This window comes from Empidonax traillii, unplaced genomic scaffold (genome assembly GCF_003031625.1).
Source record: "Empidonax traillii isolate 1590-97213 ecotype Southwest subspecies unplaced genomic scaffold, ASM303162v1 scaffold441:size580623, whole genome shotgun sequence".
In the NCBI taxonomy this organism is placed as follows: domain Eukaryota; kingdom Metazoa; phylum Chordata; class Aves; order Passeriformes; family Tyrannidae; genus Empidonax; species Empidonax traillii.
In genome coordinates this window covers 138,124-210,212 of record NW_020955634.1, presented here as the reverse complement: position 1 = coordinate 210,212, position 72,089 = coordinate 138,124, and the positions used below count along the sequence as shown (strand labels likewise).

General features: G+C 39.0%; 2 protein-coding genes across 3 annotated transcripts; both read left to right on the top strand.

The window, feature by feature from the left end:
- The first annotated feature begins 28,195 nt into the window (after positions 1-28,195).
- Positions 28,196-35,009, top strand: SPAM1 (sperm adhesion molecule 1). Of its 2 annotated transcripts, XM_027894742.1 has the most exons (4): positions 28,196-29,315; positions 30,829-30,918; positions 32,725-33,168; positions 34,799-35,009. In XM_027894742.1, exons 1-4 carry the CDS (start codon positions 28,347-28,349, stop codon positions 34,829-34,831), a joined length of 1,536 nt encoding a protein of 511 aa, XP_027750543.1. In that variant the 5' UTR covers positions 28,196-28,346; the 3' UTR covers positions 34,832-35,009. The 2 variants fall into 2 exon arrangements, with proteins under 2 accessions (XP_027750543.1, XP_027750542.1); XM_027894741.1 differs by lacking the exon at positions 34,799-35,009 and having other exon boundaries at positions 32,725-33,690.
- A 6,434-nt stretch (positions 35,010-41,443) lies between these two features.
- On the top strand, positions 41,444-68,960 carry LOC114062858 (ADP-ribosylation factor-like protein 8B). The gene is made up of 7 exons (XM_027894745.1): positions 41,444-41,707; positions 47,454-47,534; positions 59,414-59,487; positions 59,878-59,971; positions 62,102-62,169; positions 65,477-65,547; positions 68,293-68,960. The coding sequence occupies exons 1-7, from the start codon at positions 41,519-41,521 to the stop codon at positions 68,340-68,342; spliced, it is 627 nt and encodes a 208-aa protein (XP_027750546.1). The 5' UTR covers positions 41,444-41,518; the 3' UTR covers positions 68,343-68,960.
- Positions 68,961-72,089: the final 3,129 nt, after the last annotated feature.

The window sequence follows — 72,089 nt, the reverse complement described above, 5'->3', positions numbered from 1 at the left end:
TCCTGAAATATATCTTCTCCTTTTCCTTCAAGGAGTCAAAAGTGCAAAAGGTAGGGTAGAAATGCAGGCAATGGATTAGGAATTTTATTGCTGTTCCCCCATATTAATGGAAAGGTCCCAGCCCTGGTATGACCCCAGCTTAGAGCACCTACCAGTTTCATAGGAGCAACCTAGAGGAGGATCTGATTCCACTCCTCCTGAGGGTGAATTGTCAGTACCCTGGGCCAGGTTTGACCTTCAGAGCCAGGGCAGTACCAGAGCTTCTGAAAGAAACCTGGAGACAAAAGGCTTGGGGTGGGGGGCAATAAAAAGAAAATAATTGGAAAAACTGTCAAAGATTTTTATTTTCAACTGCATTTTCCAGCACTTGATATCTTCTTAATTCCAAGGGATACAGATAATGCAACACAGATGCTTCTCTGGCTATCACTTTAAAGACTCAAATTTCTTTTTCAATCAGGAAATGAAAAAATCCTTTTACAGCTATTTCATTTCAACAAATGATTTTGCCTTCAACTTTTTAACTTCTAACTAAATTCAAAATGAAAATGAAAAGTAATTTCAACTAACAAACAAACTTTTTTTCCCTAACATTTTGATATTGTTAGCACTTTCTTTTTCACTGAGATTTTATATTGGAGAAAAAATAAACAATTTCATTTATATCAGAAATATATTTAATTAAAAGTCATGCCCCTTTTTAATGCAAAACAGCTTTTCTAGCAGTTTTACTTCCTGCATTTTAAGTACTAAAGTCAAAATACTCTTCAAAACGTTTGCTTATTTCTACCCCTGCAGAGGGAGTTTAACATTTTAAAGCCTGAGATATTTAGAATGTAAATAAACAGGTGATGGGGATATTTTTCTATCTTTACACTCCAGACTGTGTATTCTGTGTTCAAGTATTTTACCAGCCTGCTCTAACTGATTTAAATAGAATTTAGGCTTTGAAATGCTTTGAATACTTAAGTGGATCTGTGGGCCTAAACCCTACTCCCTCCGGTCTAATGTATAGTGATAATGGTAATTCGGGGATTACAGCACTGAAAATAGAAACAAGAAATACCACTCAAATTTGAGTAAGAACTGAGGCTACAGAACAATTTTCAGTAACAGTTACCTGCATTTTTAGTGATCCTTGCCTAAAGCCTAAAGACAACTAAGTTTGAACTCTTAGGGAAAAAAGGGGAGTTTTCTTTTAGCCTGTCACAGTCTATGCTCCTTGCAATAATTTCCTTTTTTTAAAAGTAGAAATAGAAATGGCAAAAAAAATTCCACAGTATAACCCAATCTGATGACCTTACCAAAATCAAGAACAGAGAAATTACTGGAAATTGCATTAGAAAACCTCACCTAGGAAAGCTGCCTGGTTCAGGAAACTTAGATGAGTTTCAGTTACAGTTGGACAGCTTTTTGCAAGCTGAACAAAGTTTCTGAGTATTCAGGTCTCTGAAATTCCTCTTATTGATGAAAACATTGGTTTTAATATTCATACTTCTTTCTTTCATAATAGATTTTATACTTTAACCAGCAATTTAGGAAAAACAGAAAGTATAGCATGCAAAAAAAGGTCACAAAGCCAGACACTGAATTTACTGGCTTTGGGCAGAATTGAAGGTTCTTCCCTTTGGGGCTTGAATGTTGTCAGTTTTCCACACTGCAAAGAGCAAATACCTCAAAAAACTCCTCTAAGGGTCACAAGCCAGCTGTTACTTTCTACTCCATATAAAATGCAAAACTTAAATAATGCTTTTCCATGCTACCATTGCATTTTCTACTGCTTCAGCAAAACTACTCTTCCCCCTCAATCTTCTGCTTTCTTTCTCCAAGAATTCTCTATATCCCCTATCAAAAGGTTATATCCAGCCAAGTTCAATGACAGACATTCACCCATTGGCAAATACAGCTGCTCTGAAATTCTGCTTGGCTGAAACATATCCCTGTGAGGTGAGAGAGATAATAAGGTTTTCTTTCTTGCAGCAAAACCTTTGTGTGAGGCTGTTCCACACTGTCCTGCAGAACTAAGCTAGTTAAGAATACCAATAACAGCTGCAATAGCTCATGGGGTTGTAAGCTGATTTGCATAATGAAAAATCTATATTAATGTCAACTAATTAACTTAAAAAAATGACTTTTGAAGGAAAATGTATTCTTCCCTTTGGAAAACAGCAAAATATGTGGAAAGTTCATACGATCACTTTATTGCTAAAAAGGCTGAGAATCAGGCTAAAGGTGAGGTGACAATTAACATTATTGTGTTATGAAATATGGTGATCTAAAAAAAAGTGTAGGTCAAATGGGAAAATTTTACATAGGACCCAGTAGTATTGTGAATTCTTTTTGCAGAAATCTTTAAACTGTTATTTTCCAAACAGACACTGACTTTGTTGTCAGCTGTGCAGGGAATTCAGTTTACCCAGGACAGCCAGATTCCCAAAGATGGAGATAGCACAGGGTGAGCACTGAGGACAGGACAACCAGGTTAATCCCTTGGACCAGGACACATGCCAGCATCTCAGTACCTGTATTTGACAGATTTTATACACCAATACCCTATTACTTCCCTCTATAAATGTATATCATACAATGGATTATTAATCTACACCCATGGATTAATAATTGCTATTGCTATTGCAATTGTCCACAGGGACAATGATGTAATAATGACAAAATCATAGGAGTGGAACCAGAAAGGAGGAGTTCAAGCAGGTTTGGAATGATTTCCCTTCAAAGTATCTTACACCTTGGACCCTGGAAGAGCAGGAAAACAGAAATCTTGTTTTCAACTCTTTTGTATGTGAACATGAGAAAAGTGTGGGTTCACCCCCTCTGCCTGCCAGTTCCTCTGAAGGGACATGAAAAAGTGCAGTTATAGGCTGTCACACTGTATACCCTGGCTACCCTGACCTGAGCAATTCGGCCACTAAAACACGGCAGCCGAAAAGGAGCGTGAGTTGCTCTTTGCCTATTGCCTACATTAGCTGTCTCTGAAATCAGTACTCATGGGCCCTGAGTATTCTCCTTGGAGTGGTGAAGGAACTTCAGAGAGCATCTTATCTGCCCACTGAGGGTCTGTGAAAGATGCTTGAATGTTTGTGGCTTTCGGCATTTTACTGCCTGATACACCTCATCTTTTTGTGAAAAAAGTTCACATTTTTTTGCAGTGGCTTCAGGGCATTCACAGAAGGCTGACTCCACTGTAAAGAAATGGAAATGTTATAAATGCCAAACAACTCTGTAATTATTTACATGCAAATTTACATTGTATCAGTCATTTACATTATAGCAATCAAAAAGATAAGGTCAGAATTAGGCAAAAAGAAAAAAGTCAGCCTTTTCTGCCTGAAAATAAGATGCCACTGAAAAGTATTCGACCAGCTCTTAGCTGAGTTCAGGTAGAACAATGGACAGATATCACATGTTCTTTCTTCAGATATCAGACATGAAGCTTTCAAAATCACAATGAAGTTGTTAGACACTGCCTTCCTGTGGCTTCTGGAAATATTTTCACTCCAAGTTTCACCATAAAAATGCACCACAGCAGAGCAGTAGTTCCTGTGTTCCATTCACAAAGTAACCCTCCCCCTCAGGTCATGGCAATATAACAGCCCTATTCCACTAAATTCTTCACATTCCAAATCTTTAGGTAAGTCTAGATGCTGGTCTTACTCATAGCACAGCCAATGAAAACAGAAGTACTTTAATTTTGATGGTACAGGATCAGATCCTTAGGCAAGGCATTTTATCACCAATTTTTAAAAACTGGGAATGAATGTAGTAAATAAATATATTTCCTTGCCCCCCCATCAATATACTTTTATTCTCTTTTCTTTATTTCTTTTTATTATCAACCTATAATTTTTTAGCCTTTGTTTACCTTTTTGACCCTCCCATCTTATTTTTTAATTGCTCCTTAGCTCTCCTATGCAAGATCAAGTTCTCTTCCTTTCTCCCCTTTATTAAAAAAAATGGTTTTAAAAGAGGATGTTGATTCTTTTCAACTTATATTTCCATTCTGCAGTGTTTTAGTTTTACCTTGCATAAACAAACTCAGAGTTCTTCACAAGTAAAAGCAAGAGAAGATCTGTGTCTGCTTGATTTTCCCTTAGGGTCAAGAAGAGCCAGTGAATAAGCAAATTGTATTCACTGGGTACCAAAGTATATTTTCTGAGTTAGTAGCAGTTCTCAGAGACTTAGTTGTAGGAAATTGCTCAAGTTTCACAGGCTGGTGGGCATAGGGTAAACTTAGCAGTAACAAACCAAGCAGGAAAGATTTTTCTCCCTCAAGGAAAGACAAATAGTTGAAGAAAAAGAGTATAAAGCAATTGTTCAGTAAAAGAGTCATATCCAGAAAAAGAAATGCTGAAAGAGAATAACAAATATGAGTAGCTAACAAACTAGTGGTTTCATCTAACTGAAAAAAAACCCAAACCAAAACCAAATGAATTTGATCTAGCAGTGGGACATCATGAAGCAGTATTCCTGCACTTGTAATACTGCACACTGATCTGAGCAGAACCTGACCTGTAAAATATGTTAAGCATTATAAGCAATTTAGGGAAAAAGAACACGAATGGAAACTGAAGACACGACTACACACACACACACACACACACACACACACACACACACACAGATAATTTACAGAGTGTACAATGATTCCTAGTAAAAGGACAGAATTCATAGGCTATAATAAAAATTGCTGCGGATACCAGAAAAAGGAGAATCTACCTTGTGTGATGTCAGAGATTATAAATAAATACAATAGATCCAATCTAGGACAGGAGGGAAAGTCAGGTGAATATTAGGGTAAAATGAAAGTTGTAAGATTATTTTATTCTGTGGAAAGTATTTGAAAAGAATATGTGAATTTGGGAATATATATACATTTTCAAAGAACAGACCAAGTGACCTATTAAATTTTATCTCACTTGGAAGATTCTGACAAATATATTCAGGGAATGAAATGTCATTAACTTCAATATCATTGATGCTTTCAATAAAAGAAGTTAATCTGGCACCTTGTTCCTGTATCAAAAAATTATAAAATATTTTATTTCATACTTACATTATCATTGTCCAAATTATTTTGGATGAGAACTAAAAGAACTGAAGCATTTGTGGCCAACGCAACTCCTTCTGCAGCGTTGTATTCCCTGCATTGCAACGCAGAGACATTCACTTGCAACTGTAGCATTGTAATCTGCAGAAATATGCCAGGTTGTTCCATACCACCCATCTGAATTCTCCCTTTGCAGAACTGATGGGGAGAATGACGCTCACTGTCAAACACACTTTGTAGTGCAGGGCCAAAGTTAATTACACAGGACTTGGGCTGGCTCGGACCTGGTCAGGGTCCAGCACAGGACAACACTCACTGTGTTGGGAAATTAATGTCGAGCACTACCCTGCTAATGCAGATGTAACCATTAACTCAAGGGCAGTCACAGAGAAAGATACAACTCAGGTAAAATCAGTTGAGCATAGGCACTATTTGCCAAGTGGTAGCTGTTAATCCAGGGTAGTAAGCTAATACTCAAAGGAAGAATTTGTTCCCACGTCTCCCAGACAAGATTGCACCTTACTGGGATAAACAGTGAGGATGGTACGATGTTTTTTTCCTGAGCTTGTCTATTGTCTTTACCTATTTGGCTGCATTTTATAACTCCTGCTTCCAGATAGCAATTTACAGCTTAGCTTTAAAAAAAAAAAAAAAAAAAAAAGAGATAATTTTTCTCCCTGTTTTGTAGCTATATTCTTTAGTTGTGATATACAATGTATATCAAAGCAAAAGTGTATTGTGTTTTTGAGTGCTCTGCAAAACTCCCAAGCACACTTTTCCCTATGGTGGCGCAAACAAGAGATTGAAGCAATGCCAGATCTTTTCTTCCTCATCCTGCTGGGGATGCTGGGGACTGGCTGATACAATGCGGATTGTACATTCACACGTCATGTGGAAGGGCAGCCACCCTGTGTAAAACAGAATGGTGTCTCTTACTGGATTTCTACAGAACAGTTTCATTTTGATTTGCTTTAGCAGCTTTTTTGAAAGTAAATGACTTTAAGAAAGTGGTTCCTTTGCTTGCAAGTGTTTTCAACCAATGTTTGAGTAATGAATCTGTAACACAAACTGATTTGAGTTGGTTTATTTATGTTAGGAAGAAATGAAGGAGTTTGGCAATGCTAGGTTTCTAGCCTAACTATTGCAACTCATAAAGCCAGAGGGTTTGAATGTGTGTGTGCTTGTACATATGAACTCCTGAAGCTACTGGTGTCTGCATTTGTGGGGTTTCTTTGGTCACCATTATTGAACCTGTCCTAGCTAGTGCTCAGACTGTAACATTATGATGTCTAATATTTGTTCTTTATAAGAATAATGTGTCTAGTTTATTACTGCAGCAATTTGATAATAATTGTTTATATAGTGGGCATCTTTGGGAACTAACCTGGTACAAGGAATGCTTTGACTTAACTATCTAAAGCAGTGTGCTCTTCGGAAAAGTTATCAACATACATGTTCTCATTTTACTTTTTCTTTTTTTCCTTTTAAGTAGGTAATTAATTATTAGAATTTATCTTTATAAAATTTTATTGAAAATTAGGCTAAATATCAAGCATTTGGTTATGCAGTATCTTGAAGAAAAAAATAGATGAGCCTCTAAAGCAGACAGTTGTGCCCCAGTGGGTTACTAGCACATCTTCAGACTGTGCACTGACTCTCAAATTGAGCAATTTTGTGTGATGATATTCACACTGTCCTGTATAACATCCTGAGTAGTGCAATACAGGGCAGAAAGTGCTTCCATCTCCTAGGGAGAGAAATTTCTTTTCATTTTCTGTGTAAATAACTGACTATTTAGGTCTTGAATTCATCTACATACCTTACCTTTTCTGCACTAATTAGAGGCCTGCTCTTGTTAGATATCATCTGGAGGTAGCTGAGAGAGACAGGCACTTTTTTAGAGTGATTCATTCCCCCTCACCCACTGCTGAGGACTGGAGATGAACTTGAGAGGTACCTTCTGAGAGAGTCTGTGACAGCTGCATTCCTAAAGCAGGCACCTCAGCTAAATGCCTAAAGTTACCTGGGTAAAGTGCTCTGTGGCATCCAATTAGTACAATCCTAACCATTTATGTATTAGGTCTGTGAACCCAGCTAGGTGTCCATGATTTACTGAGTCATTATTAGAGGGAGAAGTTATCTCCTGGCAAGGATAAATCTGCTAGATAGATGTTGTACATAGATGGAATGAGTCATGCTCTAGGGGTTCCTATCCTTTTCTGTCAATGATAAAGACTGTCTGCAATAACTATCTCAGAGCAAGGACATAACTTAGATGGATGAGAGAAATCCCATCCTAAGCGATAAAGGAAAGTATCAATTTGGCAGCTTATAGTCATCTTTCATCTTATCCAGTAGGATAAAGTAGACAGCAGGATGCAAACTTCACTATAATGTTATGTGAGTATAATTTGAGGCTATTAGGTTCCAATTTGCCTGAAGAGTGGGAAAATAGCTCAGTCTTCATTGTCATTAACTCAGTTACTTTCAGCTGTACCACAGATTTTAGGACAAAGCACTGAACAGTTACTACACCAATTTTATGTGATGAAACAGGTTAGATTAGATATCTAACTAGATAGATTGGAACTGAACTTTCAACTCAATTGTGATACCATGATAAAGGAAAAAAATAAACTCAACTGTAGATACTTTAAATCCATTAAGAGTAGAGCTGGAGAAAGGACCACTATTGTTCAAGTATGGGATAAAGGCTATAGATTAAGGAAGATTTATTGTTCTCAAGTCTTGATAATGTTTTTTATAAAAATGCCTGCAGTTACTTTTTAGTTTTTTGGGGTTTTATATATATCTTAGGTTGATAGATTTAAAATCCTTTAAATGCCCTAATAATTCTGTAATCAGATTGCATGCAAGAGGGAACAACTGCCTTTTAAACTAAAAAATTCTTTGCAAGGCTTCACAGACCAGCCTTGGACAATTTTCTTAGTATTGACTTGCGTGGTCTTGGATGAGTTCTGAGTGCAGAAGCAAGATCAAGTGTGAGTTTAAAGTTCAACTCATGCTAGTGTTACTGGGGGCAATGTGCAGAATTCAAAGTTTGGTTTTGTTCAAGGAGGCAATAAATGAGCCTAAACCAAAAGTTTTCATCTCAGAAGTTGGACAAAAAAGCCTGTATTTTTAAACATAGCCATTACTTCTCACTGGTGCAATGTCTAAGTACCTATTTTGAGATTAGTAGCTAAAATTTCTGAATTAGACTTACACTGGCTGAGGCAGTGTAAGAAGCTTTTAATGCTTATGGATACAAATATATGGTACCCGAGACTGGAAGAAGTTCTCAAAGTTACTTTGTTTCTCATATTTCTAGACTGGTTTGCAATGAAAATGTTAGGAGTCTTTAAAGGTTTCATCTCGCAAACAATCCTACAACCTGCAGGTTCCAGAAAGGGACCTGGGGGTCCTGCTCTATAGCAAGTTGAATATGAGTCAGCAGTGCCCTGGCAGCCAGGAGGGCCAACCGTGTCCTGGGGGCACCAACCAGTAGTGGGAGAGGATTGCCCTGCTCTGCTCTGCACCGATGCGACCTCACCTTGAATATTGTGTGTGGGTTTGGACATCACAATTTAGGATAGATATTGAGCTATCAGAGAGTGTCCAAAGGAGGGCAACGAAGATGGTGAAAGGTCTTGAGGGGAAGCCCTATGAGGAGCAGCTGAGGTCACTTGGTCAGTTCAGCCTGGGGAAGAGGAAACTGAGGGGAGACCCCATTGCAGTCACAACTTCCTCATGAGGGGAAGAGGAGGGGCAGGCACTGATCTCTTCTCTGTGGTGACCAGTGACAAGACCTAGGGGAATGGTCTGAAGCATGTGTAGACAACACTCTCAGGCACATGGTGTAATTCTTGGGGCTGTCCTGTGCAGGCCTAAGAGCTCAACTTTGATGATCCTCGTGGGTCTCTTCCAGCTCAGGAGGTTCTATGATTCTATGCCTCATCTCTTGAATCAATATGTTGCCTGACACACCTGCAGCCAAAAAGTATAATGTATTTCACATCAACCAAATTAAAGAAAATAATTCTAAGCCAAAGAGATGTTTGATTAATGTAGAATTCAAATAATACAATACAGAGAGGGTCCTCTGGAGATCATCTGCTTTCTAAAGTTAGGGATTAATTATACTTACAACTTGCTTGAAAGATTTCCCAGCTCTCCTGGACAAAGTATTCTACTGTTTATCTGTTCTTACTGCTACAAGGCTTTCTAATATTCAATTTCAGATTTTTTTAATGTGACTGAGATTCATTAGTCGCTGTCTAACCCCTAGTGGACATGCTGAGCATAAATGTTCCTTCATCCCTTTTAATCCTTTTTCCATTTCATGCCAGTAAATACTATTACCATGTTTTCCTAATAATTTTTAAGGAAATGTCCTTCCTTTCTTCCATCTAAGATAAAAATCTTAAAAATTCTAAGGCATCAATACAATGCTATATTTTCTAGACTTCTATTGATTTCCATGTTCTGCTTCATATTTGTTGTTCTGCTTGGTTGATAACTTCTACCTTGGTATAAACTTTTGCATATTTCTCTGCTCAGTTGAATCCAACTTTTTCCTGGTCATTCCTTCCATGTGAGAATTAGATTTTTTTTGCATCGCAGACCAGAACTCTGGCTCAGGGGTGACCTCTTCACTCTCTACAGCTTCCTGAGAGGAGGTTATAGCCAGGTGGGGGTCGGTCTCTTCTCCCAGGCAATCAGCAATAGGACAAGAGGGCACAGGCTTAAGCTCTGCCAGGGGAGGTTTAGGTTGGATATTAGGAAGAAATTTTTTACAGGGAGGATAATCAGGCATTGGAATGGGCTCCCCAGGGAGGTGGTGGATTCACCAGCCCTGGAGGTTTTTGAGGTGGGACTGGATGTGGCACTGAGTGTCATGATCTAGTAACCACAGCAGTGTTGGATCAAGGGTTGGACTTGATGATCTCGGAGGTCTTTTCCAACCCGGTAGATTCTATGATTCTATGATTCTACTCTGGCCCACAGAGGGTGACATAGATTGAGTCTACAAAAAGTGAATCAGTAACTCTGGCCAAGTTCTTATAAAATGGTCACAATGAAAGACTGCTTTCTCTCTCTGCTCTAGACAGGTGCTGAATTCTTTAGCATTAATCATGTGTACACTTCCTTCTGTGTAGAGCTGCAGCAGGTATTTAGGGCAGGATCAGAGCAAGACATATTTTCATTGAGTGTAAATCTGTTCCTGAGATACCCTGCAATAGTTTATAGATAATTATGGATTATAAAACTGTTTGAAGTAGCAAATAAAAGATGATCCACCAAATATGGTTGAAAAATGATTGTGTATCCTGTGGTAATTGGAAGTGATTTACTTCTTTGAAAATTAATGATTATTTCCCTAAGCTTTCCTTAAAAAATTTAGTATTATAAAATCCCACTTTATGAAATAGAAGACTCTAACCATTGTCTAATCCATTAATAAGTGCTTCTTTTATCTGGAAACATGTGAATTTGGAAGTCGTATAACAGCAGAGAAAGAGATGCTTCTTAACATTTTTCATTACTGATATAATATTCAGAGTGAGACGCCTACATTTGCATGATTTCACCAGTCACAAGGTATTACCTCTTGCTTCAGTAAAGTGATAATTTCCTTTATGTTCAAAGAAGTGTCTGTCCTAGATGATTTACTCTGTTTGCTCAACACAGAAGCAAGAAAATAGCAAAAAACTTCACCATCTAAAACAATCCTACATAAAACTTTTGAACTTTTCATCTCTGTATTACTCATATTATATTTGTTCATAATGATCAGATTACAGGTGGTTTTATTAGCAAGTTCAAATATCTGTATGGTCTGAAAAGTGGAATTGGAAATAAGTAGTTCACTCTGTTTTATACAGGCATTCTGGAAGTTCATATATCATCTTTATATAGACAGTTTCCAAGTAGAGTCAAGCGTAGAAGAAACTGTAATAGCTCTCAAATGACTAGTTGAAGAGTATAAAAAATACCCTCCAGAAATTCTATTTCTATCCTACAAAGAATTAAACTATTGGATATCAAATGTAGTCTAGAGATGAAATTCTCATGAAAATTGCTATTTCCTAAAGCTATTCCTCTAGGGCCTAAAAATATTGGATATTGCTATCTTGAAGTGTAGTGCAATTTTTATAGCATACAACAACATTTTAAGACTATGCAAGATAAATGAAGGCTGACACTGCTGCCTAGATTCACCATTTCACTTACCATGGGTCTTCCTGAATGTATTTTGGCACTAGCCTTTATGACTCCAAGTAGTTCTTTCATGTCTTTAACATGTAGATTGCTAGCCTGGGAAAATACTTACCTTTTCTACACTGCTTTGCAATCCAAATGAACTGCTACCTCTGTAGCTTTCAGAAGTCATTTAAATTAGTTTCCCAAGCAGGTGAAGCAGTTCCAAGGAAGTTTATTATGCAGATTTCCTTTAAGGCTGCATTCCAGCTGTGTTATGTGTGGAAACTCACTGGTATGGGAGCTAGCAGGTAAGCAACCTCCTACCCCAGTCGCTGTGAAAAGTCTTGACTTTTTATTTTTAATTCAAATTCAGGTAATCATTTTCACACAGAACATTTATAGTCTACTTTAATTGGCACTTTTCTCAGCAGGTTTAGTAAATTGGACTTTTAGATTTTGAAAGTAAAAGACAAAGAGATCTGTTGCCTCAAGCATTCCTATAAACTGAGATTCCTATTTACTTAAATAATCCATTTTTTCAAAGTTATTTTAGAAGCTCATAAAGACTTTGTCAGACTGGACTTACAATTACTTTTATTGTTGTTCTTAATATGGAAATCACATATGGAAATCACACGTAAATCTGGGTCTGATGTCTCACTCTGGTAGAAACAAACAAGGAGTATCTTCTAGCAGTTTGTGCAAGATGGACAAACTATTTCTAGACAGATCTAGTTAGAAATAGGTAGTAATCTATTTCTGATTTCTGCAGAAGGGATATGTAAGCCAGCAACAGGTAAAGAAAATAAACAAAAGAGGCTTCTGGAGCCCTTGACTTTCTTGTAATACAGGGCAAAGATGTGGATCATAACCTTTTAGCAACTACATCTCAAAACTTCCTTCCAGTGCACCAATAGTTATAGCAAAGCTGTAATGAGTTTTAACTGTCCTTGAATTCACAAACGGGGTGGGGTGAAGGCAGACTCAGCAGACAAGTTTTCAGTGCTCAGGAGAAAGAACAGATTTAATGCCAAGAAAGTCTTGGAAAAAAATCCTTGAGATCAAAGTCTGAATCAAGTAAATACACGCAAAGGTGAGGAGAAAGAAAAACCTATCAATCAAATACACTGTGAAGTACTACTGCATGGGAACTGTTTGATCAAACTGTTGTTTTTTGACAGAAAATGCCAATCTGTTTAAAAAAAATCATTAAAAAAAAAAGACAAAAACTACTAGGCTACTAGGGAATGGAACAGCCTTAAAGAAATTACCTAAGTCCACATTGACTGGCCAAATACTCTTTCTTGGAGTTGGAAAAGGGAGTAGCAGCAAAAGATGCACTGATGTGCCTGCTCCAGTAAGATATAGCTGAGGGTGATTTTGGCTGAGGAATGCTGCCTACATCTGTATGGTCTCTGTGGCACAAGTATAGAGCTTCTAGCTGAGAGGTGGGAGGGGACTGTAACTCCTTCAGTCAGCCCAGGCAGAGATGGGAGAGCTTATTTCCAGGTACTCTCCTTCCTCCTCTCCTGTCTCCTTTTACATAACTTGTTTCGCAGGAATAATCAAGGAACAAAGCTTCCTGCCTCCTGAGCCTGGCATGTATCTTTTCTTGGGCCAGTGATATGTCTCTCTATTTGTAGTGAAAGCCAATACTATCTACCAAAGATAGTTTATTGCTGATCAGTATCATCTGTCATGTTTTCTGTCCTGTATTATTCTCTGTAACTATGGTTAATAAAAACTTTAGTATTTAAAAAAAAAGCATGGATTTTGCATGCCTACCACATAAATACCACCCAGGTGGATTACATTTCCATAACAGAAATCTTCTGGCCTTAAGACACATTCTGGTACAAAAAAGTAAAGTCTGCCCGCTGAGAACAAGAAGATGGATTTGCTGAAATCCAGTAGTGCTGGTATCCTACACAACAAGAATTTAGGAGTATAGGGAACACTGCTAAGTGCCTCTTGTACTCTCCACTATTTACAATGGCAAGGTTGGTTAAGTTCCCATTCTATGCTGTTGTGGTGAGGACATACGCTTCTCACTCTTCTCCCCAAGTGTGCTTTGAACTTGTCCAAGTGTGCTTTGAACTTGTCCACGTGGAAAGGATCCTTACCTAGACATCCACATCAGTGTGCATGAATAGTCCAGTGGGCTTACTTGTGCTAAAGGCATGATCCGAAATATCCACTGTATTAATGAATGTGGGTTCATTGTGTAAATTTGCAGAGATGCACCAGAGCTACCTGTGTTGGTACTGCAGGGTTTTCATCAGTGAGAATTTGGGATGAGAAACTTCAGAAGCATTCTGTGTTATTGCTGTCGGTTTAAGCTGGAGTTTAGGTTCCCAAACCATTTTCCACTTGGGCTGTGTGAGGAAGGGTGTCTTTTTCTTTACTCTATTAAAGCTACTGCTTTCAATATGTACACATGACACATGGGAATCTATCTTTCTTGACATAAAACAATTTCACTTAGATTGCTTTTAGCTTTCACAGTGGAAGACAAAACTTGAAAGTGCATTGACATAGAATGACATAAAAGACAATGACACATGAATGGCAATCAGGTAAATAGGAAAATTCTTATTTACTAATTTTTACAATGCCTATTGTCATGGCGGCTTGGCAAGGGATTAGAAAGATTTAAATATAAATTAGATCTGTCATTCTCAAAATGAAAATTAGTTAGTTATTCAAAATTGTAGGGGAAAAAAAAAGGCAAAATGCCTTCTGTGTTGCCTTTAAAAGCTTAAATCTGAACACTGGAAGGCACTGAGAGCAAGCCACATTTTAGGAGGCCTCCCAGAGGAGACTTGTGCTGCTCCTCTCCTGTGCTGCACAGAGAAGCACAAGTCAGAGGTAGCCTTACATATGCAAATGTGCCAGAACAGGGAAAAATTGCAACTGAGCGAATGTGGTGCTTTGTCCAAACTAAAAGCTCTGCAGAGGCAGCAACAGTAGAGCTGCTCTGCAAACCGAGTATGGGACTCAAACCTGCCAGTTCAGTCCATGGTGGCTTTTAGACTTAGAAGGTGCAGTGCAAAACTATCCCACATGGAGACCATCTCAGGGCCTAAAACTAGTCCAGACAAACTAAAAATGTCCTGTGCTGAATAAATATACTGCTATTTTCCATGCTTTACCATTTTCCAAATCCAGGCTGGTGTCTCTGTATTTCATTGTACCCTGCAGGTAAACTACTTTATTTGGAAATAAGGGGAAACTCTTCTTTGGTCTCCATTGCACGATACAGACAAATCCCTAGAGCTCCAAGTATGCAGTGGGAGCTGTCAGTGTCTTGAACTGCTGTAATACAGAAGAGGGCTCTGGTGCATTCAGGACATACTTCCACCTGGAAAGTTTATGTACACATAGGAAGGAAAATATTCTCTGAAGGTTAAACAACAGTATGCTCCCAAGCTCCCTGGATTTGCTATATGCTTGATGTGCATCCTGGGGTAAGTGCACTGATTTCCATGTCTCTTCCCCAGTGCCCCAGTTTCTACAGTAGGGAAATCTGGTGACAAAGGCCAGAATTGAGACCATGTGTATTCAGGTCAGATCCTTGACACAGATGCTCAGATAGTAAGATTTGAGGATGTCTATAGTGTGTGCAGCTCATTCTACCTATGGTTTGTGGAAATTAGGATGGGCACTTTGGAGAAATGAAGGTTGGATTTGAGGGTGTCCCAAGCCATGCTGGAATAGAGAATGAGGTCATGAGTGAAGGGTGGGAGAAGGGGATATGGTTGTGCAGGGTAGGATCTGACATGTGTGATTGAGGCTCAGACAACAGCTGCTGAGAAACATGTTACAGGTGCCTTAACAACTTGTTCTCCTGAGGGCTGAAGTTGTGCCAGGGATGTAGATTCATCTCAGTGGAATCAGACTGGTAGGAGAGCAGATGATGTGTGGAGAGAAGGGAAGGGAGATATCACATCTTCAGCTCGGTCCCCTGCCTTCCTTCACTCCACCATGTGCCCTTACCCTTGCAACCCATTTTGCCAAAATCACAATGCTGATTTTTTGCCACTCATTAATAATGGGATCAATTCCTCCATGCTTCAGTCTTGGGTCAGCCAAGTTCAGTTTTTGTTTACACTCACTGCTTAGAAGTTTTGGGCCACCTCTGCCTTTGCACATTAGGCATCCTATTTTTTTTATTTATAGTGTTCAATGATATAAACTGTGTGGTATTTGCAGATCTTTACCAGCTTCTCTTCCCATCTGGGAAGACATCTCCTCTATTAGTAGCTGCCAGCTGTGGCTCTTCTATTATTTCATATTCTCCTGCTGCCCCACTGCCAGCAGGAACACATTCCAATTTATGTTGTATCAAAGTGAAATCAGGAGCCACCCAACAGCCATACTCATGATTTGGAGGAGCACAGAAATATTTAGGACCAGGTTATTGGGTTGAATCCAGCTCATTCCGTAGCAACTGGAAATGGTTAGTGCCTGCTGATGGGTTGGCAGCTGTGGGGCGTGATACTGGTGGCTCTACTCCAGTTGCTAATGGACAGATGTCCACATCATAAAACCCCAAACAAAAGTTAATGCTGTTGCTGGCAGCCTCAGCAGGCAGTGAGGCTCTTCTTACACTGAGCAGTACCCACAGACAAGCCTAAGAGTACTGGAATGAATAATTTTCAGATCATCCCTCTGTGGGGTTTCTTGTGGGGATGAGAACCGTCTACACCAGTAATTGTAGGTCTTGTTTTGAAAGAAATAGTTTGATGATAGAAGCCACAGGGGATGTTGCTGGAAGTAGGAGACAAACTGATAGGTTAATGAGGTGTGAAGAATTATATGATTATTGTTCTCTCTACCTCTTTTCTTTTTGTTTCTCATATTTCTGCAGACCCACTTCTGTATCTCCTCAGCCTTCCTTGCCTTTATTCTATTGCCCATCACTTCCACCAAGTACAGTTATGCTTCATTCAAATGTTGAGAATTATTTCACCTCTTTATTTAACACTGCAGCCAGCAAGAGCTGGTGTATTCTGGGAGGAAACTCCTATTTGACTAAGAAAGTGAATGCTAAACCAAAAATGAGTCCTCAAGATGCCAGATGGGATTCTAGCTTTAAGAATCCTGTGGAGAGGATCCTGCATCATAAAAATCCAGTGTTACAGGAGAGAAAGCCACTGCTACATGTGAAGTGAAAAAGTCTTGTAGTCCACAGCTTGGACTGAAACAGCAATGGCAACATTGAGTCCCTCTGCAGTAATTTGACCTACATAGTCTAATTACTGTTTATCTTCTTTTCCTTGTTCTTCTGACACAGAAAGCTGACTGCCTATTTTCTATGAAGAAAAAGCAAGCGGAAGAATCCAACCCAGACAAAAACATATTTTAGCATTGAATTGAAAATTTCAAAACTTTACTTTCATTTTTTCTAGACCTTTACCAAACAATATTGTTTTAAAGTTATTATGAAAAATAAGTGTAACATATAGTAGGATGTTACTGAGGAATGAAAATACGTGTTTTGAAAAGTTCTATTCCATCTTCTTTCTTCAGTGTAGCAAATGGTTTTAGAGTATTTGTCTTATGATTTTAGAATAATTTTATAAACCGATATTTTTAAATATTTTTTCTAAATAATTATCTAAAATAATTTTTCTACAGCTGACCTTAAAAAATTAGATAACTGAATATTTTTACTATTTTCTAATTTTGGCGGTTTATTATTATATACATTTAAGCGGGATATGTCAAGAAGTACCAAAAACTTAGTAAAAATATTTCACAAACATGATATATGACTTCTAAAATGACAAAACCCCTTCAGTATAGAAACTAATATTTTGACACTGAAATTGATTCCAAAGACAAAACTGGTTTTATGCTGGGGAAGAAGAAAAATACTTTTTAAATTGCCATATTGCAAGTATAACAGAGAGTCCTCAGCTCAAAACTGCTCTAACCCATGGCACTGCCTGCCATCCCATTGCTGTGGGAAGCCCTCAACCTAAAGTGCTGTATGAGCATAATCAGAGCTAGGAGTTTAACAACAAATAGTAGAAAGTTGTTTAATTATCTTTATGTGGGTGTTAACAAACCCTGCATCAGCATCCGCTAAGGATGCTCCAGTGGTCTTGCCCAAATCCCTGTGAGGACAGTCAGAGAGTCAATGTGGCACTCAGCTCAGTGATCTCCAAGCGTGGCAACCTCAGTACCTGCTCTCCAGCACAGGATCTCTTCCTTCAACCTTGTTTCCCGCTTGGCATGGATCCACCGCCTGGGGGTACTCCACATTCTGGCAAAGCAGAACACGGTTTTGCTCTTCCACATCTCCCCCCCAGCCCCTCCCTCCCGCATAGCCATGAAAAAAATTTTTACCTCCATTGGACAAGTCACTGCTACATTGAAAACCAACATTAGGTCAAACTGTATTCCTTATTGTAGAAAAAAGGAACTCTTTCAAAGAATTTGTTCAGTAAACTACAGAACATGGTGCAAGAGCTCTAACAGGTAATGTGTTGTTATACTACTTACTGCAATCAGCTGTGTCAGGAAACACCTTTAATCAACTACCCTATAATTATGCTAAGGCTTTCACAAATGACAAATCCCAATTGGCTGGGTCAGAGCCCTGCCTTTCTAGTCAAAGATAATTGTTTTGTCCACTCACCTGTTCATTCATTCCAGCAAGACCTGGCCCGTCTGGAGGTGAGTATTTACTGATTATTTTTATGCTGTTTAAATTTTTATTATTTTTAAATTCAAATCTCAGCAAGAAAAGGTAGATTTTTGTAGGACTTTCCAGAAAGATTGTCAGGAATCATGAAGTGTAACAACCACTTTGTTACTAACCTGTGCATTACTTTTATGCTGTTTAAATTTTTATTGTTTTTAAATTCAAATCTCAGACAGGGAAGGTAAATTTTGGTAAGACTCTCTTGAAAGATTGTCAGGCACCACGAGGTGTAACAATCACTTTACCTCTGTGTTACACACGTGAGCTGTGTCTGACACTATTACCTGTTTCTGAGCATAGTTTAAGTGCTTTTTTTTCAATGCAAATGATTCATTGAACTACTACACATACACAAAATTACTTATTAACTGCACTATATAGCTGTCAGAAGTATTGAGTAAGACCTATCTCTCCAGATAAAATTGTTAAAACAATTTTGCTTTAAGTAAGTCTTGTTTCAAACTATTTAGGTTGTTAGTCTAGGTAATTTTTCTTAATGGGTGGGAATATGTTTCCTTTACAGGTAAGACTAGGCTAACAGGGATTTTTGTTTCTTTAGGAGTCTACTGGAATAAACTCATGACTATGAAAGCTTAATAAGAAGCTACTCGTCCCTAGTAAATGCTTCTAATCAGGGGTGAAAGAAAAGACATGTTTTCAGCCTTTCAACTCCGGTAAATGATACGTTTCAGTGTTAATAGTTACTATTTACATGAAGCCACAGGCAGGCAAGACAATCCACAGAATATCTGAGGCAAGAAGTTTGAGTCAGAGTTGCTTGTAAGCAACAGAGCACGTGCTGGGCTGTCCCTCACAGGTGTGGGCTGGCAATGGGTATCCACTGAAGCCTCCCAGGAGGAGACTGAGGGTATGCAGCGAGAGCCAGGCCTGAATGGCACGTGTTGTCCAAGTCCTAGTTCCCATGCAACTGGTCCAAACTCACTCTCTCAACATGATGAATGTTAAGGTCTTTTAACTTTAAAAACAGTAGACATTGTTGTGTTTCTCAGCTTTGCTGTTTAGTCAAAGTTTGTGAGGCTTTGCAGGTGGTTTCAGTTAGAAGCAGACATGGTGATGGGCTCAGGTGTCCCAGATGTACATCCACAGGGACAGCACCGGCTTTGCCGCCCTAAGCAGTGGCCGGTCTAAACAAACAAAACTAGCTGTTTGCTCGGCTCAGAGCCACAATCCCCTGCTTTTAACTCCCGCCTCTAAATCCTTTTCCTCAGGCTTTCTCCAAGGGTTATGCTAATGTGCTTGCTCAGGCGGGCCCAGCTGTGCTCCTTTCTTCTTTTCAGTTGAAACTGTTAATTCTCTGCACACTCGCTTCCCAAAACAATGCTCGATAATGCTAATGTCTCCTTCATAAATCACCGGTGTTCTGCATAGCTCTGTACTTGCTTTTGTTTTGAGATTTCTACATCTGCCTTCCCATCTCTCCCACTTATCTCCAGGGATGGGTGGCAATTAGACCAGCTCCTCGCTATTAGTAGGTTTATCAAAATAACAAAAGCTGTGTGAGGACTGTGAAGAAACAGCAGGTGAAAAGAGACACTGTAGGAAAGAGAAATTACTCTTGAGGCACGGTTTATTTCTTTACTGCAGTTTCATATTTTCCTCAAATTGTATTTATTTATATATAATCATGTGGGAGAAAGGAATATGGAATGAATTAAAGTCCCAGGAGAGCAATATTAAAAAGAGAGAGCATTCAGGTACTGCAGAAGAGAACTTGAAATTGCAACTGTGAAGACATATGTTAATGTACAACCTGGTACTGAGGTTAATAATACATATTTATTTCCAAGGATAATTTTCTTTGAGGACTCCCCCCCCACTTCTGCCTCCTGTTACTCTACCAACACACTTCATGGAGCGAGGCTACTGAAAATCCAGGAACATTTCATCCATTCAGATATCATTTACCCCAGAGGCATTATCTGGTCCCTTACTTTTGAAAGGAAACACCACTATCGTCTTTCTTGAAGATTTTATTTTTTCTAAAAAAGAGGGCATAATTTTGTGACTGAAACAGTTTCACATACAGAACTGACTGCTGTGTTAATTTTAATACTGTAGCACTTTCAAGGATTAATCAAAAGTCTATTCTGGTCTCTTCCCCAGGCATTCTCCAGAGCAATCTCCCTTTTTTCCAAAGGCACAGCTACTTTTGCTACAGTATAGATAATTTATTCTTTTTCATAATCCCTAGATTAGGGTAATGATTTGTTGGGGGAAAATATATTTTTAACACAGATGTGAAATGCCACCTGCTTTGTATAGAAATGTATTGCAGTTGTTTCTGTGCTGCATGAACGCTTAGAAGGAAAGAATATTGGATATTTTTCTGTTTAGTTCAGACTTCGGTTTTTAAAATAGTATTCATAAGGGAGATGGATGATGATTTTATGGGTTTAATAATAGCATATTATAATCCTCAATGTTACAGGCCACCTTTGATACTGTCTATACACTTGTAGGTATAACATTGTCTTGTTTTGAAGGGCTCACTGAGAAGATCTAGCAAACTTTGGAAGCCTGTTCTTACGAAGCAACTACAAGTGCTCAGTGATCTGCACTACAGCTCTTTGCAAAAACTGCTGTCCAAAAGAGTTTAAAATGATACTGGAATACAAGATACTGCTGTAAAAAAACAGATATTGGGCAACTTAGGTGGAATTTCAAAGCATTATCTTAATGAAATTATTCACATTTATTTAATTTACTTTAATAATTTAATTTACTTGGTTAATAACCCCAGTGGGTGTGTGACTAGATGACCTTTAAAGGTCCCTCTTAACTCAAACCATTCTATGATTCTATGAAAATTCAACCTACTACTTTGAGAAGTAGTCAGAAGGAAGAAGAGTTTGAATATACAGACCCAAAGAAAACTGGGTTGCTTTTTGTTGTTTATTTTTTGAAGGCTTCTAATTAGAATTATTCAAGAGGGTTCAGGGTAATATAGTGAAAAACATATTTGACTAAAATCAAAGAAAACCATTGGTTGCTTTTAAAAACTGAGCTGTGATTTGCCCAGTATTCTATGGTAGGGTAGTAGTGGTGTAGTACAGTGATCCAAATACACTCAAAAGTCAATCTGTGCTCTAATTATCTGAATAATAATCTGTATTAATGGCAAATGTGCTATTATATTTTTAGATATTATATTGACTATTCATGTATATTTCTTGCTGTAGAGAATGTGTTTGGACTTGTTTTGTCACAAAATACTAGAGATTCAGCAGATGGCGAACATTTTGGAGTAAGATAGAATACTTTGCAAAGTCACACATGATGCATTCTTTATCTTGTCCCTGATTCCTCTGCAATGGAAACTGTCATTACAGAATCTGAGTTCTGCCAAACCTAGTTACACATAACGCAGGAAAGGAAATGTTTCCAAATACTCTTGAAAATGTATTTAGACAGTTTATTTGGCTAACTTGCTAAAAAATGATTTACAACATCAGTAAACAGGCTGTTAGGATATTAAGAATTTTTGTAAAACTGATGATTAGAACTTGCAAGAGAAAAAAAAAAAAAAAAAGAGAATGAAGAGGATAGAGATTTTCCCAATTCAAGAAACTAGTCATGGAACACTGCAGTAGTCATCATAAGACTATGAAAATAATTGGGGCATATTAGTAAAAGCATATCGTCTAACTCATTTAAATAAAATGAGTTAAAAACATATATTTAACTCATTTAAATAATTAAAAAGTAGTTTGACTAAATCTTTTGCATATACATTTTTATGAGGGGTTGTCTACAGCTTGGATCCTCAGTTCTTGACCTCTACATCATTGGCACATTTTGATTTCTTCCACAGAGAACAGTCAGAAATGCTGGCACAAAAATTCGTTTGGAGGTTTTTTCAGGCTTCAGGTCCTTATGCACTCATTGCCCTGTGCTCAGAAATGGAACTCAAGAATGGGTGTAAGCAATGATGAAAGCGATGGTTTGGCAGTTTTGATGATAAGAACAGCCCACAGGACTGGGGTGTAGTTTGACAAGCCGTCTTAAATCAGACATGCTGGCTAAACTAGCCAGTTTTGCTGGTTCATGTACTTAGTCATAAAAAACTCCTTCCTCTCTTCTGTTTTGACTGAGATGTTTTCAACCTAAACAATTCATTACATGGCCTCATTCATTACAATTCATTACATTAGCCCAACTGAGAAGATAAGACTGAAATGAGGGTGGACTTTTAAAACCACTGTCAAGATCAGTGCTTACCAAACTCTGACTTTACAGACAAGTACAGCTTAATGCATTTGTAACAATGAGGCTACATCCTACTATGCAAAGGACACCCTTCACAGGTCAAACCTGATATCAGCTGTGCAGCACAGACAGTTCATGCTTTCAGAGGTGGATGTTCTTTCTGTGGAGCTCTTTATTCCTCACAAACGTTAATGTTATGATCACAACACCCACGTGTGTTTTGGTTAATCGAGTATCATTGCCTTCTCTTTAAGAAATGCCAAAATGACACAAGTGGGGATTGCAATATAACTACAGTGTTACTCTTCCCTTTCTTCTGTGGCTGTTTCATGACCCTGACACCTGTTTGTAACAAACAGTCTCTAGCCCAGACCATGCACCTCTAAAATAGCAGGAGGTTTTATTCTGAAGTTCCAATAATGATACTGTTCCCTTCAACCAGAAGAAAGACTTCTCCAGAACAGAATGGAAGTGAATGGGGTCATTTCTCACAACAGCACCACCTGGGGCACCCAAGGACAGAGCAGGAGGCATTTATCAGTCACCTTAAATATTTTCCATTGACTTATGAAAAACACAAATGTTGATCTTAGGCAGCTCTTCCTGCTTTGATACTATTCAGAGATATTGCTGGTACTTTTTTCTTTTTTTAAAAAAGAGCTTTGGGTTCTGCTTTGGATTCCAAGTTCAAATATGTTAACATTTAATTTTATGTATCCTTAGTCTGTTCCTCTGCTCCTTAGGAGTCTGTTCTGTTTCTCCTTAGGACTTGATCAGTGCTGGTATCTTCATAGTAGCTGGAGTTGAATCTTTAGACATGTTTACAGTTATCTAACCTTCAGAAAAACAAAAAAAGAAAGCAATTTGTTCCAAGAACTTAGAAAGGTACACTGTCTAGTACTGTACTTTGTCTGTAATGTCAGGAGTTATTTCTACACTAAGGTAGCTAGCGTTTATATGAAAACAAAAAAATAGGGACAAAAATCCTCAGTATTCTGGTCCCACATGCATATTTGACCATACATCTTACATCACAGCTTCACAAGGGTTTAAGAACTTACATGAAAGAGCTAGATTCTTCTGCCCCATCAAAGCTACAGTTCTACATGCAGACTTCTGTATTTATAGTTTCTTTGGCACAGGGAAAAGACCAGCCAATATTCACATCACAATTTTTTTTTGTTATTATGCCATTAATTAATAGGTAATAGCACACACATTGTTTGAAATGCAAGAAACAGTTAATTAACACTTGAGAACTATAACCTAAAATGATAATTACATTGATGATCTCAACCTTAGAGGTGTTCTTACATGCTGTTGTTTAACCAGATACCACAGCTCAGTAACACTCATCTTCTCCCTTAGAAGTCATGAAGAGGACCTTAGCTTTCATATGTTCAAATTAGAACAGGCAAAGTGCAAGATTTTATGGACTTTTGCTTGAAATTGGTAGGTGTAATTAAGATTATTAACATAAGAATGTCAGATGCTGGTTGTGCTTATTGGCTCAAGTTTAAGGCTAACAGATCTGACTTGACTAAGCAATGTCTAATTATTTCGAGGCTAAATGTGGACTTTCATGCCTAATTTTCATAAAAAACTCAAAGCTGAATTCTTCTAATGTTTAGTGGCACATTTTGAACATCAACCCAACAGAATAATCAATGACTTTTGATGAGATACACCACCCAGTAGTGGTGCAACAAACAACATCCATTTGTATGACATTCAAGGGGATGTACAGTACTCCTCTCCCTTTTATTTTCTATCTGTCCCTTTTATTTTCTATCTGTCTTAGGTCAGGTGAGACTTTTTTTTTTTTTTTTTCCCAAGAATACATGGCATGGCCCAGATCTACAATTCTGTGGTTACCAAAACACAGGAGCACAGTTGCATTTTCAATTGTATGTTTCTGTGGTTCAGTTTATGCTGTGAAAAATGATGGAATAATTAAAACAAGAAAATTAATATGATTTCCTCTAACATTCAACCTTTACAAATGCCAAATTTGGGAAAATCTAAAGAAGAAGCTATTTCCATAGACTAAAGGCACTTAGATCCATTAGTATCTACTTCTAGTCTACTTCATGCCCCTTGAGCATTTAGTGTTAATATTTTGTAAAGATATTGACCTTCTGACAAAGACAAGGGCAGCTTAATGACTCAGCTCACTCAGAGAGACAGTCAAGGAGGCTGAAGAGAGTAACATTTATCAGAGCTGTCATTGTTAGGCTGGGTCAAAGGCAATCCTTTTAACCAGAAGCTATCACATAAAATAATCTATTAACTCATACTCAGTAGATTTCATTACAGCAAGATTTGGAGGAAAACCATTTCCCAACAATCAGTTAAATCAAACTTCGCGAGATTAGCCAATAATAAATGAATTTATTTACATAGTAAATATAGTATTTAAACAATGCTTTCCTCTTTTTCTTATCATCAAATCAGTGTTTTACTGAAATCCACTTATTAAAAAAAAAAAACCTTACAGGAAAAATTAATACAATTTGTGTCCTGTAGTTTTCTGACTTCAGTGGGGACAAAAAGTCTTATAATCAAAGCCAGAGGCACAGTAAAAGCTGAACTACTCCTATAGCTCCTCTCTGAGGTCATACCACTTTGTATTGAGAAAACCAATTACATAAAGGATCATTGTCCTGGCAAACATCGGTTTGTATAAGCTGTTTATGATGTTTATATATTATATTTATATGTTTATATGATAATTTTATTTCATTTGAATAAGCTGTATTTGCATAAGCGTAAAATATATTTCTCCATAATTACTGTATGGAATTCTTTAAGTCCTGGAAGTCTCAGTTTGTACCATCTCAGGAAACTTCTTGGGATACTGCAGGAGCCAGCAAGGGGAGATAACTCTGTCGGACCTCACATTTACAAACAGGGAAGGGGAAGGCTGGGTTCAGTCATGGCTGTAGTGTCTATGAGATGGTGTTCAGGATCCCGAAAAGAGGGAACAAGGCAAAGGGCAAGATCATAACCACTCCTTCAAGAAAGTGCATTTTGGCCTCTTGAGGCATCATCTTGGAAGAATTCCATGGGAGACGGCCCTGGAGAGAAGTGTCTAGGATCTGATTGATTTTTCAGGAATCAACTTTTCCAAGCTCAAAAATCTCCACTTACAGGAAATCAAGCAATGACAGGATGAGCTCCTGACAAAACTTTGCCATAAAAAGAAAGCACACATGAAGTGGAAGCAAAGACAAGTGAACAAGAGACACTGTCTGAGGTGTGGGGATGGGTTCAAAAAGACAAAGCCAATTTGGAGTTGATTCTGGCAAGATATGTGAAGGGCAACGAAAAGGGCTTCTACAGGTCTATGAACAGCAGAAGACAAGGGAAAACAGGGGCCTAGTGCTGAATGGGGCAGGCATGAGATCCAGTAGCAAAGGACAAGGAAGAGGCAGAGCTACTCAATAGCTCTTCCATCTCAATCTTTAGTGGAAAGACTGGTCTTTAGAAATCTAGACCCATGGGAAAGACTTACATGGGAGGAAGGAAGATATACCTTCCAAGGAGGAGGATCAGGTTAGGGAACATTTAAACAAACTGGACATACAAGTCTATGGGACACAACAATATGTGCCCACAAGGAGTTGTATGTGCTGAAGAAGCTGCTGATGTCATTGTAAGGTCACTCTTGATAATCTTTGAAAAGTCACAGTGACTGGGGGAGGTTCCAAGGACTGGAAGAAAGTAATTGTCTTTAAAAAGGTTAAAAAAGGAGATCCAAGGAACTACCTAGGCTGGTCAGACCAGCCTCATCTCAATCCCTAGGAGGTTGAGAGAGCAAATAATTCTGGAAAACACCTACAGATGTTAGGGACAAGACTGTGATTGGAAGTAGTCAGCATGTATTAATAAAGAGAAGACTATGCCTGCCCAACCTGACAGCCTTCTACAAAGAGATGACTGGCTTAGTGGACAAGGGGAGAGCACTGGCAGAGAGCACAAGAGAGAACTTGTTGATCTTGGTTTTGGCAAGTCTTTCAATACTGTCTCCTGTAACATTCTTACTGATTAAGTACAAGCTACATAAATGGACAGTGAAACTGAAAACTGACTGAACTGTCAAGCTCAAACAGTTGTGATCAGTGCTAGGAAGCCCAGCTGGAAGGAAGCCCGTTCTCTGTAATGTACACTAAGGGTTCATACTGGCTCCAATACTATTTAAAGTCTTGATTAATTAGCTGAACAATGGGGCAGAGTGTTCCCTCGGCAATTTTACAAACAATCCAAACTTGGGAGGAATAGCTGATATGCCAGAGAATCGTGCTGCCATTTAGAGGGTGAGCAATGCATCTTTGCAGAAATGAAGACCGAGAGCCTCCCGGATGACATTAACAAGAGTGTCTGCCACCAACAGGTCAAGTAATGTAGTAATGTGTTTATTATTCCCATTTATTTAGAACTGGTAATGCCACACCTGCAGTGTTATGTGCACCCCTGGGCTCCTTGGTACAATAAAGCAATGGGCATACTGGAGCAAGTCCAGAAAATTGCTACACAGATGAATAAGGGATTATAGTATTTGTCATATGAGGAGAGGCTGAGAGAGACGAAAATGTTTAGCTCAAAGGAAAGATGTATTTTTTCTGCTGTCACCGCTGAGCAGTTGGGAGGAGTGCATGTGGCCCTGTTTTCTACAAGTCTCATCAAGCCGATGCCATGTAAATGACGTATTGCTCTTAGAGCAATTTAAATGAACAGAGCCACACCTTGTTTCCTGGTGATCAGATCTATGATCTAAGTCTAGCTCATGAAACTGATCCTTGGCAGGGTTTCTTTAGTTATCACATCAGCAGCTGTGGAATGATAAAATATCTATATGAATTTTTAGATTTTAGTCCACCCACTCCTTCTATACCAAGATTTGCAGTTTTCACTCTTAGCTGAATTCAATAAATATGGACCAAAATCTTCTTTGCTTTCTTTTTGATTTGTCCTCAGAGATTTTGCACTGTCAGCCACCCTGTGGTGCTCTTCATGGTGACTCCTATATTTTCACGCACACTCATATAATCCTTACAAACTCCAGAGCCTCATCATGAGGCCTCCACAGAAAGTGACAGGTTCAGGTTTGAACAATTGCAAAATCAAAAGGTAAGTGGATTCAGGAGTTACTGCACAGAGGACTGCTTTAGCTTCTGGGCTACTATGTAAAAGTTGATGACTGTACCATGGCTATCACCACTAACGTGTTTTTGAATGAAATTAAATGTGACTGCTCACTGTGGGTCTACTGACAGCCTCAGCTTTTGTAATGAACTGGGCAGACTTGGACTTGGTGTCACTTAATCTTTAGATTTCAAATGGCCTGAAGCAACACACAGATGACCATATACCAAGACTTACCATAGGGTTTTGAGCCTTTTTAAAAGAGCTCTGGACAGAAGATAAAGTGCCTACAATATTTCAGTTACCTCACTGATTTAAATGAGTGTACATGGATTTATTTTTCGCAAGTGTAAAACAGTCCAGGTTCCAGTTTTGTGTCATCTTATATCTTCCCTCAAGTGCTGTAAAGTGTAAAATTAACAAATTTAAGAGCTAGAACTTTATTTTGAAGTAGGTGAGAAATATTAAATATACATTATTGCTAGTTAAAAGAAGTAATTGGGAAACTGCTCATGTTTACAGACATCAGTAATTGGCACAATCAGGACTACTTCCAAGCACACTCACTCTGATCCATGAGTCACTGAATATCATTCCACTGTCAGTTTTATATCTACAGTTTTATATATATATAGCTTATTCCTCTATGATTGTACATTGTTCTTTTCCTTCAAAAGGGAATTATATTCAAACATTGCAATATATTCAAAATCAAAAATGGTATTTGTTTCATGGTTAGAAATGTTTATAATTTCTTACTTTATTTACATTTGACCCTTTTTCTGCATTAGGTCTTGGAAATTGTTGAGAAGTTTCCTGCAGCCTGAAATGACAGAAAGCCCTCTTTTATACCCAGAGAATATTGCTTAATAAGTATTAATCTGAAGAAATACATTGCACGGTAAAGCTTTTGACAGACTACCAACCTTCTGAATGCCCAGAGAACATTTAATTTTTGTCTGATCACAAGCACCTAATGTCACTGCACATGCTACAATGGAAACTCTAAGACAAATACAAAGCTTTGGCATCTGTGTTACCCGTACGTATCCCGTAGCATTGGGTGTGGTGTTCACTGCTCTTCTAGTTTCTTGCTGCTCATCTCTGACCATAAGAGCTCGTCCACTTGTTCCTAATTCACCTTTTCTTTCTATCTGGAATGCTCCTACAGAACTTTGTACTGAAAGGACAGGAGTGCAGCTGGACATGAATTTTTTTCCTTTCATTGGAAGCACGCTGAAGACATCCATCGGGCAAAATATCACACTTTTCTATCCAGACAGGCTTGGCTACTACCCTTACAAAAATGAAGTCACGGGAGAGGCATTCAATGGAGGACTCCCTCAACTCTCGCCGCTGGAGAATCATTTAAAAAAAGCCAAAGAGGACATCCAGTTCTACATTCCTTCGGATGAACAGCTTGGATTGGCTGTCATTGACTGGGAAAACTGGAGACCTGTGTGGATAAGGAACTGGGGATCAAAAGACATTTATAGACAGGAATCCATTGAACTGGTTCAGCAGAGAGACCTCAGTCTATCTGAAGCTGATGCCAGAACTATAGCTAAAATGGAATTTGAAGCTGCAGCAAAATCATTCATGTTGGAAACTTTGAAGCTGGGCATAGAAATGAAGCCAAATCGTCTGTGGGGATATTACCTTTATCCAGACTGTTATAACTACGATTACAAACAAAACCCACATAATTATACAGGAACCTGTTTAGATATTGAAATAGAAAGAAATAATGAGCTTAATTGGTTATGGAAGGAAAGCACAGCACTTTATCCATCTGTCTATCTAGAGACAGCTTTAAGATCCTCCAGAAATGCCCAGCTCTTTGTTCGCAACAGAGTTCAAGAAGCCATTAGAACTTCCTATGTCTCTAATTCTACTCATCCTCTTCCAGTTTTTGTATATACACGTCCAGTATTCACAGATGTCTATGAGGAATATCTCTCTGAGGTGAGTGAAGCTAGACCCTAAATATTTTAAATTTATGTGGAAAGAAATTACCAGGTGACACTTATTGAGCAAATATGCTAACTTGTATCAGAAGAAGGTGTGCAATTTTATATAAAAAATTAAATTAATTCACCAAAGAAATTTGATCAGTCAGAACACTGAGGTCTATTTTCAAACCTTTCTCATTATATTTATCAAATTAGTGTTTTATTCTCTGAGCTGTCCTCACATGTAACAAAATATTACAAAGCTAGAAAGCATATTTAGTACATTAAGTCAAAGGAAAGAAATATGGGTAACCTCTTCCAAAGAGAATTACTAAAATTGAGGTGACCTAATGCCTGCATTTTAGGTTATAAGGAAAAAAATACAATAAACGGAGTCTTTCTTTCCCTAAAAAGTGTTTAAAAGCTAGTTAGAAAATCCTGTCCTTAGTTGTACTTGAGTAGCTTTTAAAATGGTATTTCAGCATCTCACGGGTTAGTTAAGGTTAGCCTCTGATTAAGGTCCAATCATCTGATTGCAGTTCTAGCTATGCTTTTCCATTCACATTTTTATAGGCACCCACCCCGTCAGAGATGTGATCAATCTGGAGAATATCTTCCTGGTGTTCCAGGACATGAGGAAGGGGAAGTCAGAGGCTATGGTCCTGCTGATGGCATTGTAGCTGGTGTCATTTCGTATTCTCAATAGAGCATCATCAGGCATTGCCCCCAGCTCTGTGGATAGTTTCAGGGAGCAAGGGGTAATGTCCTGCTGGGACATAATAATTTAATTCCTATAATCTTTACATTAATCTTTTTCTTGTGTTGTACCCCCACAGTAAGTTGTTTTCTCATTGTTCTTTTCATTACAACAGTCCTCTCCCATCCAGATAGGCTTCAACATTTTGCTAGGACTGTGTTAAAAGCTGACCCTTAAAGGGGAACTGAAAAGAAAGAAATTTCTCCAATCAATATCTGTAAAAGGCCAGAGCCATTCTCTGGAGAAGAGAGATTCCTGTTGGTGAAAGCTCTTTCTCTTGCTACTTCTCTGTTTTAGCACTTCCCGGTTACTGGAATTGAGTTTAAAAAACCAAAAAAACAAACAAACAAAAAAACCCCAACCAAACAAACAAAAAGCTGTGCTTTCCACATCTTCTTCCCACAACATTACTGAAACCCACTGCTACCAACTCTGAGCAGCCAGGAGGCGATGCAGAAAAATTAACCTTGGAATGGTTGGAGGAGTGTATGTCATATGCCTAACCACTGGCTCAGTTTTACAGCCTTGTTTTTCTAACAGATAACATATATAAACTGGATATAGCTGGCAACGTTTTCTGGCATCACTTGTGTAATCCAATCCCAGAATAAAATTGTGCAGTTGAGAGTAAAACATTTGCACCACGTATAATTCCTTACTGTCTTCAAAATAGTTATTTTGGAGATGTAATTTCTATATGCATTATACTTTTTGCCCTTGTGTTATAGATTACTTACATTAGCATGATTCTTTGCCCATTTTCCCTCAGGATGACCTGGTAAATACCATTGGAGAATCTGCTGCACTGGGTGCTTCTGGAATTGTGATGTGGGGTGATATGAATTTAACACAAAATAAGGTATGCCAGATCAATTATTACACGACATTTTTAAGGAGTAATAAAGTGAAAAGGATACGAAGCATTACGATTACTTACATCGTATCTTCTGTTTTTAAAATGATGATTCCATATTGCCAGCAGCCTTCTGTAGTCAAAACCCAAGCACATCTGAGGCTTATGAAGATCATCATTGACTACACAGAACAGGAGTTCAGTCTTTCAAAGGATCAATGCTGTTGTGCCTGAGTAACTAGACAAACCATCATGATAACTGCAGGCAAGTTAGCACTTGTTTAATTAATAAAAATAAAGAATTACTATATATTCTTTACATTTCAGTCATGAGATAAAGAAAAAATTACTTGGGCTTGCCCAGAACAATTTTTAAAAGATCCTTCTGCTTTTTGAAGAGGTGCACTTGGCAGTAATATTTAGAGCACTAGGAGGAGTCAGTCTGTAAAATTTCAGCCCTAGCCTGTTCTTTGTGTTGTAAGTAATACTTAATTTAATTGTATGAAAGATTTGAGTCAGAACAGGAAAAAATCTTTATTTTAGAAAGGGGAAACACATAGTTTGAGAAACATTGTTACAAGGATATTCTCATAAATCTTTCTAGCTAGATGGTTCGTAACCAGGCAAGTTAGATATAATGAACTGGGAAGACTCTAGTGAAGTTTTTTGTATGCAAAGAACTGAAACTTCAGCCCTGCCACACCTCCTGTTACTGAAAGCATGACCAAATAAACCTCCACAGCTCTGTAAGAGTCTTATTCCCCAAAGCATTCCACTTCGACTCTTTTGTATGTGCCTGCCCCTGAGAAAGGATATCAGGTTGCACCTGGAAATTTTTTGCCCATTATCCCAATATCAGAACACAGATGAGCAGCAAGTTCTATTACCTGAATTTTGAGAATCCTGTGAGCAAAATGAACTTTCCACAGGCCAGTCAGACTATGCACTTGTGCATTAATTGTACCTGGTTTTTTTACAGCTTTCACAGTAATTAGCCCTTCAGAAACGAAATATTATTGTACTTCTGCATCAACCAAAATTTCTTGGAATTGTTTTTATATGCACCTAAAAGAAAAACAAAAATACCTACATATACCTCAGATTCACCAAAGTGATCTCCATAGGTATAGATATTACTTGAATCTACATCTGCTGTTCGGCAAACACCTTAAGGAGACACAGTGTTAGAAACGAAGAGAGTTCCCAAAACCTCTGGTTATTAAATTGTGCCAAGCATACACAGAATATATGCCAATTTCATAATCAGTTAGAATGATCTCTTAGTATACTTTCAGTTTGATCATCCAACCAAAATTCTTTCAATTCCAAAATGCCATGAAAGCTCTCTACCCTGCAGCCTAGCTATTCATGCCAGGAGAAAGCTGAAGTCTCACAGAGATGACTTGATAGAAAAAATATTTGTTCAGGCTGAAGAAGTGAGGTTTTTTCACTGGATCCCTTTGAACCATTCAAGACATAAAAAGGAACTTCAATCCTTTGTGAAACTTCTTCAAATGCATCTGAATCAAAAAACTACAAGAAATATAGAGATAAAATGAAAGCTTAAAGTTGTCTGCTTTCTGATATACATGTTTTTTGTAACATCTCCAGCAACTACACAAGGTAAATTTGCTGTGATCCTTGAATTTTATAACAGCTTCTCAGATAAACTTGCTTCCAACAACCAGTTATACTTATTATCAAAACCTCAGGAGAAACATTTATAGAGATACACTATAGTACTATTATTGGAATGACAGCATTTTAATGGTTTCCATACTAAACTATGGAGTGATGATGCTCTTTTCACAGAATACCTGTAGAATTCTGGACAACTACCTCAGAAGGACTTTGACCCCATACCTCATCAACGTCACAATGGCAGCCAGAATCTGTAGCCAAGTGTTATGCCAGGACTCTGGTGCTTGTGCACGGAAAAAATGGAATTCCAATGACTATCTTCACTTGAACTCTGAGAATATTGTAATCCAAATGACAAAGGATGGGAAATACACTCTACGAGGGCAACCATCATTTCAGGATCTGCAAACATTGATAGAAAAATTTGATTGCCACTGTTATGCAGGGCAAAGCTGTGAACCTAGAGCTGATATAAATGACATCCATTACCTCCATGCTTGCATTTCAGAAGATATTTGCATTCAGATATCCTCAAATTCCTTTTCTAACATAGAGGCCTCTGAAGAAAAGATCCTGTCTAACATAACTGCATTTTCATTTCCCTCTGAGAGTAAGGTGACATTATCTACACATCCTGAAATAGAAGATTTCCAATCTACCATTGGAAATAATACACTTAATATAACAACTGCAAAATATAACACTGTCACAGCTGCCAGTAGATACGATTTAGAAGCAAATGATACTCGCACTTTCAGTAGCTCTTCGTCCTATAAGATAAAAATGTTTAATTTGGTTTGCTTAATTGTACTTTTGAGAACCTTAATACTAATGACCCATGAAAGTGAGAATATTCTTCTCCCTGGCTATGTTTGAAATTCTAAAGGTTTTATTTACAAAACAAACAAACAAACAATTCCCTAAAGGTTTATGGTCTTATCTGTATCAGGTAATATTTCGTAATTCATAGATGACACTTCAGCTTGAATGTATTTCAGTTTAGTTTAGTTCTATAAACTACTATTTGGCCAAAGATATACTGGTCTGTATATATTGACTATACTATATGAGAGTATAATCCAGAATATGAAACATTTTTCACAGTTTACATTTTTAACTGTTATATTAAGAAAATATGTTGACAATGCTGTTTTGTGTACTTCAAATCAAGACAGTTAAATATACAATACATAAAATAATTCATCAGGTTTGATGCTCTATGCAAGGAACTAGCTCTTAAAAATATTTGGCTTAACTTTAGATCTGTGGGACTTTGTAGCATAAAATTTATCTTATGTAATATTTCTCCACTTTTCACAATACCTATAGGGACACTGTGGTTTTTGTTGTGATTAAATATATTTCTAATTCTTTAAAATGTTCTAATTTTAATGTAAACATTGACTTCAAATATTACAGCTTCATTAGTTAAAATTTGAGCTGTAGTGGTTCATCCTTTCTTCTCACAAACTCTCCCCCTTATTTCAGATGTCCCTTCCTTGGCTTCCAGTTGTTTTGTCTGGCCAATGCTCACAACTCATCTGCTCTGCCTCTGCACTCCCTGCCATCACTTGTCACCAGTCCTAGTTTCCCCATTCAGCCATCCCTAGCAATTGCATAGGGCTGTATGTGCCATTTGGACAAAAGTCTGTGAACATGGGACTTCATGCTTCATTATTTCCTGAGCAGTTTCTTTGGTGGAAACCAGCTTGCTCCTCAGGAAAACCCAGCAGTGGAGGCAGCTGGATGGGTGACTCTGGGGACCTGGGACTTCCTTTATTCACTTCCCCTGGTCCCTGATCTCAGAACCACCTTTTGGATCCAGTCTGCTGGTAGAACTGAGAGTATTTGCTTAATACTATTCCATTACCAAAAGCAGTGTGAAAGTAGCAGAGAAGAAAACTACTTCCAATATCAGGAATCTGGTTATGATTTACATAGTCAGTTTAAGCACTTACAAGCAATTAACTCCAGTTTATTTGATAAAATAACCTTTTCAAATTATTATGTCAGATGCTTAATAGACAGTTGGACTTCTGATGGGTGAAGAGTGGCTGCTGACATGAATACATTAAATAATTTCCCTTGAGCTAGGCATGATCTGGGTAAATAACTCACTCCCCCCCAAGATAGAGCCTGCCTCACTAGTGAAAATAACAAGGATTTCATAGGAGCCATTTAAAAAAAGTTCATTCCTTAATCTAGCAGAAAACACAAATTATATCCATTCTCTTTGAATTTTCAGGTTTTTGGTCATAACAGAGGTGCAGAAAAATAGATGAAGCCTTTAGACTTAAGATGGAGAAATAGTATTTTATGGCTTTTGAACAGCAAGTTATCAAGAGGATGTGACATTTTTCTCATCCCAGTTACAGTGATAAGTCCACGAGTCAAAGCTGTTTCTGCCATTAATGTTCCAAATGGAATCATGGATAAAAATATATATATATGTAGCAGACTGCTCAGCAGAAAATAATCCAGCTGGTTTTGATTACCTTTGTTAAAACATGCTTTTTCTCTGGAAACATGACTGGTAATATCTTAGCAAAACTTTCATGACTTATATGAAGTTTGATTTTTTTCAGAATGCCTTAACGTGGCTAAAATTTTATGCTGGCACGCAGAGTTCTCATTTAAAGGCCGCGCAATTTTGTTAAATGTTTGGCAAAACTTCCTGAGGTTAGGCTTGTTTCTATCCAGAGCTCTGCAAGACACTGGATCTCTGCAGGTTCGAAAAATCTACAAGTCTTGCCATAAATATTTTCACAATCAGCCAAGCAATAGCAAGCAGAACACTTGTGATGGCGAAAGCAGGAAATTACCAGAAAAGGAGACATGAGAAGTTAAAATCACAGAAGAGTTGAAACAGAGCACCCAGAACCACCCAGTGGATGCAGAGGAACTGAACTGCAAAAGTGAAAGAGTGAAACCATGGAGAATGTGGACAGACCAGCCTCTTCCCATTCAACAGTTTTTATCTACCATGTACTCAATATTAGCAACCTTTCCTCAAGGCTCACTGTAAAGATAAAGGAACACAGTAACTGATATGTTAGACCTTTTCATCTGATTACACCTTTTTTTTTTTTTTTTTTTTTTTTTTTTTTTTTTTTTTTTTTTTTTTTTTTTTTTTTTTCTTTTTTTTTGAGAGCAGTCAGGACCAGAAAAGTAAATGGAAGGTGAGAGAAAAGCAGACTCTTGCAATAAACTGTGTCTTCCTAAGATGCATACTTTCCCAATCCCCTTTCAAACATTCATTCAGGATTGTTTTTGTTACCTACATGCATCTACGATTCAGACTTGAAATCTTACAAACTTCAGGATTTAGATCCGATATGTGTTAAATTACAACATTTTCCAAATATATTATTTTGCTCTGTATTACATTTGTCTGACCTATATGATTAAGAGACACCATGGAGTCAAAGAGCCTCCATGGAGTAAAAGCAAAAAAGAAGGAAAGGGGTGCTGTGCTTTGCATTGCTGGTGACCATCTTATGTTCAAAGCCAAACTTGTATTCTCCTAAAGTGGACCTCCTTCCAAAAATGTTTGCTTCCATTCACTGTATTACCTGTAATCATTAGTTAGCCCTATGATTTTAATTTCTTTTGTTCTTGTATTTTTCAAAAAATTAAATACTAGAGGAACGGTTCACTTTGATTGCCATTCATTATTTCTTACTTCTGTTCTAGGCTGAACTCAGGTTGGCAGTACTTAAGAATAGGGAAATGCTGAACTGGTTTTGAGGAAAGAGTCTAAATGAAAGCTGTTTAACCACCTGGAATGCCCTCCTTCAATGTCTAGACATTTTGCTAAAATTTTAATTTAATTTCTGCTTCTCTGTCTGAAGAATCTGAGTCTGGTTTATTGTGGTGCTTATTCTGGGACACACAAAGATATTGGCACTTCAAAGAGATATGGCAGTTGGCACTCAGAGAATCTGAACAGAAGTGAAACATACTCCCTGCCTTACATTTTTTTTTTTGCTTTTCTGTACTAAAAATAACAATATGGAGAGTTTTTTTGAGAGGCCAGTAAGACCACTTTGTAGACAGCATAGGATGTGACTAGCATCTGAAAGAATTCAGCAAAATTTGCTTTAATCCCTGCATCACACCAGGACACCCTGTTGTATATATATCAGCAAAGATTTGTGTGGAAGATTTCGGACCTCTGCATTAGGTACAAGACAACTCCCAGACAGATTAGATTTGTACATGTACCTATGTATCACTTTTCAATACCAACAATAAGACAGCAAAGACAGTTACATAATTTTAAAACATATTCAGTTATGGAGCACTGATGACCTTTTTAAGATGGCAACTAAATTCCATCCTTCAAACATGCATACCTAAAACTTGGAAGATTTTTCACAGTGTGCTTGTGTCAGCTCCTTTACACTGGCAGATGTCCATTCTGCCAAATCAGAACAGCCTGTAAAACTAGGGTCTGAGATTTCAAGTTGGAGTAATGAGTTTCTTTCCAAAAAATAACACTGATAGAAAAAAATGTTTATTGCTTATCTTAAAAAAAAAAACAACAAACAAACAACTGCTTTATTTAACAACAACTTTGTCTTCCCTAAAGATTTGTTGTTGTTCTTTCTTGGTATTTTTTTTTCTCCTATGCTACTGAAAACCACTGTATAGGTGGCTGGAGATTTAAAAAGCTTCATAGTCTAACTTCATCCCTTACCACTTCTAAATGATTCACAATGTGTGGCTATCCCAGACCCTTCTGTGTGTTTATCTGGAAAGACTTCATTGAAAATTAACCCTGCATCATGATATTTTTCATTATGATGATGGTCATGTAAACAGGCCATATTCAAGATCAATCCTAAGCCACTGTGCATACCAGGCAAGGATCTGGGTCTTTTTGGACAGTTCTTTTGTGTAGCTGTTCTGAACCTTTTGCAGCTACTTTTCACTGTCAGTACTACTCAGGACTGCAAAGGCTTCAATTTACTGTCCCCTTGTTATATACAAGTAAGGAAAGGGCAAGGAGGTAAAGGGCACCTATCAATATTAGCATCCTTAAGGGAATAACTTTGGATTTCATTATACTTACTAATGTGTTACCACCATCATGGTATATTGATTATAGTTCTCCTTGGTCAGTAGTAATTAGATGACATTTTTTGGTGTATGCTTGTATAAACCTTAGTTTATAACTGATAAGGTATTTATTGATTATTAATCAGACACAAACAGACAGTATGAAAATTAATGTGAATCACTACTTTATATATTCAGACAACATTTTGGCTCTGTGCACACAATTCCAGAGGGTTGTGTTCAGCAGCATACACATATGGACACTACACAACATGCAGTCACCTGTTTCTACCTTTGTTTTCATATCAGGAAATATATTTATTCAACAGAACTTCAAAATCTTGCAACATACACTGTATGTCGGCAGTCCCATGGAGGACACTCAAGCTAATAGCAGGTTGAGACCACAGCTTGCCTGTGTCAAGTAGTGATTTCCTGAGGCAGGGACCTAACAACCCATTTAAAGGGAGGCTAAGGGCATCCTGCAGTCCCATAATGATAATATGGTTAATGGCACAACAAAGCACAAAATACCTTACTGCTGGGGCAGCCAGTAATTAAGGGCGCTGAACTAATGACAGCCTTAGGCTGTCTGTAAATCCTATGAATTGTTTCAGCATGAACTGCATAGACCAAATTTAGGCATCCAAACCACAGCATTTTTGAGTTAAAAACCTTAATCTGCCCCGCTCTGCCAGTGTAACAATCTTTACAGGAATCCTTTCTCACCTCTTCCTTCACTGGAGCATGACTAGAATTTAAGGTACATACTAAAGAGCCTCTGAGGCTCCAGCCGGCAGAGGGCATGGATGATGCATGCAGACACCAGTGGGTACATCAGCAGACTCACTGAAAAGTTCAACACAGTCTTTCTGTCCCCTTCAGTAACACAGCTGCTTGACTCTGGCTTACAAACAGAAAAGAGGACTAGTCACTCCCTAACATAGTGCCTCAACAGCAGAAAAGATGTGCGATTTATTCTACTCTTTTTTTTTTTTTTTTCCCAAACATCTGGTATATCAGGACAAACGTGAAAATACAAGTGAGATATTACCTCTTCTCACGCTCTCCTCTCTCGAGATTTCGTTCAGCTGAAGTCTTCTCCTTAAGATCTGCCCTGGGAGGCTATGGAGTCACTATCCCTGGAAGTGTTCAAGAAACGACTGGACATGGCACTTAGTGCTATGGTCTATTGAAAAGGTGGTCATTGGTCAAAGGTTGGACTCGATGATCTTGGAGGTATTTTCCAACTGTAATTATTCTATGATCTTCAACTGTCACTAAAATGCATGCTTAAACTGCAGAGAATGTGATCTGATCTCTGGTACTGCTCTGAACTGCAGATTTGAGTCTCAAATACTTTTTTCCTCCCCAAATATGAAAGATCTGGATATGCAGTGCAAATTCAGGTCAAGTTCTGCTGACCATGTGTTCATAGCATCACTACAATTGTCACAAGAAACATAAGATACATTGTTATATAGCACAAATAAGCCTTCCCAATGGCTTAAGCTGCTTTGCTACCCCTTCAGAGACAGAACACTGGAAGACTCAGTAAGTTAGGTGCTGTCTGGTCCTGTAACACTCCTAAACTGGTCCTGTATTGTGTAAATCTCAGTAGACAAGACAGAAAATTGAAATTCTTTATCAGGAGTAAAATGTTTCCCAGAAAGATTAAGTGACTTGTCTACAGTCACACAGGATAACAAATTGTGGCCCCAGCTCAGGCTTTTAGTAACAAGAACAAATGTCCTCTGAGCTGCTAATTTTAGCAAGGCAGCAATATTTTTACATACAATGTTCTATTACCAAACTGTCTGTAAAATAAAGAATTGCCTTTCATAATCATATAGTTTTGCAAAAGATGTAATAGATTTTAGAACATATAACAGATCTTCAAACTGGGACAAAACCTCCAAGACTTTCTCATGTATTATTTTGACCCCTTCAGTCATTGTACAACTAAATTAATATTTTAGAATTTATCTGTACATCCTCTGCCAGCCTTTTATGAGGATATGCCCGAAATGCACTTTTTGAGACTATGTTACTGTATCTGCAATATATTGTTTATTAAACTTCCATCACTATGAACCTTATGTACTATTGAAAAATCTAATATTTCTTGCAAAAATTCTAGAGACTGCTCAATTTTATGTGAGTTTTCACCCAATCAAGTGGTTTAATCAAAACCACTTCATTCCCAGAAACCACTCTCACAAATGGATGGTCTTTATTCCACACATCACCAGCTGAGTGATATATGGAGATGGGGGGAAATTCTTACATTTATCAGCTTTAAGGCAGCTAGAAACATTTCACCTATTCACTCAAAATTCGGTAATTGCTTTGGCCAAAGCAAATTTTTAAAAATAAAAAGATACATAGCAGAAAAATGGAAAAAAAAATTTCTTTTGTTTGAGACTTGCCACTGAATTCAAAATCAGGAGGAAAGCTGATATATTTAAGAGAAGCAATGAAAAATAATTCCCGTTAGGTAGCAGGGCCAGCTCCAGTGTCCAATTTTCTTTTGGAAATGTGCAATTAAATTTACAAAAGCGACCAAATCAGTATCTGTAAAAAAAAAAAAAAATCTTAGAATTACACTGAGTAATTTTGACTATATCTAATACCAGGGCATGAAAAAGCATGAAGTTTTTCACTTCTACAGCTAGCCCAGAACCAACTACACTTGAGGGCAGTCTCAAGAGCTTCCAGATTTTGTGGCCCAACTGATGTAATCAGTGAGGTTTTGTCACAAACCTCATTCTCTAAATGGCTGAATTATGTCTCTAAAATGACCACAAAAACCAATTTCAAAAAGTTTTGATGAATTTGCTATGTTTCAATAGTAGAGGTATCCACACTCAATGTGTGCCTTGTTTTTACTTGCATGAATGTCCTTCTTCAACCAATACCACCAGCACTGTATACAGAGCATCACATTAATTTCGATAACAACTTCAGAGACTGGCAGATGGATCCAGGTGAAGTGTTAGCTCTGCGTTTATGGACAGAACAAGACTTTCCCTAACACTGTGTGACAATATGCTAAATGTTGCTTATCCAGTGTGGGCAGAAGATTCCTGGTGAAGTGGAATGTCCTGTCATTTGCCACAATAAAACCACTGCCACAAGCATCTCTAGAGGCAAGGAATCATACTAAGGGCGACTCTCCAAAAATTGTCACAGGAGAACAGAAATAAAACCATGGTAAGCCTTGGGTCTGAAAGCCTCTCACTACAGGATGAACAATTCAAAAAGAGTTCATGGGAAGAGTGAGGTCCTAGCCCAGGGGTGTGAGAATTGTCATCACTGGAGGTGAAGGACCTACGAAATCGATCCTGTCAAGCACCCCAAGCCCGACAACTCTCGTAAGCCAGTGCCGCAAGCGCAGCCCTCGGCCACCCTTGCTGGATGTGGGATGCTGTACAGCCCGCCCACGGCGCAGGTCTGTCCCATCCTGCCGCAGTCCGCTGGGACCCGCTGCTCACCCCTCGGGACCCCCGCGGTGCTCCCTAGGGATCGCGTGGTCTCCGTGCGCGGCCTTGGGCCCTCGGGGCCGCTCAAATTCCCCTGCCCGCCCTTCCATGAGGGAGCCTCGCCCCCAGCCGCTCCATCACCGCCCCCGGCCAGCGCCGGCCCCTCACAGGGCGCTGCCACCGCTCCCCGCCCGCCCCGGCCGGGCCGGAGCGGCCCAGACCCCTCCCCTGTCTGCGGCGAGTGGCAGCGGGGAAGGGCGGCGGCGCCATCACGTGAGGGCCCTGCCTGGCACTCCGCTCCCCGCGCACCCCGCCGCTGGTGCTGCCGCTGCCGCTGCTGCCGCCGCCGCCGCCGCTGCCGCCGGGCCTGTCCCGAGCCCCGCCGCCTCGCCTCGCCTCGCCTCGCCTCGCCTTGCGCTCCCATGCCCAGCAGCGAGGCGGTGCCGCTGGGGCTGGGCGTCTGCCGCAGGTCGGGGGCGCTGGGCGGCATGCTGTCGCTGGTGGCGCGGCTGCTGGAGTGGCTGCGCTCGCTGTTCTGGAAGGAGGAGATGGAGCTCACCCTGGTGGGGCTGCAGTACTCGGGCAAGACCACGCTGCTCACCGTCCTGGCGGTACGCGGCCCCCGGCCCGGGGCAGGGCAGGGCAGGGCGGTCGGGGTCCGCTGGAGGGCGGGGGTGATGCGGTCGCGGCCGCCCGGCTGAGCTGGAGGGGCCTCCCGCCCGGAGCCGCCGCTCCGCGCCCATTCCCTGGCAACAAGTGCGGGCTGTGCCGCCCCTGCCATGGAGTACCGCGGCGGTGCGCTGGGATGCGGTGGGAGGGGGCCGGGCGGCGGCCTGGGGCAGCTCTTGCGTCGTTTGCAACCTCGAGAATTTCACAGCAGGCTCAGATGGGTGTGGGAAGTGTTTTCGGAGAGAGAAAGAAGATACCTTTTGTGTATGACTGCAGAGTATGCCGATCTCGGAGCACATTCACGGGCATGGGCTCTTGCTGTGGTTCAGAGTTGGCTTTTCATAGCTAGTGTATCCCAAAATAAAACATTTTGCATCCCCCATGGCCACAACTTGCCTGTCACTGAATTCTCTCCTCCCATCAGTTGCATCAATATTAATGCCTACCACAATTTCTCCATAGCTCTTTCCCAGCATTCAAGTCTGATTCCAGCATTCCCTGCGATGATGGCCTTGCAACCTCTAATGCTGACACCTACCATGACATTTTCCGTTTTGTCACCATGCTGAAATGTGTTCTTTATCTTTGTTTGCTGTGCCCTCCAACCTGCTTTTGGGTCCATCCCAAAGATTTCCATTGGAAGATGGAAGCAAATATATATATGTTACATGTGCTGACTGCTAGTCATGAAGCTTAGTGCAATACCCTCTTCTGCAAGGGGATCTCTCTTGTGAAGTGTATTGCATCTTCACCTGCCATGAGATAAAAGTTCCCAGATATTCTTCAGTCCTTATCTTGAAAAGCTACTAGATCATGAATCAAAAGCAGACCAGGAGGTGTATGGCCTAAAGTCAAAGAGGTTGATACAATGAGAACATGAGTATATGGTATTTTTTACTTGCTTTTGTATAGGATTATAGATTAAGGGAAAAGTAGGAGATGATGCATTAGCATGAGGGAAAAAGCGGAGAGCAGGAGAAAAAGGAATTGAGCATAAGTGCTCAATGAAAATATGTTTGGATGACATCAGCAACCAATGAACAGAATATACCTGTAGCTTGTATTTTAGTTGGTTTGTTAGGCACTCAGGTGGTCCTAGTACCACAGGCCTTAGCGCTTCTCATGCCCATTGGAAGTGTTCATTTTCCAAGGGTGGGCCTTGCTGAGGAAAGGAAAAAAGGCATGAGAGATTACATTGGTTCTTGGATTGTTTTCTTGAACAGAACAAAGAAGAATAGAGCAGATCAGAGACTTCAGAAGTGTGTGCTGTCAGACTTTGTGCACGTTTATCCACTCCCTTATATATACCACCTGTGGAATGGTGTCATAGGTGTTTGTTTCTCTCATGCTAATACCTTGAACAGCAGAGCACTCCTGTTACTGCAGGTCTGATTTTCCCAGCAGATGTTATTGCTTAAGAATATTCTACAAGGCATTCATGCTTTCTGACTTGGGGAGGGCCACAGATTTCAGGTTTTGTAGCTTTTGGATCTTTCAGTCTGGAGATGACATGCCACGATAATCACCGAAGAAAAGTAGTTGGAGAATTTGGAAAAAGTAATTCAGGATAAGGCAATGGATGATAGTTTACTCTTAAGTACTGTTGATCCAGGAACTCTGTGTGTGTTTGTGTGTATGTGACTAGAATGTGACAAGATGAAAATAACTGTTGTGAAATAGTGGCTACTTAAAATGCAAGCTGCATTTGATCTGATCAAGAAAAAAATTTATAAGAAATTACTACTTTTTTTCGCTTCACAATAGCATTCAAAAATCCTATTGTGCTAGCAGTGAATAAACACCCTTTGAGACAGTCTCTCCCCTCAAGAGTTTAAGCCATATTTAGTTCTCTGTTACAAGTGGAAACCTTGGATAACGCCACTGCCTTTTACTGTGGCCATGCACTGATATAATGGAATAGAATCTGGCCCATGGTTTTGATATGGTAGGGGGTTATGACTGTGCTTATTGTCAGTTCAGTATTCAGCAGCTTTTAGAGGACATTACAAACTTCTTAGCATCAGTTGTTTTTCATGTGCATTGGGATGTAATCTTTTTTTTACTGAAATATGACTATAAACTTTTTTGCACATTTTAGATATTCACAAAAATAGGTAGTTTGTTATGTAAAACCTCCTTATCAAGCAAAATGGAACATATTTTTTTACTTTATGATGCTTACAGCACTCAAAACACGATAATCAGAGCTCTTAAAGTAATGTGGGCAAAAGATTCAAGCTGTTGCTTTCTTTTCTTCATTGTGTGGTAAAATGAGGAACTGTAAAGGTAATACTTTCTTCGTAACTGGTTCCATTCAATCAGAATGGAAAATTTTTACAGGAAAATTCTAAAGTCTTGTGAAGGGGATGCTAATTCTTTACATTCTATCCTCAACACCAGAGCAGTTGTGATGGGGTTTTATTGGTTTGTTTATTTATTTATTTTATTTTTACCTTCCAGCTTAGAATATTACATATGATGTATAATTTGCTGACAAAAGTGGAATCCTGATTTTGTGAGTTTGTTTAAACAATAGCCTCCCGAGTCAGCTGTCTGGTTTTCCAGGCATTCCTGTCCTTGAGTAATGATTCTACATTTTCAGGGTTTATGTGTTCACATGTGTTTATATGTCAGTCCTCTGCAAATAAATGTACTGTATATTTTAACAAATTCTTAAGAATCATTAAGGTTGGAAAAGACCTCCAAGATCATCAAGTCCAATGTTTGACCGAACACCGTCCCATCAACTAAACCATAGCACTATGTGCCATGTCCAGTTGCTTCTTGAACAGTTCCAGGGATGATGACTCCACCACTTCCCTGGGCAGACCAGTACCTGATACACCAGATGGTTAATGGTTACTGATTGGCTTTGTCTTACTACATACAGTTAAAAACTTCTGTCACTGCTATATGTATCCATATGAAACTGCAGGGGCGTTTGTCTTCACTTTTTTTTTCCTACTGCTGTTTACAAGTTACTGAAGCAAGGAAAGAGAAGGAAAAAAGAGACAGAAGATGTTGAAGATGTATAGTACAGATTTTAGCAAGATGGTTCCTCTAAGCAAGGTTGAACAAGTAATTGATGGAAGCTGTTTCTTTCCTAAAGGATCTAATTCCAAAGCCCCAAATCATGTGGTATGATCAAGTAACTGTCAAAAGTTATACAGCTTTTAAAGCCTCATATTAAAATTAGTTAGCCTTAGTTTGTAAATGCAAATTGGAGACAGAATGTAGTCTCACTCCACCACAAACAACAAAGAGAAAAGTTGCAGTAATCACAGCACTGGGAGGTAGATGGTGGCACTGTGTGCACTTAAGGGCACATACTTTTTCCAATGTACTCTGAAGCTCTGATCCTCCATTTCTCACATGAGAGGAAATTGATGGCTGCATCCCTCCTCGCCCATACAGCCATATTTTCTTCCAGAAAAAAACGCTGGGGCACATAGAATGAAGAGGTGGTGTTGTGATTTTGCTCTGGGTCAATTTGCTTTTACACGTCTCACACAATTACTATTAGTTGACAGAAGGTTTATGCAGACAAAAGAGACAGGATTTGGGGGAAATAATATGAACATTTATTACTAGTAAAACAAAAATTACTAATAAGTTAAAAACTAAAGAACTATATCTACAACAATTTTTACTTAAGTAAAAGTGCTATGTATTTACAGAAATACTTCTCCCCCCTTTATACCAGTCCAAGGAGGAGAAGCAGTCTCATTCTCCATTTTTGGAGTTCCAGATTTCCTCAATAACTCTGCAGTACTCTCGTCGCAGATGGAACTCCTTCATCTCTCTCTCATTCTGTGTCAGCCTCCCTCGGCTGGGCCTACCCCCTCCTGGGCTAAGACTGGAGAGTAGGGGGTTACCCGGGTTCTGAAGGTTTTTCCTTCCATAGGCTTGCAAGGGGACACTTGCTTACTATGGTTCTTCTTCCACGGAGTTACAGGGGATAATGGCTTATAAGTCTACCCCTGTTTCCTATGGAGGTCCCTTCCCATGGGAGAATAGTTCTTGATAGACTTCTCGGCATGGGTCTAGCATGGATCTCTCACTGAGATCCCAACATCCCACCTGAGCCGTCTCGCTCCAGCGTGGGTTTCCTTCAGGGTCACAAAATCTTCAACAGGACTCTGTCTCATTTCAGGTTTCTCATGAAGTTTCAGCTTCTTCATGCATCAACTTGCTCCAGTGTAGACTCTTCCACAAGCAGCACGGGGATCTTCTCATCCCAACAAACTTTCATAGGTAGCAAGGATTACTTTTTAGTCTTTTCCCTGCTGAAGGGAGAGAGCAAAAAAAGGGGAAGAAACAAGCCTCCCTTTGCACAGTTCTTCTTTCTCCTCCGGCTGCCAGTTTTGACCTTGGAGGTCTCTTATCTCTTCACTGGAATTTCTCTGCAGCAGTTTCTGTTCCAGCAGTTCATCTTTTAAAGTTTTTTTTTCTTCACTCTCTTACAGAAGAGAAGGAGGAGTTTCAGTGCTACACCTGCTCCTGGCCCAGGGCCGGGGAATGAGGAGGCCTAGCCCCCCTTAGGGCCTTGTTGCCACCTCTACATGGCTGCTGCTGCTCTTAATTTCAACTGCACAATCCTCTTTTTTTTCCATTTTCTTAAAAATGTAATTAGCAAAGGCGTTACTGAGAGTTTTAATTGGCTTCTTGTCTGGAACTTCACCTGGACAAAACCATTCTCAACCTCAGGGGCTGGCCGACTGGGCAAAACCACAACAGGTGGATATGGGCAGATAGATATAGAAGGGCAAGTCAAGAAGGTCCTTCTTTCCTTGTTGGATGACTGGAAAACCAGGACAGCTGTGTAGGTTGCAGAGAGTGCCAGGACCTCTATGTAGATGTAACTTAAGTAACTAACTGCATATCTTATTGTAGCATGCCTAGGAGACACACTAACCTATTAATTATACATTTTCAAGAGGAAGAATGAATAATCTTACTTAGATTTGAGTTTGTCTCTCTCCTCAAAAGCTGTGTTCTGTAGTGGGTGGAAGTCTGTAGGATTCCTGTTGGCATGATGGCAGGTGTCCCTGTTGTGAAAATATTTCTCTGAACTGAAGAAGGAGGCAGCACTTTGGTTTTATGGTTGAGGGTTTATGGTGTGCTGAGTTAGAATGTTGTATTTTTTTGTCTTAATGTTATTCTCAGCTTTTATGGGGGGACTCCTCCGCTCTCAGAAAAGGAAGGATTACATAGTACTCTGTATAAGTAGTCCTTCGCTATTTTTTATATTTGGAGTTAAACCATTGGTAACAGTAGTGAGAAAATGCACAAAAAAGTCTTGGTGTAGTCATTTTTATAAAATTTTATCATACTGTGAGTTGGATGACCTTTGATGGTTTCTTTCAACTCAAGGCATCTATAATTCTGTATTTTGGCCATGCTCTTTCTGCTTTGCTGAAGGATCAGATGAAGAATTATCTGAAGTCTCGTGGTTTCTGGGGTGATCTTTGTTGCTGAGGAGAATAAAAGATCATTTAAAGGGGCTGAAATGAGCAGTCTTCCTTGACATGTCAATGCAGTAATTGAAGGGCTGGCCAGTGCTCTGGCTGAAAATTAATGTGATATTATACAGTATTGTTAAAAAAAAAAAAACAGATTGCAAATGAGAACCTTTCTTACTTGTATCAATTGTTTCATAATAAATATAATTTTGATTTTGTATTCTAGTCGGGGCAGTTCACAGAAGATATGATTCCCACAGTAGGCTTCAACATGAGAAAAATAACAAAAGGAAATGTTACCATAAAGGTAAGTGTGCATGTTCAAATTCATAGAGTGAATAAATAATGGAGTAATTTTAACAGGAAATATGAAAGCATAGGACATTTCATTTAAGATTATGGGATCATTTCTCTGTTTTTGTAGCTCCAAAGTAACTATTTTTAAAGCAAACGGTCATATATTTTTCTGTTACAACAATCTGTTTGATTTTATTATATTCCATGCCAGGCAGAAGCTTTGTTGCACTCTTTTGGGCTAGAAAGGTCATACAGTTTTGAGATACTAAGGTAGCTGAGTTGACTTCTGGGGAGGAACCTCTGCTCTCTCTCTCTCCATCTCTCTCCTCCCCTCTCACAACTGTAAGTGAAATCTGAAGCAACGTGACTCCTAACATGCATATCTCAGCGGAGAGTGTGGTTTAGCTCACATGCTAAATGTTAGCTATGCTGAAATAGAACATCTAATGTAAGCCAGTTATCAGGGAATCATCTCTTAGGGCTATAGAAAAAGAGAGATGATGCCACGTTGGTTGACATACATGCCATAGGCATCAAAGTAGAGATAAGTGACTCCAGTAGTATTAAGGCACTGTGTTGTTTCATTATGAAGGGAGCCTGGTTGATTAGTCTCAATCAAGTCACAATTTCTAGCTAAAATTAGGTCAAGTCTTTACCTTGACTTTACTCTCCTTTTCCCTCAGTTCTGTAGATACTCTTCCTCTTGTTTGGTGACTCCTAAACCTGTGAGAATTTTCTGAAATTACCTGTGATGTGAATATGAGCAGTTGTTCACTGTCTACCCATTCTCTCTAAGCAGAGAGCAGGTAAAGGGTGGTAAAAGGTGATAACTGATTTCTGTTGGTTGAGGGATGTTAAAGTTGAACTAAAAAACCCTAAACCAGAAATGACCATAGTGGTATAAGTACTGTCTGTTCCTGGTCTTAGTATCTTGCTATACTTTTACAAGATTTCACATGATTATAGAACCTTCAGCTGTACACTTCACTTGTGTAAGTCCTTCAGTGTTACAAGCTTGCAGAATAATCAACAGGTTCCTCTCTACAACTGCCTGTATGTTATAGTGCCTAATAAGGTAGTCTTTCAAAATCTATTGAAATGGAAAGTCTCATGTCACCCAACTACTTGCTCTCATCACCCCAGCCCTACTGCATGTAGACACTATTGAAATTCATGTCATGTTTGACTGAAATAAGAACTTTTGACATTACCCATAATTTGGTTTGCAGTAGAGCAGTTTTCATACTGTTCAACAGGAAGATGTACCGATCAGCAGAGAGCTGTTTCCTTTTGCTGTGGAGTTTCCCTCCAACTCTCCTCATGCCCATTAGCTTCTTGTCATCAAACACGTTTCCCTCTTCCACTGCCTGGTTTTGTTGTGTTTCATCTGCTTTCATATAGACACAAACACCAAACTACCTGCTCCTGTCCCTTAAAGAGGAAGCAACAATTGTCATTGCTTGATTTAGGAGTGAGTTTGTCAGAGAAGGAGGACAAAAATGAAATTCAAGCTCTGGGTCCTTGTTGAATGTATCTCAACAACCATCCATGCGTTGCCGAGGAAAGAGCTGAACTATACTATAGAAAGAACATACTTCAGCCTAACAGTACTGTGATACATTCCTGTTTGTCTTTTCCCCAAAGAGTACCTTTTTAATCAAAAATCAGAACTTGAGCTTTTTTCCTTTGGGGTCCAAATTCTGCTTTCCAAACAAAGCCTTTCTTGAAAGGGAAATAAAACCAGCACCTCTTTAAAAAAAAAAAAGTCACAAAATAACCTCTGGTACAAAATGCCCATGGTAGCACTTCAGAACCTCAGTATGATGTTTTTCATGCTAGAGACAAACTAGACTTACCTTCTGGGAAACCTAAGAGAGAATCAGACCAGCGTAGTAGGGTGGCAGAGATTAAAGGTCATCTTTTACAACCATCTCAAGTATTCATAATGTATGGTTTTACCTCTACTTTAAGCCTGGCCCTGCACCCTTGCACCCCTTTTTCATCAGCATCAGTGGTCACATGGCAAAGCAGTAGTCAGATCAGAAAACTGGTCTAGGTGAAAGCAGCCTCTGAAAAACGCCCCAACCAACCAAACCAAACACACATCCATACTGGCTTCTCCTCAGTCAGATTGCCTAAGTGTCCTCCTTAAACAGCTATATGATTGCTGGTACCACCACATTGTGGGAAAGTAGGATACAGACACAGGCAAAATGGTTCATTTCAGGAGCAGCCTGGACAGATTGTCTTAGCTGTAAAACACCGTATTTAGAGCACAAAATCTGAACCAGAAGAAAGCAGTCTATTTGGTGAGAAAAACAAGGTTTTCCTTCATCCTTCCACACTGGTAGCTGCAAGCTTGAGTACAACTACCACCACCTGTTGCTAGAGGACTGCCAGAGTTATGTATTCAGTACCTGCACATAGACTGCTCGTGGATTCAGATAGATCAGGGACAATATTTAAAGAAAAAAAGTTTAATGCTGTGTTGTCAGGATTTATAAACTTTGGATGGTGTTAGGTTTTCTAGTCTGCATGATGAATTCATGATTCATATTTATGAAAGAGAATTTATGGAGGAGTGCCACAGTCACTGATATCAGAAGAACAGTCTGATTGATATGCTAATTGTAGAGATTCCCCCCCCATATTCTGTTTATTATTCACAAATTATCATGTACACTAGCTATGATAGCAAATCAAATAATGTATTTACAATGAAAACATCAGAAATACTACCTTAAAAGTGCAGATGCATCCTGTGTCATCCTATGCTCTTATATGTCAGTGGCAGATGTCCAGGAGAACAGAACCAGTAACGAAATTGTGATTAGCATTGTGATACAAAGCAGCAAATGCAGACTCACAAGCAAAAGCTGTTTGTTTGAGTTGAAATAGTCAAACTGTCTCAAGTTTTCACTTACTCAGAGGTATTTTTTTCTTATTTTTTCAGGGATGCAGGTGTTATTGTCCATCTGCCTGAGCCTTCCCCTTTCTTTCAGAAGGGTACATTTGTACTGGAGCACTACCTTCCACATGAGCTTTATCAATGTTTTTTAATTCATCCAGGAGAGAATTCTATTTGAGTATTCCTAAATGTCACTTTCATACCCTTTTTATCGCAGCTGCCTTGGTTTACCACCGATCAAAGAAGTCCATGGGTGACACAGTCACTAAAAAATTACTGAATTCAACCATAGTTCATAAATAATCTAGGAACAGGAATTTCCTCTCAGTTCTTTTATTTTCTGTCTTTTGCCTAAAAACAGTGAAGCCATGATTTATATAGAGAAAGCATAAGGAAAGTTTGAGTGCTGTACCGATGCTGCTGCAGAATTGTCAGATATAGAAGAAAATTAAGAAGTTGTTGGTCATTATTAAACTAGACAAAAGTCCTTTATAAGTAGGCAGAGTCTTCAAAATAAAGTAGTTTTTGAGCCAGGATTAGTTCAAGAACGAAATGAATAATAGTTTATACTGGAGTTTGTCTGCACAAAGGACATTACAAGATTAAGTTTGTGCAGGAAGAGGGCGTGTGAGTTTCTGTGGAACTGTACCTTGTTTTATACTTTGATCTCAAAAGTAATTTTATATGTAGTTCTTACAATACAGTCTTAAAAATAAGGAGATAATGCTAACATTATTAATGTATTTGTTGGTTTCAAAAACGATACTTGGTTTGGAAGCCAGTCTGCACAGGAAAATAACAGCTTCTCTCAGTCTCTCTCTTACAACACCACACAGTGAAAGTAAGAGGTGTAGGGGAATATGGCTCTTATGTATACATGCATAGTTCCTTAAAAGCCTGCCAAGATGAAGTAGTTGTATTTTACTATTCCTGTATCTAGGTTAAAATATTGCAGCCTAATTGCTAGATAAAATTTCCAAAATTATTTTAATGTGAGAAGAAGGACATCATTTGTTGATAAGTTGATGTCTGAGGAATGGTGAGGGGGTACTCCTTGCTAGAATCCTCTTATGAGCTATTTGCAGCCCAGTAACAAGGATTCAAAGTGAAATTTTCTTTAACCTTTTTATCTCAACAAAACAGGTTACCTTCCTCATAGAAATATTACAATATCCAAATGTTAGCTATTAAAATTCTTGGATAAAGTGTTATTTTACTGATCCTGTGAAGTTCTTTAAGCATGAAGGGAACAATCTCCATGCTAAGCAGCGATTCGACATTGTGTCTGACCTTTTCCAAAGGTTTCAGGGGACACTGCAAAACATAATCAATTAAATTTACTATAAAAGTGAGGCTGAGAAACCATCTGGGTCAAAAAGTCATCAAATGAAAAATTGACATTCCAGAAGTGAAAGATTGATCACCTTAGGCAAAGTAAGTTGCAACACCAGCAGGTGGGTGATACTAATCCTTTATCTGTTTTTTCTTGTGTTTTAGGGTAGGCCACTAAGAAGCAAGTACTGTGCTAGTGCAGTGTCACCGCCAGGTTTCTTTTCTACGGTTCCATCTGCAGATCCCATACAATCCCAGAATGCAGTCTGATTTTGGCAGTCATTTCCAGAAGCCAGTAGATTTATTCTCATTTTTAATCTGTAGTCTTAGTGTGTAAAAGTATGGTCACTGTCATGCCTGTGGGTATGAGAATTTATCTGAAGCACGCTAAAAAGAACACTGATGTATGGAAGCTGAAACGTTTTGTGGGAAAATGTCAGTGTCATGTGCTCTTAATTAAGTTGAGCATGATCAGAAATGTAAAGCTGTCAGCTTTAACCATGAATTGTGAAATTTTTGGCTTGTCAATATATTTAGTAACCTGTCACCTGTTATTTCTGAAACAAAGAGGCAAAAAGGACAGATTTTACCACATGGCATTTGAAATCTATAGCAGGAAGCTTTATAGGTTTTGAGGTTGTGGTAGAGGTATTGGAATACAGGATGATTTCTAGCATCAAAATATGTGTTGTGCTATAACTTAGGAATCTATTAGAACTGTTTTGATGAAGTCCATTACAAAACTGATGGCTTTTTTTTCCCCAACAAAAAAATCTAACTGAATTATTTTGAGATTTTAATTCCAAACAAATTTTGTTTGCAGAGTAATTTGATTTTGATGGATTTTCTGTATTTTTGGGTTTTATCAGTATTAGTAGTCCTTTTACTTTTTTGAGATTTACTGTACAACAAGGTAGACAGCAAGTAAAAACCATTGTTTTAACAAGCCAGGTTTCAAGGACCTCAGAAGATGTGCATCATGAACTGTTGTTTTAAGTGATTGTGAAACTCTAACTAACCAACTTTAGTGGTGGTCTTAGACTAGGTATAAAAAGGAAATAGAACACCACAAGGTATGCATACCCACAGATAATGCCGAGCTTCATTTTCCGTGCTCTTGCACTTGTTTTTCTTAAAATTGCACTGCCAGGTAGATTCTGCACAGCCCAGCTTTTGCGGTAGGGAGGAAGTAGAGAGAAGATGCTCAGGGAATGGAGCTGCCGGGGCTGGAGTGTGGTCACCCCGGCTGTCACCACTAGATGCCAGCGTCCCTCCACCGCACCTAGCGCGGGCCCGCTGCAGGAGGGTGATGCCGGGCTTCTTGCTACTTGCAGTTTGCTCTGGTGTGGCAGAGGGGAGGGGCAGGATACTCGCTCTGTGCGTTCCTCCTTTAGCTTCCTTCGTTGCAGCACTCCTCCTCTGGACAGTAGTGTTTTCAGGTCTCCACACATCCACATATAAACAGAATCCTCCTGCTTTGTAATGCTTCATCCCACTATTCACGATATCTTACCTGTCATGCCGTCATCTTGCATGTCATGCAGCAATACAAACCTCTCTGTGTAGTCCCTGTATGGCTCAGCAGTGTTGCAGATACTGGCTCTGTATGGCTTGGGTCACCCTGAAAAGGCCATACCATATCTGGGCTGATTTCAAGTCAAAGTGGCTGTTTCTATAAGGAGGAATTTTTACTGAATGTCTCAGTGATTATCATAGTTGTGTATAAGAAGAGCTGTAATGATGGCTTCAAAAAGGGCTGTGATCCACAGCAGGAAGTCCAGTTACTAGTGATAAATCTCAGGGGTTGTTTAGTGTGTTCAGTGGTGACCTGGATGATGGGGCAGGGTGCATCCCCAACAAGTTTGCTGGTAATACAAAACTGGGAGGAGTGCCTGGTACAGCAGAGCATTGTACTGCCATTCAGAGGGACCTCAGCAGGCTACAGAAATGGACTGATGGGACCCTTACATAGTTAAAAAAATGGCAAGTACAAGGTCCTGCAGCTGAGAAGGATCAACGCCAGGTATTACTACAGTCTGTCTGTCTGGGAAACAGCTTTGCAGAAAGAGACTTGGGTGTGCTTATTAACACCAAGTTGGTCATTGGGAAGCAGTGTATCTTTGCAGCAGAGAGACAAGACCAACAACATCCTGGGGTGCATTAGGAAGAGCTCTGACAGCAGGTCAAGGGAGGTGGTCTCTCACTTTTATTCGGCACTGGTAAGGCCATACCTGATGTACTGTCCAGTTCTGGGCTTCCCAGTACAAAAGAGATGTGGAGCTACTGGAGAGAGTCCAGCGAAGAGCCATGAAGATGATTAAGGAACTGGAGCATCTGTCATGTGAGGAGAAGCTGTGATATCTGAGACCGTTTAGCCTGGAGAAGAGAAGGCTCAGGAAGATCGCATCAGTGTAGCCAGAAGATGTAGCCAAACTTTTCTCCAAGGTGGGCACAGACTGAAATATGAGAAATTCTATTTAAACCACAAGAAAAAGCATTTTCAGTGTGAAGAGGATTGAATATTGGAACTAGTCAGGTTCTGGAGACTCTGCCCTTGGAGGATTCTGCTCTGGGTGACCTTGCTTTGACCAGGGAAGGTTGGATTTTGCAATCTTACGGATTATGCCTCAGTGGTTCTGTGAGGAGGACTTAAATAGAGGGTTAGAGAGTGGCTCAAAGCATAAATGTGGAGCATACTTGGAATTACTTAAGGATCAGCTAAGAAGGAAAAGTATGAAAGTACTTTCCCGTCTGATAGTTTGAGAAAACCTTTGGAGACTGTATCTATGCTGGGAGTTGTGTGCTGTAGAGTGTGAGACAGGATCACATATTACACAGGAACCTCTGCAGTGGTCCAGACAAGTGCTTAGGGGCAGAAGGCAGTGCCATCAGTCAAACAGGCAATGTTGAATGTTTCACCAGTCATTCAGAATAACTGCTAGGACTCCTAAAAACAAGGACCGAGAGTTGATCTCAAGAGTGAATCAGATATTTACCAAATATCTTAGGTAATTGCCTCTTAAAATTTGTTCTTCCATGAAGAAGGTTCTACAACGTCTCGTTTTGTACAATGTTCTTTCATTCGTGTTAGAAAGCTTTTGTCCTGGTATCTGACATGAGTTGCTGTAATCACAATCTGAGGTGCTTTTTTCTTCTCTTATATACCTAGCAGCCATTTCCTGGGAAACATTATAGTTGTGCTCCCCTCTTTATAGGCTATATTTTCAAAATCTCACTCTCTCTTATCAGGAGTTTTGGAAATTTTTCTATGTTTGTTCTGTTGACTGATTCTCAAAACCAATATAGAAGCCTCCCTGACACTGAGGACAGGGCAGTATATATTTCCAAAATCGTACATAAGATGCTTCTGATAGTCCATGCTGATTTAACATCTGCAGTACTGTTGCAATGCTTATTTAGTTTGTGAGCTACTCAGACTTTTTTATCCTGCACCTCTATCTGGTAATTATCCATTTTGTGCAGATGCATTTGGTTCCATTGGTGCTTTGTGTTAAATTTCAGCTGCCTTATTTCAGACCATTCCTCTATCTGGTCCAGATAGTTTAGGATTCTGATATATTCTTTTCACCCACTCTCAGATAGCATTTACCTGCAGCTTATATAAACACAAGGTTCTTTAGTTTTATATACATTAGACAATTGATTTCAAAAATTATTAAGTTTTTCATTTTTCTCTTTATTAGATGAAGAAGAGGAACACTGCTAGTTGAAGATTCCATCTAGAAAAGGTGACTATTTAGGGTTTGTCTCCACTGAGCTTAGCCAGGTGATAAGTAAGCCAGCCTGAGCTGGTTGTCTGAACTCAGTGGAGAGCAGCGTGTACTTTGCAGGAATGGTTCACCTGGTAGGCAGGGTGGGTGAGACAAATAATTTTCTGCTCTTGATGCCCTCTGAGCTCCTTAGTAGCCACAGAAAAATTTTGGTCACTTGGATTAGGTGCCTGCATTTTAGGTGTTTGAAGTCCCTGTCATTACACATTGAGTTGGGTGTGAATGCAGTGACTCCTTGCTCTATGTGTTTGAGCTCATCGGTCACATCTCAGCACCTGTAGCCTTGTGTGTACAACATGGTGGTGTTGGATGTTACTCGTGCTGCCTTATTCTGCCCAAATACTTTTCTGTGTTTACGATTTCAGGTTAATTTTTGTGGCTGATATTTTCTGAATACTTCCAAGGAGAAAGATATATTTCTGAGTTTCAAGTATTTGTACTGTTGGATTCATCTTCCAAGTGAAGATATCTGAATGTATGTCTGCAATGAGGTTTAAGCTCCTTTTATGATATTCATAGGAGCTGTAGTCAGTACTGTCAAGCCTAGAGCATAATTCTGTCATCCTGAAGATGTTGCATCTGATCAGCTGAATGGCTGTCTAGACTTTGCTGACTACTGTGAGATTGTAGGTACTGAACCCACGCATTGACATCAAGATACAAATGTGTCATTGTACACATCTCTGTCCACAAGAAATATCTTACCCAGCATGTCTGAAAAATGCCGTGTAAACTGACATCTAGAAAATACTTTTCCTGCGCCTTTCTCATGAACCATCAAGCCTTCCCACAGTATAAGCTAATTAAAAGAAACACAGCTAGAGTGAGTGTTAATGAGCCTTCCTGTAACTGAAAGCTTTCAAAAATCTTCAAACCTGTTCCTCAGCTGCATTTTTTTGCTCAACTGTCATGATAAAGCTCTGTGCAAAAGGATCTATCTGCTCCTTAAACGTAGGTAGTTAATAAATACTGTGGTAAACAATGATTCCATGATGGTGATCTAGTTTACAGATTAAAACATTGCACTTTTAAATGAGAGTGTAGGCTTGCAAGCACAGTAAGAATTACTATACTATAGGAGTAGACAGGAACAAATAAAATAGTGATTTATAAAATGCGGTACCAACAAGATATGTACCTTTGAGGTTGAGCCTGGACAACTCCTTGAGATTTTGATCTCCTGTGAGAAAATGTTACTGAGTATCAGAGAAACTTTTTCTCAGTTTGGTTTGGTCATTCTGTAGGTCTTTTATGATTCTTAAAATCAGCTGGTCTTCTAGGGATAAAATTACCTCTTCAATATTATGAAACCTTTATTCCTGAGAGACCAGTGAAAGCCATGGGAGAAATTTGAAGTCCAGTCTCTTTTTAAAAACACCCAAACAAAACAAACTTATTTTTAAAACTAGCTGTATGTTCAGTGGTTAAAGTGTAGTCCCCTGACTCTCCCTGTTCACACCTAGAATATAATTTTTACCTGTGTATTAAATATTGGGATACAAAAATAGTTGATATACAAAACACACAAGACTCATTCAAGAAAAGGTCTTTAATGCTACAACCTCTCCTCTTTCCTTCCTGGGTGCCTCTTGTATTCTCACAGTGCTGTCTGTTCAGTCATGTACTGTGAAAATGCTTTGGGGCAGCAATTTGTGTTTCTAATAAAGTAGTTAGCTCTTTCATTGGCTATTCAGTAGAATAAAGAATATTAGAAAGTTACTACTGGAACCATTTTGGTTTCATAGGCAGAAAGGTGAGGACTGTTTTTTTCATTTCATGCATTTTTTTTTAACTGTATTTCAGGTAATTATAAATTAATATATTGACATAAACTGAGTTCTCAAGCACTACTAAAAACACTTAGTCTGTCTTGTGTCCTTCATGTTGTACTTTAATGAATAGCTGTAAGCCTGATTAGGGAAACTGACTGGAAATTACTTATCTTTCCATTGTTTCAAGGTGACTTTTTCTCCTAATGAGAGTAATCTTGTTCTGCAATGCAATTTAGTGCAGTAAGATATAGTACATCATCAAACAGGGACAAATTAGTATTTTTTTGTCTTGTATTTGTTTTCTGGAATAGTCCAGGCTACATAATCTTGTAGATTTTCATAGCTACCAGTGTTGCAAAAATCTAATCTGACTACTGGCCTGCCCTGTCCTCTTTCACTTTCTTTTTTCTCTGATCTACCAAGAAAATAATTCAGTTTCTTTTTCCAGACACACAGATGTGCACCAGATGGCTACAGATAGTTGCAAGGTCCTGATGAGTTATTGGAATAATTAGTGTTGGTATAAGGTTTGTCATCTAATCATAATGTTGAACTGTGTACTCCTCACGTTCAAGCTTTTATTATATAAGGGTTAATTTTATTAAGACTTTTGAAACTGTGCTTCAGATGTCAGTGCAGATAATAATTGATGCTTCATGGTCAGAAGTTTCCTCAGCTCTTTCATATGTAAAATTCTTCATCTTATACAGGGGATCAAAGGCAATCTACATTTAGGTGAAATACTAATTTTATGTCAGAAGGAGCAGTAAGATATCAGTCAGGGAATGATTTTAATGGTGAATAGGGAAATATTTCTTTCTAAAATATGAACACAAGATATTGAAAATTATACAGAAATTGATACATAAATACCATTTATGAGCCATGAAATTAAAAAAATAGTGGATATTAATTGCAAAAGGCTTTATCCCAAGGGTCTATTCAGTCTTACTCTTTTGTGCAAGTCTTTGTTGCCACAGCAGGTTTATTACATTTGGATTTATAGTGTAAATGTGAAGACAAGTCTTAAAATTTTACTTCTCCGTATATTATTTCCAAATTCAGTTTCTTCTCTAATGTATATGCCTCCTAGATCTGGTATATGGTACCTATTGTTTTGACAGCTAAATCTGATTGAAATAAGAAATAATTACTTCTCACTGTCCTTGACAGAGGAACAAATCCATGACTTATTTTTCAGTGTTCATCACTATTTTAATAGGTGTGTCACTTGTAACACAACTGTCTTTGGATGTAACTGCGACAATTATATTATCGCACAGCCCTTGCCTGCATGATTTAGATATGTTCCCTGGTATTTTGATCTGGAAAACAGTTTTGAAACAAGATTATTACCATACACCAGAAATACTAAATTTTTTGCAAGCAAAGCGGAATAATTAACTCCTGTACAGAAAAATAACGTGTTAGCCTTTTAAGGCCGACACATTAATTTAATAAGGAATTTTGTGGGATTGCTGGACACTAATAGAATGCATAAGTATTTGCAGGATTGGAGCTTTATAAAATCCCTAGCAGAATTTGAGCTTTTTTTCCTTAAGGGTCACACTGCTTAATCACTTGAGGCCTATCCTATACTACTGTTTCCTTTCTGATTCTGATCAGTTAATCCATGCTTCTTTTAAAGCATATTTGATGAACAAATGGGAGAGCTGTGGTGGTATTGGAGCTCCCTAGGGTATAACATCCCTTATGTGGACTCAATCTGCTCTCCAGCCAACTCTTTATTTATTTAATATCTGGTTTTAGCCTGTTGAAGGTCTGATACATTCTTAACTCAGGTCTCCCTAGCTGCTTTAAAAAGTGAGTGGGAAAGGGTAAGAGTCTTCAAATGGACATTTGGAGCTTTTAATGTCACAGAACTGACTTGCTCTGTTAATGTGCCTGTCCCTTTCCATTGACTGAAAGGGGCTGAGAGGACCAGTCTTTTGAGGAAGGTCACTTAAAAAATTTTGGCATTGGCAATACAACCTGCATGCTGCATATAAGAGTTCATTTAATCTGTTGAGGTAATACTTTGTAGTTCAAAAATGTTTTGGGGCTGGGGTGTTCTTACCTTTTCCAGGTATGGGACATTGGAGGACAGCCAAGGTTTCGAAGCATGTGGGAGCGTTATTGCAGAGGAGTCAATGCAGTTGTGTAAGTTTTCTTTTGTATGCTTACGGAAAATGTACTCTGCAATATATATTATTATAATATTATATATTATATATAAAAATAATATAGATAAGGTTTTCTTTCTGTCCACCTCCATTACATAAGAAGACCCAATACAATAAAAACAGTGGTTTTTTTTTTTACACAACCAGCAATCCAGACATATAAGTAATTGTATATTCCAGGCCATTATTTCCCCACAGACTGTATTTAATTCTGTTTCTTCCTATATCAATAAATGCAGGGTTTATACAACTCAGGACTTTTCTAATGTTGTTGTCAATATGAATACATTTGTCACATTTCAGGTGTTTTAAAACAACTTTCTGCAAGTAATGGTCAATACTATGAATAACTACATTCTCATTGCAGTTACATGGTGGATGCAGCAGACTTAGAAAAAGTAGAAGCTTCAAAGAATGAGCTACACAGTTTGATAGATAAGCCACAATTGCATGGAATTCCAGTAAGTATTTTGATTATTATTCTTACTGGAGTGTAGACAGTAAATCCTCATGAATTGGTTCCTCTCGGCTCTTGAAAATACGAACTTAATGTGATGCAGCCTTGATACATTGAACACTCTTAGAAAAATTATTGTGATATTTTTTCAGAGGACTCAGCATCTTATGAGTGCTGCAGTGTGTTTGTATGTTTTCTTGTCTAAAGGTCAGAATAGATTTGGAAAAAAACCCTGTTTTCGTGTGTGGTATTATCAGACAGTAATTACTTTGAGTCCATCCCCTTGTTGGCTGGTTTTGAACCAGTGACCCAGATATGTTCCTGAGAGTATCTTAAGGCATGTGAGGTTTTTGTCTTTCTGCAGGTTGTCAGACACTGACATCAAGTAGTGTTGTCTGTTTTCAGAGATTGTGGAAGAGCTTGGCTTTTTGCATGTCCTAACTTCTTCTTGACTAAGTTTTTCAAACTTAATTGTGTGAAAAAAAAATGCAAATACACATCTTTTCTTCAATAGGAACTGTCAAAGAATAGCATATTCAGCTGAAATTCTAATGAGGAATTAGGGGTGAAGACTAATGTTTAATTAAATGTAATCTACCAGTTTACAAATCCATCAGGTTAATATTGGTCTTTATGTTGACACCACCAAGCAAGAGTTCATACCTGTGATTGTAAGAAAGAAAACAGTAGTACATACAAATGAAGAAGACGTTGCTCACAACTTGGTGGCTCTTGCTTGGCTCCTGTTTTGTAAGCAATTATTTGGACCCTTCGCCACTGGAAATAATTTAAGTTATCTGAGTATGAGTAGACAGACTGCCAACATAAAAACATTCCGAGAATCAGGATCTCACACATCCATTCTCAAAGGAGAATTTTTCAAGTTACTCTCTATCTTTTTTTATAAGGTTTGCTATTACTGTTGTGATTTTATATAGTAATTACCTATTGGACAAATACTACAGAAATCTATAGTCATGCTGTTCGTACTGTGTGACATTACCTATCATTTGCGCTCTCTTCACTTACTGTTTTACTTCTCACTTTTCCTTCCAGAAATGATAGGTCTGTCATATCTTCAGAATTATTTAATTAAGTTCCTTGCCTTTTCTATGTTATAATACCACATTCCACATGCCCGGCCTGACCAGAATGGTCATTTCCAAGGTGCAGTGATGTATTTTTTACTTACTTTTATTTCATAGGTAGTAACTAGTATTGAACTTCCTTCAATTTATTGTGCTCCGGCTTTGGTATTATAGATTTTGAAGTAACTTTATTAATCTGAGACTGCAGGTAATGAGTTTAATATGTTCTAGATTCATGGGAAATAATGGGACAATCTTGACTTAGAAAATTGTAGCACATCTGGAAAACATTAATGCAGTCATAATTACAAAAACCTTCAATTGCTTACTTTATCTTCGAATGTGCTGAACCTATTTATCTGATCTTCAATTATACTTGAAGTCTTAAGTATTACATAGGAGTTCTGAAGTTCCAGCATCTATTCATTAAATTATCTGTGTTTCTCCGACGTCTTTCCTAATGGCTTCCTTTCAGATTTTTACCATGGATGCTCAAACTGGAGGGAGAAGAATTGGTCATATGGTGGTGCTTGAGTGATACATGGTTCAGAGCCAGGCTGTTTAGTATTTCAGTGTTAAAAAGCAGGGAAGCAGAACTGTAGAGAGAAGCATGTGTGGGTCTTTTGAATCTATCCTCTGCTGCTGGGGACCTACTTTTGATTCACATTAGTCTGGTCCTGTGAATTGAATGTCTGTTGGTGGCTTGAGTGCACCTGGTGCATGCTCTCTTCCACATTTAGTTGCATGCAATCTGATGCCATCCTATAATGCCATCCAGAATGGAGGGATTCACTTCCGAAAGAGACTTCTGATACTAATACACCTAGAAATAATTGGATCCAGTTTTCAGAGGTTGTGCATCTAGCATCTGACCCTAGGAGTGGGAAGTCCGTGATGCTGCCGGTCACTGGTCATTTTGAATATGTCCTCTATTACATTCTAAATACTTATCTGCAAGAACCAGAATAATGCCAACAAACAGTTAAAGACAAAAATAAACTTTCCTTGCTTGTGGATTTAATATGCATATGAATTATTTCTTTCAGGTGTTAGTTCTTGGAAATAAAAGAGACCTCCCAGGTGCACTGGATGAGAAGCAGCTAATTGAGAAATTGTAAGTAGCTGGCTTGTGTAAAAAGCTGAGGCACTGTGAAATTTGATATGTAAGAGAAAATCATTGGAAGTCTAGCAATAACCGGCTATAAAAGATTCCATTTTACATTCTCAGATATTCCACTTCGAGCTCTGCTGGCACTTGACATAGTGATCTACACTGATAATTGACTGCAGTAGATTTGAACCTTTCCTGATTGTTGTTTCAGTGCTGTAAAGTTGTTTCAGATAATCCTGTTTTTCCATCATTGTAGCTACAACTGCTGTGGATGGTAATAGGATCACTTAAACTTTTCAGAGTACATTGTAGTGGCAGTTTAATGCTTGAATGGTATTAGAACAGAACCATGTCAAACGAGGGTCTGTAAATTTAAGCAGTTCAGATATTTTTGGCCTATATCCAAAACATACACTTATTCACTTATTGTTAGTTTCAGGATTACTGAAACTAATGAACTGATGGATTTTAATTGTAATTGTAAAGGAAATACACAATTTTGTAAAAATAGCCAGTATAGCACTAATTTTGTAGAATAAGATTCTATGTGACAAGTCACATAATTTTAGGTAGTAGGAGTGAAGTTTTTGGTATAGTAAGGATGGTCTGAAGTCAAGGCAGCTAAACTGGGATTCACAGGATAGCTGAGGTTGGAAGGAATCTTGAGATCATCTTGCCTACCCACCTGCTCAAGCAGAGCCATTTGCCTCTTAGAGCTGATCGCCCTGGACCACGTCCAGGCATTTTTGAGTATCTCCAAAGATGGAGACTACAGCCTCTCTGGGCAACCTTTGCCAATGCTTGGTCACTCTTAAAGATAAAAAGTGTTTCTGTGTGTTCAGAGAGAGCCTCCTGTGTTTCAGTTTGTGGCCATTGCCTCTTGTCCCGTCACTGGGCTCCACCTTGTTTACAGCCTCCCTTCAGATTTTTGTACACATTGATAATATGTGGCTCCCTAAACTTTTCTTCTCTAGGCTAAACAGTCCCAGCTCTCTCAGCCTTTCCTAATATGTATCTCCAGTTCCTTAATGATTTTAGTGGTCCTTTATTGAACTCTCAACTCTCTCCAGTAGCTTCACATCCCTTTTGTACTGGGGAGCCCACAAATGGACATGGGTATAGCCTTATCAATGCTAAGTAAGACTGTCTCCTTCAGCTTGCTTTTTTGCCACACTGCTAGATCATTTTCAACTTGGTGTGCTTTTCTGCAAAGCTACTTTCCCAGACAGTCAGCCTCTGACATGTCCTGCTGCCTGGGTTAATTCCTCCCTGAGGGCAGAACTTTATGCTTCCCCTTGTTGAGCTGCATGAGGTCCCTCAGCCCATTTCTCCAGCCTGGGGAGATCCCTCTGGGTTGGCAGCATGACACTAGTGTATCAGCCACTTCTCCCAGTTTTCTGTCATCATCAGACTTGCACTCTGCCCCATCACTTGTGACAAATGAAGATGTAGAACAGGATTGGACACAGTGTTGATTCCTGGTGTACAGTGTTAGTCACTGGGCTCCAGTTGACCTTCGTCACCTGACTGTCAGCCAGTTTCCAGTGCACCATCTGCTCATCCAGCCCGTACTTCCTCGGCTTGTCTATGAGGATACCATGGTAGACACCGTCAAAAGCTGTACTGAAGTCAAGATGCACAATATCCATTGCTCCCCTGTCACCTACCAGGCTGTAGATTTCGTTGTAGAAGGTTACTGTGTTGGTCAAGCATGTTTTCGCTTTTGTGAATCCATGCTGACTACTCCTGAATCCATGCTGACTACTCCTGATGACCTTCTGGTCTGTCACATGCCTGGGAATAGTTTCCAGAATTATTTCCATCATCACCTTCCCAGGAATCAAGGTGAGGCTGACTGTCATGTACTTCCTTATGTCCTCCTTCTTGCATTTTCTGAAGAGTGACATTCGCTTTCCTTCACTCTTGGGCACCTCTCCCACTTGACATGATTGTTCAGAGGTTCTTAAGAGTGGCCCACAATGACATCAGCCAGCTCCTTTATCACTTGTAGGTGCATCCCACCAGGGCTGACGGACTTCTCCATGTCCAGTTTGCTTATTTATTCCTGGACCTGAGCCTCTTCCATCAGGGGTACAACTTCCTTTCTCCTGACTTACCCTTGGTCTCTGTGGCCTGGAATCTGAAAGCTAATTTTGCTAGCAAGGGCAGCATTTTCATGTCCTGTGTAAACAGGTACTGTGTCTCATTGAGCAGTGGGCCCACATATTCTTCCGTCTTCCACTAGTCGCTTATGTACTTAGAGAAGCCCTTCCAGTTTACTTTGGCATCCCTCATGAGATCCAACTTCAGTTAGGCTTTGGCTGTCCCATGTCTCTGCATGCTTGGATGATGTTTCTGTGTTCTTCCCAGGTTACCTGTCCCTGCTTCCACCTTCTGTATATTTCTTTTTTCTTACTGGGTCTTGCAAGGAGCTTATAATTCATTCACTTAATGCTTTCTTGCTTTTTTTCTGGACTTGTTAGGATGGATTACTCTTAAGCTTGGAGATGACCTTTGAATATTAATCAGCTTTCTCAAATGCTTCTTTGCTACAGAGCCTTATTCCATGGGACTTTTCCAAGCAGATCCCTGAAGAGGCCAAGTCTACTTTACTGAAATCCAGTGAGGTCACTATTTAGTTGTCTTCTTGATTAGAGTTTTTTATGGTCTGAAGACTCTTTCCTTCTCAGTGCCTCCATCCCCATCTGCTTCAGGAACACAGTCTTTTTTGTGCGTGTCTGTGTTGCTTGTGTGAGGATGAATAAATGAAAATATAAAAAAGTGCTCAGAAACTCTGAGGGGTGCAGCGAAATTCCCAGAAAGAAGTTAATTAAGAAATCAGTTTCTTCCTAAAAGTAGAGGCATCCTTTCAATAGGAATCAGATCTGGTATATTAAGTGTGATAGGGTAAACATCCTGAAGATAAATGGTGTGATCATTTGAGTACTGTTACTTGATTATGAGTTATTGGAGATAAGAACACTAAGTGAAAAGATTAAAAGGTGCATTACAAGACATGGGTGATACTTGGTCGCCACTACAAAATGGTGGTTTTAGCTCATGGATCTTTGTGGGTTTTTTTACTTACTATTACACTGACTTAATGAGAGATTTGAATTTTTGTGAAATGACTTTACAACCTTTTAGTCTTTATAGTTTAAGAAATGTATGGTTTTCTGTGTGGCATATTTTAAGAATTTAATATCTGAGAACAAAATTGAACCCACTGAGTAAAAAGCAGAAAACTTAAATTTAATGGAAACTTGTTTTTGTGGCATTTTAACAATATTTATTATTTTTGTTTCTGTAGAAACCTTTCAGCTATTCAAGACAGAGAAATCTGTTGCTATTCTATTTCCTGTAAAGAGAAGGATAACATTGGTAAGGTTTTTCCAGCATCATCAATATACTCTTTGTATTTAGAATCAGAACTTAAAAATATTAGAGATTTGAGGATCTACCTCCAGTATATTATTGAAAATCTCATTTTACGTTGACAGGTATTCTGCAGATATTGTACACAACTGTATTTGTTTCAACACAGAGTTACATGTAATTTTAAAGTAGGTTGCAGAATTATCAAGTTCCATGTGAAGGTAATTTGACAGGGACCTTGGAAAAGCATATTTAAAGTCCACAGTAATTGAATCCTTTACAAGAAACCTGTGTTACTTTTGGAAAAACAGCAGCTGCATATAAAGACCTTCCAGTTATTAGGTGATCCTAAAAAATGTGGTTGTTTAGCCCCATACACGATTTTACTTGGTAAGCAGGTTTTACGTGCATGTGGCTTTATGGTTGTGTTCATCAAACTGAGGGCATAGAGCTTTTGTCCCACTGGAGATGAAAAGGGTGTATCCTCTAGTCAGGACCTATAAAAGCCCCATGAATTTGTCCTCCATCTGCCTTTGGTGTTTACATTTTCCTGTCTCTTCTATCTTCCACTTCCCTTTCCTCTGCAGGGCAGGAGAAGGGAATGAAGCACAGACTGAGCCAGCAGCAGCAGCAGTTGCCGGGGGGCATGCTTCCTCTGTGCCACCCTCCTTCTCTGCATGCTGCTAAAACAAGTGGTGCTGAATGGGAGGGATACAGCCTGGGTTCATATTTATAGCTTCTACTTGAGGAAGCCAGACTTGCTAGAAGAGCTGGGCAGCTCTGTAGGGCTCAGCTGAATGAGAGACTGTGAGTGGGAATGGGAGGAAAGCCAGTTTCTCTCAGCAGCAGGGGAAATTTCCATCCTACGCAGGATGGAAATACCTACCAGGTAGTGGAGATGGTGAGGAGACTATGCCATTACACCTTGGTTCAGGGAGCTGTGGAAGATTTCAGGTGTGTGCAGAGATGTGTTAGGCAATGAGGGCTTCTCTTGGAAGTGGTGTATGTGTTTGGGATGTGTTAGTTTGAAGGAGACCAGCCCCAGGTCTGCTGCAGTTTGGAATGCAGCTGTTATCTCAGAGCAAGGGGAAATACATACGTTTACATTGAGGAAGATTAGGCTTCAGGAAATAAGGACTACAGAAGACAAAATAGGATAATCTCAATAGGTGAAAAGTAGTGAAGGTGGTTGAGCTTTTTGAAATGTTGTGCTTGATCCTTATCAAATTGGCAAGACTGCAGTGAAGGTTCTCAGAAGTGGTATTGTGTTTGGAAACTGGCAAAACCAGCTTAATTTCTGAACAAATCCTGGAGAAAATAGGTTTTGATCCTAGTTCATTTATATAGATGTCTTGGAGGAGAAAAGCATGCAGAAAAAAGCATTCTAAAATTTGCAAACAGGGAAATAATGAAAAGAATGATCACTAATGCAGAACCGTGTAGATCACTTAATTGTGGAATTTCTGGGAGTAGTGATGAAAAAAGACTCAAATCCTAAATGAGAGAATCGGTCAAGCACCTTCCAGTGTAACATGCCTAGAAATACTGGCCCGATTCCTGAATATTTGCTCTAAGAAGTAATAAATGGGAGCAGACTGTGTATATCATTTGTGTTTGGAATTGTGTGGGCATTAATGGAGCAGTGTGTGACATATTTTGAGGAAGACCTTGAGAAACTGAAAAGAGGTTGAACAAGAACCTAGGGAGATCAAAGGGCTGGAAAGTATAATTTATAATGAAAGACTATAATGAAAATATATTTAGCTTATTAAAGTGATGAAACTACTAGTCCATTAAGGAGAAGACTGGGAGCTGTCTTCTTCCTATGCATTTTTGATTAATGTTAGTGCAGTTGAATGAGATGATACTTGTTTTTCAGTGCAAACTACAGCCTAGCTGACTGGTCTCATCAGGAGGTATAGGTGTAAGGCTGCCAGTTTCTGTGCCCTGAGACACTGCAGAAGATTATTATATAGTTATTAGCTTTGCTTTAGATGCTGTGGGATGCTTTTGTTTGCAGTCTCAGTGCCTAAGCTTGTCTGCAAGGATATTCATGGAGTGCTGTCTTGAACTAAGTACAAATATGGCAACAAATTTCAATTTGAGGGCTAGAGCTGTTGCTGCCCCCTGACATCCTTCCTGCCTTCCTGACAGATGTTACTGCCTTGAGGCAAAAACATCTAATCTGCTCATGAATCAGTTTGTGAACTGCTGCAGATTTCAGCCCAATGCACTAGATTGCATCAGGAGGGGTGCCAATTTCAGCTATCAAATTTTAGTCCAGTGTTGCACGTCTTTCAGAGACCTTGGACTCCTACAACCTACCTAAATAGCTTTCTAATATATTGTGTTTAATATATTGTCACATGAGTGCCCTTCACATTCCTTCTGTTTGTGTATTTCTGCCTTTGTTCTCACACTGCATTTCATTCTCGTCTGGATTTTACAGTTCATTTTATGGTCATCTTAAATCTTTGCTTTTTCAACAGTTCCTCATCTGTGGCTTAGAGAACTTTATGTCAGTCATAATATTTCAAGAATACAAAATGCACGTGATTTAAAAACATAGAAAAAAACAAGAAAAAAACCCAAGTGCTGAGTTTTAATTATGTGTAAATGAGAGCCTGTGGTTTCTAGGTTTTGTTTGGTTGGGGGTTTTGTATTTGCATTAACCTGCTGGTGTTCTGTAGTGCTTCTAGACTCTGCAAACAGGCTGTTGAGTTTTTCATTTTGTTTCATCTATCCTGGCAGACATAACATTACAATGGCTTATTCAGCACTCCAAATCAAGACACTGTTGAAGAAAACTTTGGCTGAAGATAACTCTTCCCCAATCACTTTGACTCCTATCAGCTGTGCTCAACTGAAAAGAGAAAGAATGCAACTGCGTACTTACTACCAGGACTCGCTGTGGTCGTATTTGTTAACAGAAGTAAATCTGAATTGTAACTTGTCTCTCTATTTTGATTGTTTTTTGTTTGTTTGTTTGTTTGTTTTAATCAAGATATTTGTCTGCCTAGGTGAAATTCCTGAACGCCTTAATACAAGACTGGAAGAAATCAATACTTTTTGGGCTGAAATGTTTGAGTTTATGCATGCAAATTGTCAAAAACATAGTAATTTTTTTCTAATTTGAAACTAAATAAACTGCACACTGGAAACAGAAATGACTGGAGCTTTTGAAATGTAGCATATAATTATTTCCCTGAAAACACATGTAGCTGAGTATCAATAATCAATTAAAACTATAATTAAGAGCTTCTTATTTTAACAAAATGCTGGTACTCTGAACACTTTCAAATACTCTGGAGAGAAGTTATTTCCAAAGTCATGTATCTGTAGTTATTTAGTTTTTCCAGTTACTAATGTTAATTATTTGTATGAATATTGTTTTGGAATTGAAAAATGAATTCTAGACAGTCCTGTCCTTCTTTATTGAGAAAGAGTCTAGAATTGCAGTGGATGTTTTTCTTCCTTAAACAGAAAATGAAATAGAGAGAGGGCAGGTGAGATCATGTGCATCCTCTCTGACATTATTAACCCCAAATTAATGGATTTCTTAAACACTTTTTCTGTAAATGAAATAGTTTTCATGGTGTTTCTGGAGTATTCTTTCCATTCCTGAACCTGTAGAATTTTCAGGTATGCAACCTAAAATGGCTGGGCTCTGAAGTAGGGTTAGTCCTTTTGAAACAGATTAAAGAAGCAATTCACTTTTTAAATGTTGATGCTTTTCTGACATCTTACACATACCTGCTTCCAAGTGCTTCACTTAAAAGGCACTCTGATGGGAACTTTTCCGTGGGTTTGGGAATTCTATTAAATATGGAGAGTTCATGTCAAGAAATAGTACATAGATGCTCTGTGGCCAAGTGTTTCCAGGACACTTGCAGATCTAGGAGGGAGAATTTCTGGCATGGTGTTCTAAAGATGTGGTAAATTGACAAATTGCTATAGTATTGAAAGAGCTGTAAGTCATTTATGTAGTTCTTGCACTTAAGTATATGAACTATAAAAATAGCAACATTTTTTTTTGTCATGTCTGTTTGAGGATGCTTTTAGGCTGGTGGCTCTGATAAGCTGCTAAAAACTTGATAAAATCTTTCTTGAGTGTCACAGGAATGCTACTACAAACTTGATAAGTCAGCTTATAGCACTTACTCATAATGTTTGCAGTCTTAACTTATGGAAGTGTGGCCGGAGGGGCTCATTGTTCTATGGTAACATGAAAACAATTTGACTAAGTGCTGAGTGCTCAGTAAATAAGTAAATGGTGGATGCTCCTGAAATGGGATGTTGCAAATGACCTTCCAAAATCTGACATGTAATCCATCTAGTGACATTTTGTATGTGGAAAAAACATCACTAGATGTCAAAGGTGATGAATTTTGAATATTGTTGTTTATGGACTTGAGAAGGAGAGAGCCATTGCAAAATATACTAGAATTGCACTCATTATGCGCATAACACGTGAGAAGAGCCATTTCTGTACCAGTTGGTTGTGGTTTATCATGGTAGTACCTCATAACTCCAAATTACCATCATGGCATGGAAGGTCTTGCTTCTGGCATAAGAGCTCCACATAAAATCTCATTGCATCACTCCTTAATCTGTACCTCTCTTGCCCCTTTGCTGCAGGAGGTTTGTGGGTGTGGACACAACCTCTTTGCAGATTGATTGGAACTGGCAGTTTTCCAGGCCATCACTGGTGAGAAAAGTGGTGTTGGCTCCTGTCCTTCCCTCACTTTTCTCAGTGTAGCGTTTCCTTGGGAGTTGACCAGAGAAGTTAACTTCCTATATGTGATATACACATCACCAAGTACCAGTGCAAGCTAAGGAAAACCTGTGGAGGGAGCAGGTTAGTTTCAGGTTGGCTGAATGAACCTCTGTGAAAAAAAGATGAAAATTAGCAATTCTGTTATTAAAATTTTCCCATTATACAGCATATACTGATTTTTTTTCTCTTTTCTCCTATTATGTGACCTTGTATCCAAACCTAAGGCAAATCAGCACAGGCACTGGTCTCACTGTTCCAATTTGAAACAGCCTGTCTGTTTTTCAACAATTTGCCTTCAAGTAATTTTTCAGAACGAATTTAGCTGAATGTTAGTGTTTACTGTCATACTCAATAGTTTTGTGGGAAAGATGAATTGTAGGTGACTGACAAGTCTGACATCTTGTTTCTGAGACTATATGGTCAGAAATGGTTACAGAGATGTAGACCACTGGAGACAGCGTTGCAGCGCAGTTGTCATAAACATCTGCCCAGGAGCCTCTTGTGCAGGGGGTGTCCCGTTGCTTAGACAGTAACACATAATCCAGTGCCTTACATTGTGGATCCACATTTGGTGTGTTTCAGAAGTGGGGGGGGGGGGGGGGTGGCGTGGAGAGACATGGAGTGACCACACTGCTTTCTGCTTCTCAGCACTGCTGAGAAGCTGACTATGACAGAGCAGTAGAAGCTGCAGTTGTGCTCTGGCTTTGCCTGGGAGGTGGTAACTGCCCTGCTGTGCTCAGAGCTCCTGATTCCTAGGTCTATGTGGTGTTGAAAATCTGGTCTACATGCACAACATCCTCCAGACTGTGGGAAAAGAGCAGTGTAGGGGGACGTGGACAGCTGGGGAGCTAGGACTAACCTTCAGTTAGGCACATCTAGTAACCCCAGATCCTACAGTGTTGAAAGCCCTAGAACAGCACCAGTGCAACAGTGATAAAGGCATGTTTCACTTCCCTTTTTTCCGTCTCCAAGTGTAGGAAGAGGTTAGCAGTCTCCCAGGGCTATAAAGGACCACCAGGTGCCAACCATCTGTTTTACTTCCAGCACATTTTATTTATTAATTTTTTTTCCTGCTGGCAATGTAATTTCCCCATATTTCTTTTCTATTTGCATTGTGTAATGTAGAAAGCAGTCACAAACATAAAATTTTAGTTAAATGATGTTAAAAAAACCCCCAAAGACAAGTTTTTTATCAAATGCACTATAAAACTTCCTACATTTATTGCAGAGAGCAGTGACATATACATAATTTGTTCCTGAATAAGCTATTTTGTAAAATGCTGGTACTTCAGTCACCTGAGCTGCATATTAAATTGAATGCCTTTGTTCTGTGCTTTAGGACAGAATGTAATACAAGAGTCACAAGACTTTTGAGCAGGCCAGCGGAACATATACAAGAATTGTATATAGTGACCCCAAAATTTTAAAGCTTGTGAAACAGAACAGACTGGCTGATATCTCTTGCAGGGCTCTTCTGCCTCTTGCTGTGCCCCAGCCTGTTCTGTAGCATGCACACTGATCAGCAAACTCCATCTAGCTCAGGCCATACATAACCTCATGCTTGAAAGCCATGTAAGGAAATGGGGTTTGGGTGGTGGGCTGGCTTCTGGCTATTTGTTTTCTGCACTGTGGTTTCCAGTCCAGTTCATGCCTTGGAGTCAATAGGTAGCTGTCTGTACAGTTACGCCTGTGCAGCACTTGTTTTCATGGATCTCTCTTACTGAAATGTCATCAAAGAGCAGGACAGATTTGTACTTTTTGCTTCAAAGAT

Bases quoted from the DNA above. Each gene is read 5' to 3' on its own strand.
- SPAM1 (XM_027894741.1), top strand. From the start codon at position 28,347: ATGGAAACTCTAAGACAAATACAAAGCTTTGGCATCTGTGTTACCCGT. The intron at 29,316-30,828 runs GTGAGTGAAGCT...ATTTTCCCTCAG, and splicing joins ATGAGGAATATCTCTCTGAG to GATGACCTGGTAAATACCAT. The intron at 30,919-32,724 runs GTATGCCAGATC...CTCTTTTCACAG, and splicing joins TGAATTTAACACAAAATAAG to AATACCTGTAGAATTCTGGA.
- LOC114062858 (XM_027894745.1), top strand. From the start codon at position 41,519: ATGCCCAGCAGCGAGGCGGTGCCGCTGGGGCTGGGCGTCTGCCGCAGG. The intron at 41,708-47,453 runs GTACGCGGCCCC...TTTGTATTCTAG, and splicing joins CGCTGCTCACCGTCCTGGCG to TCGGGGCAGTTCACAGAAGA. The intron at 47,535-59,413 runs GTAAGTGTGCAT...TACCTTTTCCAG, and splicing joins AAGGAAATGTTACCATAAAG to GTATGGGACATTGGAGGACA.